A 72,089-nucleotide genomic window follows, 5' to 3' on the forward strand; every position below is an offset into this window, starting at 1 on the left:
ATCCAGATGAGTAAATCTAAGACTTGAAATTATAAGCATAAATGTTATCCAGATGATAAATTCGAATGTGGTTGATATGATTTTTAAATTTTGGTTGAGAACTGATGAGTTGATTTGGATTTTGATTGAAAAATGATGATTCCTGAATTTTGGTTGAAATGTAATAAGCTGAGCAAAACTCCAATGAGGATGAATGGGGCGAGTCCCTCTGATGATGTTCACAACTGGAATGACGTTAATGACCTCAGCAAATCACTATGAGATTAGTGGATTGTGCTGCCAGATTGCTGCTGTTAACACTTGACCCAGTGGATCAAGTTAAGGGATGTCAAATTAAAAATCTGTATAATTGAAAATTTCCATGGAGGACTGTTCAGATAGAAATTTCGGTCTAATGGACCATTATTGTGATAAGGAATTGAATGATATGATCTAAGTGTATTGTTATCTGATGATGAGTTTTATATAAGGGATCTTTATCGCAGCATTCTGATGGGTTCACCAGACTATAAGGAACCCCAAAATCAGTTAGATCTTAAGGAAAAGAGTTGCCCTCTAATTTTGCGACATGAGGATATCTCGCGTTTTTAAGTGGGGTAAGATTCCTCCCTTCAGCTTTTGAGGTGTGCAGGTGTAAGAACCTTCCCTTTTGATCTTATAATTATTTCCCTCTCTGAAATAAAAGAAAGATCTTGTTTTACCCTGTTTTGGCCTAGAGAGAGAAAAAATATCTAGAGGGAGGTAATTCAAAATTGAGATATTTTTGGATATAAAAATCTTCCTAGTGTTGAAAATGATTTCCCCTGAAACAAAAATTCAAAAGGAACTTTCCAATGTGCAATTGGAATTAATTAATAATAGGTAAAAAGGACCTTAGCCTGAGGGTCCAGATTTTCAGAAATATTTGAATTATGCTCCAATTAAGGTTCCTATGGACCAATAAGATTAATCCAAATGTAGGGAGGAGATAAATTGAATAATAAAAGAAAATCCCCCAAAAATGAGTAAATACTCACATAAGATGAAGAGTTGACTAAGGACAAGGTTTATTAGTTAAAAAAGAAGAGATATTTAGACGAAATGATGCATTTTGACACCTCAGTGTGGGGAATTTCCCTCATGAAGGAGGCGCCTATTTCACATGTGTGGAGGAGTTTTAAACTCATAAATAATGAGATAATTCATCTCTCCTCTCTCCTGTTTCAACTAGATCCAAAAAGTAAGCTAAACTGACCCAAAAATGGTCAAAAATTGACCAAACTGATCTGAAAAATTATAGAATCAGTTTTCTTGGTTAGAGGCTGAGCAAAAAACTACAATGAGGATGAATGGGACGAGTCCCTTTGATGATGTTCACAACAACTGGAATGATGTTAATGACTTCAGCAAATCACTATGAGATTAGTGGATTGTGCTGCCAGATTGCTGCTATTAACACTTGACCCAGTGGATCAAGTTAAGGGATGTCAAATTAAAAATCTGTATAATTGAAAATTTCCATGGAGTATTGTTCAAATAGAAATTTCGGTCTAATGGACCATTATTGTGATAAGGAATTGAATGATATGATCTGAGTGAATTGTTATCTGATGATGCGTTTTATATAAGGGATCTTTATCCTAGGATTTTGATGGGTTCACCAGACTATAAGGAACCCCAGAATCAGTTGATGATGCATTTTATATAAGGGATCTTTATCCTAGGATTTTGATGGGTTCACCAGACTATAAGGAACCCCAGAATCAGTTGGATCTTAAAGAAAAGAGTTGTCCTCTAATTTTGCGACATGAGGACATCTCACGTTTTTAAGTGGGGTAGGATGTAAGATTCCTCCCTCTATCTTTTGAGGTGTGCAGGTGTAAGAACCTTCCCTTCTGATCTTATGATTATTCCCCTCTCTCAAATAAAAGAAAGATCATGTTTTACCCTATTTTGGCCTAGAGAGAGAAAAAATGTCTTGAGGGAGGTAATTCAAAACTAAGATATTTTTGGATATAAAAATCCTCCTAGTGTTTAAAATGATTTCCCCTAAAACAAAAATTCAAAAAGAACTTTCCAATGTGCAATTGGAATCAATTAAAAATAGATAAAAAGGACCTTAGCATGAGGGTCCATATTTTCAGAAATTTTTTAATTATGCTCCAATTACTGTTCCTATGGACCATTAAGATTAATCCAAATGTAGGGAGGAGATAAATTAAAGAATAAAAGAAAATCTTCCAAAAATGAGAAAATACTGACATAAGATGAAGAGTTGACTAAGGACAAGGTTTATTAGTAAATACTCACATAAGATGAAGTGTTGACTAAGGACAAGGTTTATTAGTTAAAAAAGAAGAGATATTTAGAGGAAATGATGCATTTTGACACCTCAGTCATGGGGAATTCCCCTAATGAAGGAGGCACCTATTTCACATGTGTGGAGGAGTTTTAAACTCATAAATAATGAGATATTTCATCTCTCCTCTCTCCTCTCTCCTGTTTCAATACCTAGATCCAAAAAGTAAGGTAAACTTACCCAAAAATGGTCAAAAATTGACCAAACTCATCTACAAAATTATAAAATTAGTTTGCTTGGTTAGAGGATCACTTTTTCCTATAAATAGAAGCCTCCCCCTTTGTAAAAGCTTAATGGTGTTTATGCACTATTACTCTGCTTCTATCTTGAGCCATTTAACATTGAATTTTTTGATAATTCAATTGTTTTTGGCCTAATCCTCACCAAGTGCATTTGGTGGCCACTCTTGCTGCGAACAAGAGTAGAACCCTCAATCCCTCAAGCCAAAGGATAGCTCACAAAACTCCATGTAAGTTAGAAATTCTACTTTTTCTAATTCTATTATATGGTTTTATGATTTCTTGCTTCGTTTAAATTAAAATTGGATGTTATGCCTTGATGGAAAGGCTTCCCCCTTCTCTTCATTGAATTCAGCCCTTCTTTATCCAAGATGTGTAATCAATTAAATAGAGTTAAACTTTTTGTATTGTTCTCTCTTAAAAGAAATGAGAATTGATTAGATTAGAGCGCTAATTTCATCTCGAGTCAAATTCTAAGTAGAATTAGAATGCAAAAATTGAAAAACATTTGGTCAACCATACAAAGGAGGCCATGGTAAAATTTTCTTAAATTTTGTAGAACTAAGTTTTATCTTTATGTTATTCAAAAAGAGTAATCCCCTTCGTTTGTGTATTCTAAAAGTGTTATTTTCATTCTATGTATAGAAAGATGCATATTGGAGATATTTTTATTGTAAAAACGTTATTTTCATGAGAAATAATTTCTATGCATAGAAAGATGCATATTGGAAATATTTTTATTGTGAAAGCGTTATTTTCATTAGAATTAATTTCTATGCATAGAAAGATGCATATTGGAAATATTTTTATTGTAAAAGCGTTATTTTCATTAGAATTAATTTCTATGCATAGAAAGATGCATATTGGAAATATTTTTATTGTAAAAGCGTTATTTTTAATAGAATTAATTTCTATGCATAGAAAGATGCATATTGGATGATTAATTTCTATGCATAGAAAGATGCATATTTTTAGTAGAATTAATTTCTATGCATAGAAAGATGCATATTGGATAATTTGTTTTTATTATAAAAGTGTGATTTTCATTAGATTTAAATTCTATCCATAGAAAGATGCATATTGGATATTTATTTTATTATAAAAGTGTGATTTTCATTAGATTTAAATTCTATGCATAGAAAGATGTATATTTGGAAATATTTTTATTATAAAAGTGTTACTTTCACCAATATTTTTTTTAATCCATAAAGTGATGCATAAAAGAATTGTTTTATTTATAAAAGTGTTACTTTCACTAATATTGATTTTTATGCTTAAAATGATGCATAAAAGAGTTTTTTTTATTATAAAAGTGTTACTTTCACCAATATTGATTTTTATGCTTAAAATGATGCATAAAAGAAAATTTTTTATTATAAAAGTGTTACTTTCACCAATATTGGATTTTATGCATAAATTGATGCATAAATAATTTTTATATCAAAATTAGAGTTCTCTTTAATTCTACGTTTAATTTCCATGAATAATTGATAAATGAATAAGCAATTACTGTTGTGTGAGAGGAAAATTCTATCGTTCAATATTCACTCAGATAGTAATGAGAGAACTCAGAAAACAAAACTATCGAAGTTAGAATATTTAGATAAATGATTAATTTATTCTTCATAGGAATTCGTGATTAGTTTAGAAATCAGTTAAGCAAATATTCAATGAATGAAATTCAGAATAATAGTAATTGAAATCTCACCCCCTTTCGAGAAAGGTAGTTCACGAAGGACCTTACCAGACTCGAACCCAGAATATAACTTTGACCAAGACCAATCTTTTCGTCAGTTTCAAGGAAAGAAGATGTGACCAGTTCAGGAAAATACACTCAAATCACCCACCCAATCTGAAACTAAGTTAAGACCTTTGATTTTGATCTGAGGATCAAGGTTACAGAATTCGAGGAATTCTGTTTGGAATTCAGACCTGCGATCAGAAAGTCTTGGAATATGGATTTAAGATATACTCATTGTATTCAAAAGAAAATCAAAACTGAAAACTTGCATAGAAACCCTGTTTTCTTAAAGGACTGTCTTACGCTAGATTGCTGGTGGAGGGAGCATTCGGTATATGTGTTTTTCTAGGGGAAGTTCGGTTGCAACAGCTGGTGGGAGTGTTCAAAGGATGACTCATGCGGGAAAAACCTGCCCAGGTCTTGACCAGCCTTGGTATGGTAAAAAATGGTGTGCTTCCGGTACGATGGGTGAGGGCCGACGAAGCAGTCCCTAAGTGAAGTGCCAGGACACCTAAGGAGGATCGTGGAGGGTTCTGACCAGGCGATGTACGGGCTTGCGGTGCTTAGGACACCCATGCGTATGTCGTGGAAGATATATATGTATGATGACAAAAAATTATTGTAATTTGTTACTGGATCTCGTTGTTGCTGACCAGCTGGTCTCGACGGAGAGTCCAGAGTGATACCTGTTTTGAGAAACAAGGAACTGGATGGAAATTTTGAGTTATGATATCTGTAACTAATAATTTTGAGTTATGATATCTGTAACTAATAATTGTTTGTCAATGGATTGTTTTATAATTTAAAGTTTAAAGAGGAGTGTGTGTGTATCTGTATTCTAAAGCAAAAGTTAAGAAAGGCATTCAAATATGGGTGGGTGAGTACTTGTCTGGTTCTACCAATTCGGGTGGTTGGGCAGTGGCCGAACCCATGGGCCGGATGGGGTTAGGTTGGAATCAGTAGAGTTTTAATAATAAAATTAATTAATAGGAATACGCTTAGAACTAGTGAAATAATAGCCTGAAGAGTTCTCAAATGAATAGATCAATGACTGTTTCTGATTCAATTAGAAAAAGAGCGTTGATTCCTTCAAGTTAAGTATATAATTCCAAGGATCATGATGGTATTTACCTTATAATTGCTTGAGGCCTAGACATGATGGTATTTACCTTATAATTCCAAGGATCATGACTACCCATATATACCGAGGGTATAACTGCAACTCTTTACTGGTAGTATATACGAGTAAATCTAAGACTTGAAATTATAATCATAAATGCTATCTAGATGATGAATTCGAATGTGGTTGATATGATTTTCAAATTCTGGTTGAGAACTCATGAGTTGATTTGGATTCTGATTGAAAAATGATGATTCCTCAATTTTGGTTGAAATGTAATAAGCTGAGCAATACTACAATGAGGATGAATGGGACAAGTCCCTTTGATGATGTTCACAACTGGAATGACGTTAATGACTTCAGCAAATCAGTATGAGATTAGTGGATTGTGCTGCCAGATTGCTACTGTTAACACTTGACCTAGTGGATCAAGTTAAGGGATGTCAAATTTAAAATTTATAATTGAAAATTTTCATGGAGGATTGTTCAGATAGAAATTTCGGTCTAATGGACCATTATTGTGATAAGGAATTGAATGATATGATCTGAGTGAATTGTTATCTGATGATGAGTTCTATATAAGGGATCTTTATCCTAGGATTTTGATGGATTCACCAGACTATAAGGAACCCCAGAATCAATTGGATCTTAAGGAAAAGAGTTGCCCTCTAATTTTGCAACATGAGGACATCTCGCGTTTTTAAGTGGGGTAGGATGTAAGATTCCTCCCTCTGGATTTTGAGGTGTGCAGGCATAAGAACCTCCCCTTTTGATCTTATAATTATTCCCCTCTTTGAAATAAAAGAAAGATCCTGTTTTGACCTAGAGAGAGAAAAAATGTCTAGAGGAAGGTAATTCAAAATTGAGATATTTCTAGATATAAAAATCCTCCTAGTGTTTAAAATGATTTCCCCTGAAATAGAAATTCAAAAATAACTTTCCAATGTGCAATTTGGAATTAATAAAAATTAGTAAAAAGGACCTTAACGTGAGGGTCCAGATTTTCAGAAATTTTTGAATTACGCACCAATTAAGGTTCCTATGGACCAATAAGATTATTCCAAATGCAGGGAGGAGATAAATTGGAGAATAAAAGAAAATCTCTCAAAAATGAGTAAATACTCACATAAGATGAAGAGTTGACGAAGGACAGGGTTTATTAGTTAAAAAAGAAGAGATATTTGGAGGAAATGATGCATTTTTGACACCTTAGTGTGGGGAACTCCCCTCATGAAGGAGGCACCTATTTCACATGTGTGGAGGAGTTTTAAACTCATAAATAATGAGATATTTCATCTCTCCTCTCCCTTGTTTTAACAACTAGATCCAAAAAGTAAGCTAAATTGACCCAAAAATGGTCAAAAATTGACCAAACTGATCTGGAAAATTATAGAATCAGTTTGCTTGGTTAGAGGCTCACTTTTTCCTATAAATAGAAGCCTCCCCCTTTGTAAAAGCTTAATGGTGTTTATGCACTGTTACTCTGCTTCTGTCTTGAGCCATTTAACATTGAATTCCTTGATAAATGAATTATTTTTGGCCTAATCCTCTCCAAGTGAATTTGGTGGCCACACTTGTTTCAAACAAGAGTAGAACCCTCAATCTCTCAAGCCAAAGGATAGCTCACAAAACTTCATGTAAGTTAGAAATTCTACTTTTTTCTAATTCTATTTTGTGGTTTTATGATTTCTTGCTTCGTTTAAATTAAAATTGGATGTTATGCTTTGATGAAAAGGCTTCCCCCTTCTCTTCATTGAATTCATCCCTTCTTTATCCAAGATGTGTAATCAATTAAATAGAGTTAAACTTTTTGTATTATTCTCTCTTTAAAAAAATGAGAATTGATTAGATTAGAGCGCTAATTTCATCTTGAGTTAAATTCTAAGTAGAATTAGAATGCAAAAATTGAAAAATGGTCAGCCATACAAAGGAGGTTATGGCAAAATTTTCTTAAATTTTATAGAAATAAGTTTTATCTTTATGTTATTCAAAAAGAGTAATCCCCTTTGTTTGTGTATTCTTTTTCATTATATGCATAGAAAGATGCATATTGTGTAAAAGTATTATTTTCATTAGAATTAATTTCTATGCACAGAAAGATGCATATTGGAAATATTTTTATTGTAAAAGCGTTATTATCATTAGAAATAATTTCTATGCATAGAAAGATGCATATTAGAGATATTTTTATTGTAAAAGCATTATTTTCATTAGAATTAATTTCTATGCATAGAAAGATGCATATTGGAAATATTTTTATTGTAAAAGCGTTATATTCATTAGAATTAATTTCTATGCATAGAAAGATGCATATTGGAAATATTTTTATTGTAAAAGTATTATTTTCAGTAGAATTAATTTCTATGCATAGAAAGATGCATATAGGATAATTTTTAAAAGTGTGATTTTCATTAGATTCAAATTCTATGCATAGAAAGATGCATATTGGATATCTAAAAGTGTGATTTTCATTAGATTTAAATTCTATGCATAGAAAGATGCATATTTGGAAATATTTTTATTATAAAAGTGTTACTTTTACTAATATTATTTTTTATTCATAAAAGTGTTACTTTCACCAATATTGATTTTTATGCTTAAAATGATGCATAAAAGAATTTTTTTAATTTTAAAAGTGTTACTTTCACCAATATTGATTTTTATGCTTAAAAATGATGCAATTGTTTTATTTTAAAAGTGTTACTTTCACCAATATTGGATTTTATGCATAAATTGAGGCATAAATCAATTAAATATAGTTAAACTTTTTGTATTGTTCTCTCTTAGAAGAAATGAGAATTGATTAGATTAGAGCGCTAATTTCATCTCGAGTCAAATTCTAAGTAGAATTAGAATGCAAAAATTGAAAAATGGTCAACCATACAAAGGAGGTCATGGTAAAATTTTCTTAAATTTTGTAGAAATAAGTTTTGTCTTTATGTTATTCAAAAAGAGTAATCCCCTTCGTTTGTGTATTCTAAAAGTGTTATTTTCATTCTATGCATAGAAAGATGCATATTGGAGATATTTTTATTGTAAAAGCGTTATTTTCATGAGAAATAATTTTTATGCATAGAAAGATGCATATTGGAAATATTTTTATTGTAAAAGCGTTATCTTTATTAGAATTAATTTCTATGCATAGAAAGATGCATATTGGAAATATTTTTATTGTAAAAGCGTTATTTTCATTAGAATTAATTTCTATGCATAGAAAGATGCATATTGGGAATATTTTTATTATAAAAGCGTTATTTTCATTAGAATTAATTTCTATGCATAGAAAGATGTCAAATTAAAAATTTGTATAATTGAAAATTTTCATGGAGGAGTGTTCAGATAAAAATTTCGGTCTAATGGACCATTATTGTGATAAGGAATTGAATGATATGATCTGAGTGAATTATTATCTGATGATGAGTTCTATATAAGGGATCTTTATCCTAGGATTTTGATGGATTCACCAGACTATAAGGAACCCCAGAATCAATTGGATCTTAAGGAAAAGAGTTGTCCTCTAATTTTGCAACATGAGGACATCTCGCGTTTTTAAGTGGGGTAGGAATTAAGATTCCTCCCTCTGGCTTTTGAGGTGTGCAGGCGTAAGAACCTCCCCTTTTGATCTTATAATTATTCCCCTCTTTGAAATAAAAGAAAGATCCTGTTTTGACCTAGAGAGAGAAAAAATGTCTAGAGGAAGGTAATTCAAAATTGAGATATTTCTAGATATAAAAATCCTCCTAGTGTTTAAAATGATTTCCCTTGAAATAGAAATTCAAAAAGAACTTTCCAATGTGCAATTTGAATTTAATAAAAATTAGTAAAAAGGACCTTAGCGTGAGGGTCCAGATTTTCAAAAATTTTTGAATTATGCTCCAATTAAGGTTCCTATGGACCAATAAGATTATTCCAAATGCAAGGAGGAGATAAATTAGAGAATAAAAGAAAATCTCTACTCACATATGATGAAGAGTTGACTAAGGACAAGGTTTATTAGTTAGAAAAGAAGAGATATTTAGAGAAAATGATGCATTTTTGACACCTTAGTGTGGGGAACTCCCCTCATGAAGGAGGCACCTATTTCACATGTGTGGAGGAGTTTTAAACTCATAAATAATGAGATATTTCATCTCTCCTCTCCCTTGTTTTAACAACTAGATCCAAAAAGTAAGCTAAACTGACCCAAAAATGGTCAAAAATTGACCAAACCGATCTGGAAAATTATAGAATTAGTGTGCTTGGTTAGAGGCTCACTTTTTCCTATAAATAGAAGCCTCCCCATTTGTAAAAGCTTAATGGTGTTTATGCACTGTTACTCTGCTTCTGTCTTGAGCCATTTAACATTGACTTTCTTGATAAATGAATTGTTTTTGGCCTAATCCTCTCCAAGTGAATTTGGTGGCCACACTTGTTTCAAACAAGAGTAGAACCCTCAAACCATCAAGCCAAAGGATAGCTCACAAAACTCCATGTAAGTTAGAAATTCTACTTTTTTCTAATTCTATTTTGTGGTTTTAGGTTGTTGCAAGATTAGGGTGTCCAGTTTTATCCAGTTTATGCTGGACTGGGACAATGCTTGGAGAGCAAATTTTGGGAGGCAAGGTACTTAAAATGAGATCAAGCAAATAATAGACAATACGCTTGCCCTTAAATTAACCCAATATAACTTAAATTAATATAAATTAGTCTAATTAATTAAAATTAATCAAAAACATGATGAAATGATAAACAAATGAACTTTCCATACTTAGAGTGATCCAATTTATTTTTCCATAGATGCACCATTACAAGTACACTAGTCCCTATAGGTTTTAGATGATTCACATCAAAAATGTAATTTTACTAATTAGATTATTAATATTTACAGACCTTCTGATAGTCTGGAAGAATTTTGAAAGAGAGATCATTAAAAATCCAACCATTGGATTTGTAATTTTTACTAACCACCACATTCTACTAATGTCTCAGTATCTACCCACTCTTTTGATCTACAAGATTGAGGATTTTAAGTGGTAGCTATTGAGGGTACAAAAAGTGGCGTATATTATAACACTTTAAAGACCTTGAAATATTTAAAGAAAATAAGCAAATATCTTAAAATTTTCTCAAAAAATCAAGTTAAGCTCCATATTATGTGAAGATCTAAGGTACAAAGTGGGAATCTCATATGATTTTATATGTAAAAGATATTAGCATTTTATGGAATCAGTTCGAATTTGGGACAGGGTGTATACATTGACTTTGTACTTAAGAAAATGAGGACTTTTGACTATCTAATGCTTAATCAAATTATGCAACTATATTTTCAACTTTGAATATGATGTTCCAACAAAAGAACTTGAAACGAAATTCCTTCATTTACTAGGAGAGATTAGCCACTAAAGGTAACAAATGCCTGTTTTTTTACTGTTTACAGGGTGCCTGAGTGGACAAAACTGGGCACCCTGATCTTGCAACCACCCTTTTATGATTTCTTGCTTGTGGTTTTATGATTTCTTGCTTCGTTTAAATTAAAATTGGATGTTATGCTTTGATGAAAAGGCTTCCCCCTTCTCTTCATTGAATTCATCCCTTCTTTATCCAAGATGTGTAATCATTTAAATAGAGTTAAACTTTTCATATTATTCTCTCTTTAAAAAAATGAGAATTGATTAGATTAGAGCGCTAATTTCATCTTGAGTTAAATTCCAAGTAGAATTAGAATGCAAAAATTGAAAAATGGTCAACCATACAAAGGAGGTCATGGCAAAATTTTCTTAAATTTTATATAAATAAGTTTTATCTTTATGTTATTCAAAAAGAGTAATCCCCTTTGTTTGTGTATTCTAAAAGTGTTATTTTCATTATATGCATAGAAAGATGCATATTGGAGATATTTTTATTGTAAAAGCGTTATTTTCATTAGAATTAATTTCTATGCATAGAAAGATGCATATTGGAAATATTTTTATTGTAAAAGCGTTATATTCATTAGAATTAATTTCTATGCATAGAAAGATGCATATTGAAAATATTTTTATTGTAAAAGCATTATTTTCATTAGAATTAATTTCTATGCATAGAAAGATGCATATTGAAAATATTTTTATTGTAAAAGCGTTATATTCATTAGAATTAATTTCTATGCATAGAAAGATGCATATTGGAAATATTTTTATTGTAAAAGCATTATTTTCAATAGAATTAATTTCTATGCATAGAAAGATGCATATTGGATAATTTTTAAAAGTGTGATTTACATTAGATTCAAATTCTATGCATAGAAAGATGCATATTGGATGTTTAAAAGTGTGATTTTCATTAGATTTAAATTCTATGCATAGAAAGATGCATATTTGGAAATATTTTTATAATAAAAGTGTTACTTTCACCAATATTGTTTTTTATGCATAAAATGATGCATAAAAGAAGTTTTTTAGTTATAAAAGTGTTACTTTCACCAATATTGATTTTTATGCTTAAAATGATGCATAAAAGATTTTTTTTAATTATAAAAGTGTTACTTTCACAAATATTGATTTTTATGCTTAAAATGATGTAATTGTTTTATTATAAAAGTGTTACTTTCACCAATATTGGATTTTATGCATAAATTGATGCATAAATCAATTAAATAGAGTTAAACGTTTTGTATTGTTCTCTCTTGAAAGAAATGAGAATTGATTAGATTAGAGCGCTAATTTCATCTCGAGTCAAATTCTAAGTAGAATTAGAATGAAAAAATTGAAAAATGGTCAACCATATAAAGGAGGTCATGGTAAAATTTTCGTAAATTTTATAAAAATAAGTTTTATCTTTATGTTATTCAAAAAGAGTAATCCCCTTCGTTTGTGTATTCTAAAAGTGTTATTTTCATTCTATGCATAGAAAGATGCATATTGGAGATATTTTTATTGTAAAAGCGTTATTTTCATGAGAAATAACTTCTATGCATAGAAAGATGCATATTGAAAATATTTTTATTGTAAAAGCATTATTTTCATTAGAATTAATTTCTATGCATAGAAAGATGCATATTGGAAATATTTTTATTGTAAAAGCGTTATTTTCATTAGAATTAATTTCTATGCATAGAAAGATGCATATTGAAAATATTTTTATTGTAAAAGCATTATTTTCATTAGAATTAATTTCTATTCATAGAAAGATGCACATTGGATAATTTGTTTTTATTATAAAAGTGTGATTTTCATTAGATTTAAATTCTATGCATAGAAAGATGCATATTGGATATTTATTTTATCATAAGAGTGTGATTTTCATTAGATTTAAAATCTATGCATAGAAAGATGCATATTTGGAAATATTTTTATTATAAAAGTGTTACTTTCACCAATATTTTTTTTAATCCATAAAATGATGCATAAAAGAATTTTTTTATTTATAAAAGTGTTACTTTCACCAATATTGATTTTTATGCTTAAAATAATGCATAAAAGAAAATGTTTTATTATAAAAGTGTTACTTTCACCAATATTGGATTTTATGCATAAATTGATGCATAAATGATTTTTATATCAAAATTAGAGTTCTCTTTAATTCTACGTTTAATTTCCGTGAATAAATGAATAAGCAATTACTGTTGTGTGAGAGGAAAATTCTATCGTTTCATATTCACTCAGATAGTAATGAGAAAACTCAGAAAAGAAAACTATCGAAGTTAGAATATTTAGATAAATGATTAATTTATTCTTCATAGGAATTCGTGATTAGTTTAGAAATCAGTTAAGCAAATATTCAATGAATGAAATTCAGAATAATAGTAATTGAAATCTCACCCCCTTTCGAGAAAGGTAGTTCACGAAGGACCTTACCAGACTCGAACCCAGAATATAACTTTGACCAAGACCAATCTTTTCGTCAGTTTCAAGGAAAGAAGATGTAAGTCAATATTAGATAAAGTGGGAAAAATCCCATTCCCATGAAAAAAGTGGGGGTATGGTAAACTCATCCAAAAGTTTGTCAAAACATATTCATGTGACATATCATTGGAAAGAGCTTGAAAAGTAGAATCTAGATCTACTTTGTCCGACAAATTTGGAGTTTGCATGTTCAAGTTATGGCCAAAATAAAATTTTTAAATACATTCCCATTTTGAGGGATTTTTCCCATTTTATCTAATATGGACTTATGTGACCAGTTCAGAAAAATACACTCAAATCACCCACCGAATCTGAAACTAATTAAGACCTTTGATTTTGATCTAAGGATCAAGGTTACAGAATTCGAGGAATTCTGTTTGGAATTCAGACCTGCGATCAAAAAGTCTTGGGATATGGATTTAAGATATACTCATTGTATTCAAAAGAAAATCAAAACTGAAAACTTGCATAGAAACCCTGTTTTCTTAAAGGACTGTCTTACGCTAGATTGCTGGTGGAGGGAGCATTTGGTATATGTGTTTTTCTAGGGGAAGTTCGGTTGCAACAGCTAGCGGGGAGTGTTCAAAGGATGGCTCATGCGAGAAAAACCTACCCAGGTCTTGACCAGCCTTGGTATGGTGAAAAATGGTATGCTTCCGGTATGATGGGTGAGGGTCGACGAAGCGGTCCCTGAGTGAAGTCCCAAGACACCTAAGGAGGATCCTGGAGGGTTCTGACCAGGCGATGTACGGGCTCGTGGTGCTTAGGACACCCATGCGTATGTCATGGAAGATATATATGTATGATGACAAAAAATTATTGTAATCTGTTACTGGATCTCGTTGTTGCTGACCAGCTGGTCTCGACGGAGAGTCCAGAGTGATACCTGTTTTGAGAAACAAGGAACTAGATGGAAATTTTAAGTTATGATATCTGTAACTAATAATTGTTTGTCAATGGATTGTTTTATAATTTAAAGTTTAAAGAGGAGTGTGTGCGTATCTGTATTCTAAAGCAAAAGTTAAGAAAGGCATTGAAATATGGGTGGGTGAGTACTTGTCTGGTCCTACCAATTCCGGTGGTTGGGCGGTGGCTGAACCCATGGGCCGGATGGGGTTAGGTTGGAATCAGTAGAGTTTTAATAATAAAATTGATTAATAGGAATACGCTTAGAACTAGTGAAAAAATAACTTGAAGACTTCTCAAATGAATAGATCAACGACTGTTCCTGATTCAATTAGAAAAAGAGCGTTGATTCCTTCAAGTTAAGTTTATACCGAGGGTATAACTGCAACTCTTTATTGGCAGTATATACGAGTAAATCTAAGACTTGAAATTATAATCATAAATGCTATCTAGATGATGAATTCGAATGTGGTTGATATGATTTTCAAATTCTGGTTGAGAACTGATGAGTTGATTTGGATTTTGATTGAAAAATGATGATCCTTGAATTTTGGTTGAAATGTAATAAGCTGAGCAATACTACAATGAGGATGAATGGGACGAGTCCCTTTGATGATGTTCACAACTGGAATGACGTTAATGACTTTAGTAAATCAGTATGAGATTAGTGGATTGTGTTGCCAGATTGCTGCTGTTAACACGACCTAGTGGATCAAGTTAAGGGATGTCAAATTTAAAATTTGTATAATTCAAAATTTTCATGGAGGACTGTTCAGATAGAAATTTCGGTCTAATGGACCATTATTGTGATAAGGAATTGAATGATATGATCTGAGTGACTTGTTATCTGATGATGAGTTCTATATAAGGGATCTTTATCCTAGGATTTTGATGGATTCACCAGACTATAAGGAACCCCATAATCAATTGGATCTTAAGGAAAAGAGTTGTCCTCTAATTTTGCAACATGAGGACATCTCGCGTTTTTAAGTGCGGTAGGATGTAAGATTCCTCCCTCCGGCTTTTGAGGTGTGCAGGCGTAAGAACCTCCCCTTTTGATCTTATAATTATTCCCCTCTTTGAAATAAAAGAAAGATCCTGTTTTGACCTAGAGAGAGAAAAAATGTTTAGAGGAAGGTAATTCAAAATTGAGATATTTTGAGATATAAAAATCCTCCTAGTGTTTAAAATGATTTTTCCTGAAATAGAAATTCAAAAAGAACTTTCCAATGTGCAATTAGAAATTAATAAAAATTAGTAAAAAGGACCTTAGCGTGAGGGTCCAGATTTTCAGAAATTTTTGAATTATGCTCCAATTAAGGTTCCTATGGACCAATAAGATTATTTCAAATGCAGGGAGGAGATAAACTGGAGAATAAAAGAAAATCTCTCAAAAATGAGTAAATACTCACATAAGATGAAGAGTTGACTAAGGACAAGGTTTATTAGTTAAAAAAGAAGAGATATTTAGAGGAAATGATACATTTTTGACACCTCAGTGTGGGGAACTCCCCTCATGAAGGAGGCACCTATTTCACATGTGTGGAGGAGTTTTAAACTCATAAATAATGAGATATTTCATCTCTCCTCTCCCTTGTTTCAACAACTAGATCCAAAAAGTAAGCTAAATTGACCCAAAAATGGTCAAAAATTGACCAAACTGATCTGGAAAATTATAGAATCAGTTTGCTTGGTTAGAGGCTCACTTTTTCCTATAAATAGAAGCCTCCCCCTTTGTAAAAGCTTAATGGTGTTTATGCACTGTTACTCTGCTTCTGTCTTGAGCCATTTAACATTGAATTCCTTGATAAATGAATTATTTTTGGCCTAATCCTCTCCAAGTGAATTTGGTGGCCACACTTGTTTCAAACAAGAGTAGAACCCTCAATCTCTCAAGCCAAAGGATAGCTCACAAAACTTCATGTAAGTTAGAAATTCTACTTTTTTCTAATTCTATTTTGTGGTTTTATGATTTCTTGCTTCGTTTAAATTAAAATTGGATGTTATGCTTTGATGAAAAGGCTTCCCCCTTCTCTTCATTGAATTCATCCCTTCTTTATCCAAGATGTGTAATCAATTAAATAGAGTTAAACTTTTTGTATTGTTCTCTCTTTAAAAAAATGAGAATTGATTAGATTAGAGCGCTAATTTCATCTTGAGTTAAATTCTAAGTAGAATTAGAATGCAAAAATTGAAAAATGGTCAGCCATACAAAGGAGGTTATGGCAAAATTTTCTTAAATTTTATAGAAATAAGTTTTATCTTTATGTTATTCAAAAAGAGTAATCCCCTTTGTTTGTGTATTCTAAAAGTATTATTTTCATTATATGCATAGAAAGATGCATATTGGAGATATTTTTATTGTAAAAGCGTTATTTTCATTAGAATTAATTTCTATGCATAGAAAGATGCATATTGGAAATATTTTTTTTGTAAAAGCGTTATTATCAGTAGAATTAATTTCTATGCATAGAAAGATGCATATTGGAAATATTTTTATTGTAAAAGCATTATTTTCATTAGAATTAATTTCTATGCAAAGAAAGATGCATATTGGAAATATTTTTATTGTAAAAGCGTTATATTCATTAGAATTAACTTCTATGCATAGAAAGATGCATATTGGAAATATTTTTATTGTAAAAGCATTATTTTCAGTAGAATTAATTTCTATGCATAGAAAGATGCATATTGGATAATTTTTAAAAGTGTGATTTTCATTAGATTTAAATTCTATACATAGAAAGATGCATATTGGATATTTAAAAGTGTGATTTTCATTAGATTTAAATTCTATGCATAGAAAGATGCATATTTGGAAATATTTTTATTATAAAAGTGTTACTTTCACCAATATTGTTTTTTATGCATAAAATGATGCATAAAAGAAATTTTTTAGTTATAAAAGTGTTACTTTCATCAATATTGATTTTTATGCTTAAAATGATGCATAAAAGAATTTTTTTAATTATAAAAGTGTTACTTTCACAAATATTGATTTTTATGCTTAAAATGATGCAATTTTTTTATTATAAAAGTGTTACTTTCACCAATATTGGATTTTATGCATAAATTGATGCTTCAATCAATTAAATAGAGTTAAACTTTTTATATTGTTCTCTCTTGAAAGAAATGAGAATTGATTAGATTAGAGCGCTAATTTCATCTCGAGTCAAATTCTAAGTAGAATTAGAATGCAAAAATTGAAAAATCATCAACCATACAAAGGAGGTCATGGTAAAATTTTCTTAAATTTTATAGAAATAAGTTTTATCTTTATGTTATTCAAAAAGAGTAATCCCCTTTGTTTGTGTATTCTAAAAGTGTTATTTTCATTCTATGCATCGAAAGATGCATATTGGAGATATTTTTATTGTAAAAGCGTTATTTTCATGAGAAATAATTTTTATGCATAGAAAGATGCATATTAGAAATATTTTTATTGTAAAAGCGTTATTTTCATTAGAATTAATTTCTATGCATAGAAAGATGCATATTGGAAATATTTTTATTGTAAAAGCGTTACTTTCATTAGAATTAATTTCTATGTATAGAAAGATGCATATTGGATAATATTTTTTTTTATTATAAAAGTGTGATTTTCATTAGATTTAAATTCTATGCATAGAAAGATGCATATTGGATATTTATTTTATTATAAAAGTGTGATTTCCATTAGATTTAAATTCTATGCATAGAAAGATGCATATTTGGAAATATTTTTATTATAAAAGTGTTACTTTCACCAAATTTTTTTTTAATCCATAAAATGATGCATAAAAGAATTGTTTTATTTATAAAAGTGTTACTTTCACCAATATTGATTTTTATGCTTAAAATGATGCATAAAAGAGTTTTTTTTTAATAAAAGTGTTACTTTCACCAATATTGATTTTTATGCTTAAAATGATGCATAAAAGAAAATTTTTTATTATAAAAGTGTTACTTTCACCAATATTGGATTTTATGCATAAATTGATGCATAAATGATTTTTATATCAAAATTAGAGTTCTCTTTAATTCTACGCTTAATTTCCATGAATAATTGATAAATGAATAAGCAATTACTGTTGTGTGAGAGGAAAATTCTATCGTTTCATATTCACTCGGATAGTAATGAGAAAACTCAGAAAAGAAAACTATGGAAGTTAGAATATTTAGATAAATGATTAATTTATTTTTCATAGGAATTCGTGATTAGTTTAGAAATCAGTTAAGCAAATATTCAATGAATGAAATTCAGAATAATATTAATTGAAATCTCACCCCCTTTCGAGAAAGGTAGTTCACGAAGGACCTTACCAGACTCGAACCCAGAATATAAATTTGACCAAGACCAATCTTTTCGTCAGTTTCAAGGAAAGAAGATGTGACCAGTTGAGGAAAATACACTCAAATCACCCACCGAATTTGAAACTAAGTTAAGACCTTTGATTTTGATCTGAGGATCAAGGTTACAGAATTCGAGGAATTCTGTTTGGAATTCAGACCTGCGAATCAGAAAGTCTTGGGATATGGATTTAAGATATACTCATTGTATTCAAAAGAAAATCAAAACTGAAAACTTGCATAGAAACCCTGTTTTCTTAAAGGACTGTCTTACGTTAGATTGCTGGTGGAGGGAGCATTTGGTATATGTGTTTTTCTAGGGGAAGTTCGGTTGCAACAGCTGGCGGAGGGGAGTGTTCAAAGGATGGCTCATGCGGCAAAAACCTGCCCAGGTCTTGTGACCAGCCTTGGTATGGTGAAAAATGGTGTGCTTCCGGTACGATGGGTGAGGGCCGACGAAGCGGTCCCTGAGTGAAGTGCCAGGACACCTAAGGAGGATCCTGGAGGGTTCTGACCAGGCGATGTACGGGCTCGCGGTGCTTAGGATACCCATGCGTATGTCGTGGAAGATATATATGTATGATGACAAAAAATTATTGTAATCTGTTACTGGATCTCGTTGTTACTGACCAGCTGGTCTCGACGGAGAGTCCAGAGTGATACCTGTTTTGAGAAACAAGGAACTGGATGGAAATTTTGAGTTATGATATCTGTAACTAATAATTGTTTGTCAATGGATTGTTTTATAATTTAAAGTTTAAAGAGGAGTGTTTCGTATCTGTATTCTAAAGCAAAAGTTAAGAAAGGCATTCAAATATGGGTGGGTGAGTACTTGTCTGGTTCTACCGATTCCGGTGGTTGGGCGGTGGCTGAACCCATGGGCCGGATGGGGTTAGGTTGGAATCAGTAGAGTTTTAATAATAAAATTGATTAATAGGAATACGCTTAGAACTCGAATAGTGAAATAATAACCTGAAGGCTTCTCAAATGAATAGATCAACGACTGTTCCTGATTCAATTAGAAAAAGAGCGTTGATTCCTTCAAGTTAAGTATATAATTCCAAGGATCATGATGGTATTTACCTTATAATTGCTTGAGGCCTAGACATGATGGTATTTACCTTATAATTCCAAGGATCATGACTACCCATATATACCGAGGGTATAACTGCAGCTCTTTACTGGTAGTATATACGAGTAAATCTAAGACTTGAAATTATAATCATAAATGCTATCTAGATGATGAATTCGAATGTGGTTGATATGATTTTCAAATTCTGGTTGAGAACTGATGAGTTGATTTGGATTCTGATTGAAAAATGATGATTCTTGAATTTTGGTTGAAATGTAATAAGCTGATCAATACTATAATGAGGATGAATGGGACGAGTCCCTTTGATGATGTTCACAACTGGAATGACGTTAATGACTTCAGCAAATCAGTATGAGATTAGTGGATTGTGCTGCCAGATTGTTGCTGTTAACACTTGACCTAGTGGATCAAGTTAAGGGATGTCAAATTAAAAATTTGTATAATTGAAAATTTTCATGGAGGACTGTTCAGATAACAATTTCGGTCTAATGGACCATTATTGTGATAAGGAATTGAATGATATGATCTGAGTGAATTGTTATCTGATGATGAGTTCTATATAAGGGATCTTTATCCTAGGATTTTGATGGATTCACCAGACTATAAGGAACCCCAGAATCAATTGGATCTTAAGGAAAAGAGTTGCCCTCTAATTTTGCAACATGAGGACATCTCACGTTTTTAAGTGGGGTAGGATGTAAGATTCCTCCCTCCGGTTTTTGAGGTGTGCAGCCGTAAGAGCCTCCCCTTTTGATCTTATAATTATTCCCCTCTTTGAAATAAAAGAAAGATCCTATTTTGACCTAGAGAGAGAAAAAATGTCTAGAGGAAGGTAATTCAAAATTGAGATATTTCTAGATATAAAAATCCTCCTAGTGTTTAAAATGATTTCCCCTGAAATAGAAATTCAAAAAGAACTTTCCAATGTGCAATTTGGAATTAATAAAAATTAGTAAAAAGGACCTTAGCGTGAGGGTCCAGATTTTCAGAAATTTTTGAATTATGCTCCAATTAAGGTTCCTATGGACCAATAAGATTATTCCAAATGTAGGGAGGAGATAAATTAGAGAATAAAAGAAAATCTCTCAAAAATGAGTAAATACTCACATAAGATGAAGAGTTGACTAAGGACAAGGTTTATTAGTTAAAAAAGAAGAGATATTTAGAGGAAATGATGCATTTTTGACACCTCAGTGTGGGGAACTCCCCTCATGACGGAGGCACCTATTTCACATGTGTGGAGGAGTTTTAAACTCATAAATATTGAGATATTTCATCTCTCCTCTCCCTTGTTTCAACAACTAGATCCAAAAAGTAAGCTAAACTGACCCAAAAATGGTCAAAAATTGACCAAACCGATCTGGAAAATTATAGAATCAATTTGCTTGGTTAGAGGCTCACTTTTTCCTATAAATAGAAGCCTCCCCCTTTGTAAAAGCTTAATGGTGTTTTTGCACTGTTACTCTGCTTCTGTCTTGAGCCATTTAACATTGAATTTCTTGATAAATGAATTGTTTTTGGCCTAATCCTCTCCAAGTGAATTTGGTGGCCACACTTGTTTCAAACAAAACCCTCAATCCATCAAGCCAAAGGATAGCTCACAAAACTCCATGTAAGTTAGAAATTCTACTTTTTTCTAATTCTATTTTGTGGTTTTATGATTTCTTGCTTGTGGTTTTATGATTTCTTGCTTCGTTTAAATTAAAATTGGATGTTATGCTTTGATGAAAAGGCTTCCCCCTTCTCTTCATTGAATTCATCCCTTCTTTATCCAAGATGTGTAATCAATTAAATAGAGTTAAACTTTTTGTATTGTTCTCTCTTTAAGAAAATGAGAATTGATTAGATTAGAGCGCTAATTTCATCTTGAGTTAAATTCTAAGTAGAATTAGAATGCAAAAATTGAAAAATGGTCAGCCATACAAAGGAGGTTATGGCAAAAAAAAATTTAATTTTATAGAATATGCATATTAGAGATATTTTTATTGTAAAAGCGTTATTTTCTTTAGAATTAATTTCTATGGATAGAAAGATGCATATTGGAAATATTTTTATTGTAAAAGCGTTATTATCATTAGAATTAATTTCTATGCATAGAAAGATGCATATTGAAAATATTTTTATTGTAAAAGCATTATTTTCATTAGAATTAATTTCTATGCATAGAAAGATGCATATTGGAAATATTTTTATTGTAAAAGCGTTATATTCATTAGAATTAATTTCTATGCATAGAAAGATGCATATTGGAAATATTTTTATTGTAAAAGCGTTATTTTCAGTAGAATTAATTTCTATGCATAGAAAGATGCATATTGGATAATTTTTAAAAGTGTGATTTTCATTAGATTCAAATTCTATGCATAGAAAGATGCATATTGGATGTTTAAAAGTGTGATTTTCATTAGATTTAAATTCTATGCATAGAAAGATGCATATTTGGAAATATTTTTATTATAAAAGTGTTACTTTAACCAATATTATTTTTTATGCATAAAAGAAATTTTTTAGTTATAAAAGTGTTACTTTCACCAATATTGATTTTTATGCCTAAAATGATGCATAAAAGAATTTTTTTATTATAAAAGTGTTACCTTCACCAATATTGATTTTTATGCTTAAAATGATGTAATTTTTTCAATTATAAAAGTGTTACTTTCACCAATATTGGATTTTATGCATAAATTGATGCTTAAAGGATTTTTATATCAAAATTAGAGTTCTCTTTAATTCTATGTTTAATTTCCATGAATAATTGATAAATAAATAAGTAATTACTATGTGAGCAAAATTCACTCGTTTCATATTCACTCGGATAGTAATGAGAAAACTCGGATTGGAAAACTATCGAAGTTCGAAATTTTAGATAAATGATTAATTTATTCTTCATATGAATTTGTGATTAGTTTAGAATTCAGTTAAGCAAATATTCAATGAATGAAATTCAGAATAATAGTAATTGAAATCTCACCCCCTTTTGAGAAAGGTAGTTCAGGAAGGACCTTACCACACTCGAACCCAGAATCAGACTTTGACCAAGACCAACCTCTTCATCAGTTTCAAGGAAAGACGATGTGACCAGTTCAGGAAAATACACTCAAATCATCCACCGAATTTGAAACTAAGTTGAGACCCTTTGATTTTGATCTGAGGATCAAGATTACAGAATTCGAGAAATTCTCTTTGGAATTCAGACCTGTGATCAGAAAGTCTTAGGATATGGATTTAAGATATACTCATTGTATTAAAAAAAATCAAAACTAAAAACTTGCATAGAAACCCTATTTTCTTAAAGGATTGTCTTACGCCAGAATTATAGGGGGAGCATTTGGTATATGTGTTTTTCTAAGGGAAGTTCTGTTGCAACAGTTGGCGAAAACTAATCAAAGGACGGCTCACGCGGCAAAAACTTACCCAGGTCTTGACCAACCTTGGTATGGTGAAAAATGGTGTGCTTCTGGTACGATGGGCGAGGGCCGACGAAGCAGTCCCTGAGTGAAGTGCCAGGACACCTAAGGAGGATCCTGGAGGGTTCTGACAAGGCAATGCACGGGCTCGTGGTGCTTAGGACACCCATGCGTATGTCATGGAAGATATATATGTATGATGACGAGAAATTATTGTAATCTGTTTTACTGGATCTCATTGTTGTTGACCAGCTGGTCATGACGGAGAGTCCAGAGTGATACGTGTTTTTGAGAAACAAGGAACTAGATAGAAATTTTGAGAAACAAGGAACTGGATGGAAATTTTGAGTTATGATATCTCTAGTTTGTTTGTCAATGGATTGTTTTATAAGTCAAAGTTTAAAGAGGAGTGTGTGCGTATCTGTATTCTAAAGCAAAAGTTAAGAAAGGCATTCAAATATGGGTGGGTGAGTACTTGTCTGGTTCTACCAATTCCAGTGGTTGGGAAGCAGCGGCTAACCCATGGGCCGGATGGCTCGAATCAGTAGAGTTTTAATAATCAAATTATGCTTAGAACTTCTATTAATAAATTTTATTATTAAAACTCAACTGATTCAAGCCTAACCCCATCCGGCCCATGGGTTAGTCACCTCCCAACCACTGGAATTAGTAGAACCAGACAAGTACTTACCCACCCATAATTTAATGCCTTTCTTAACTTTTGCTTTAGAATACAGACATTCACACACTCCTTTTTAAACTTTAACTTTTAAAAACAATCCATTGATAAACAATTATTGGTTACAGATATCATAACTCAAAATTTCCATTCAATCCTTGTTTCTCACAAAACAATATCACTGTGGACTCTTCGTTGAGACCAGCAGGTCAGCAACGAGATCGAGTAACAGATTATAATAATTTTCTCGTCATCATACATATATATATCTTTCACGACATATGCATGGGTGTCCTAAGCACCGCGAGCCTGTGCATTGCCTGGTCAGAACCCTCTAGGATCCTCCTTAGGTGTCCTGGCACTTCACTCAGGGACCGCTTCGTCGGCCCTCGCCCATCGTACCGGAAGCACACCATTTTTCACCATACCTAGGCTGGTCAAGACCTAGGCAGGTTTTTGCCGTGTGAGCCGTCCTTTGAACACTCCCTGCTAGTTGTTGCAACCGAACTTCCCTTAGAAAAACACATATACCAAATACTCCCTCCAGCATTCTGGCGTAAGACAGTATTTTAAGAAAACAGGGTTTCTATGCAAGTTTTCAGTTTTGATTTTCTTTTGAATACAATGGGTGTATCTTAAATCCGTATCCCAATATTTCTAGATCACAGGTCTAAAATTCCAACAAAATTTCTTGAATTATGTAACCTTGATCCTCAGATCAGAATCAAGGGTCTTGAGTAAAATTTTCCTAAACTGGTCACATCGTCTTTTCTTGAAACTGACGGAGATTAAGTCTTTTCTTGAAACTGACGGAGATTAAGTCTTGGTCATAGTTTGATTCAGGGTTTAAGTCTGGAAAGATTCTCCCGGAACTAACTTTCTCAAAGGGTAATATTTCAATTACTACTTTACTAAATTTTATTCATTGAGTATTTTGCTTAACCAAATTTAAAACTAATCATGAATTCCTATGAGGATTAAACTAATCATTTATCTAAAATTCCAACTTCGATAGTTTTTTTGAATTTTCTCATTACCATCCTAGAGTATGAAATGGTAGAATTTTCTCTCACAGAGTATTTACCTATTCATTTACCAATATTCATGGGATTTAAACATAGAATTAAAGAGAACTCTTATTTTGATATAAAAATTCTACATGCATCTATTTATGCATAAAATCCAACTTCTATAGGAATAATACTTTTATATAAAATAAAATCCTTTTATGCATCTATTTTTGTAAAAAAAATAATTTTGATGAAAGTAACACAATAAAAAAATTCTTTTATCCATCATTTTATGCATAAAAATTCTTTTATCCATCATTTTATGCATAAAAATCAATATTGGTGAAAGTAACACTTTTATAATAAAAAAATTCTTTTATGCATCATTTTATGCATAAAAATCAATATTGATAAAAGTAACACTTTTATAATTAAAAAAAAATTTATGCATCATTTTATGCATAAAAATCAATATTGATGAAAGTAACACTTTTATAATTAAAAAAATTTATTTTCAATATGCATCTTTCTATGCATAGAATTTAACTCTAATAAAATCACACTTTTATAAGTAAAAAAATATCCAATATGCATCTTTCTATGCATAGAATTTAAATAAAATCACTCTTTTATAAAAAAAAAACCAATATGCATCTTTCTATGCATATAATTTAAATCTAATGAAAATCACTCTTTTATAATAAAAAAATAACCAATATGCATCTTTCTATGCATAGAATTTAAATCTAATGAAAATCACTCTTTTATAATTAAAAAAAACCAATATGCATCTTTCTATGTATAGAATTTAAATCTAATGAAAATCACTCTTTTATAATAAAAAAATAACCAATATGCATCTTTTTATGCATAGAACTTAAATTTTAATAAAAATAACACTTTTAAAATAAAAATATTTCTACTATGCATTTTTCTATGCCTAGAATGAAAATAACACTTTTAGAATACACAAACGGTAGGTATTACTCTTTTTGAATAATAAAAGATAAAACTTATTTCACAAAATTTAAGAAAATTTTACCATAACCTCCTTTGTATGGCTGACCATTTTTCAAATTTTTCTATCCTCAAGTTACTTAAAAGTTATCCCAAATGGTTTAAAGCATTCTAAACTAATCAATTCCACTTTTAAAAGAGAAACAATATGAAAAGTTTGATTCTAAAAATTTGATTACTTATCTTGGATAAAGAAAGGCTGAATTTAAGAATGAAGAGAGGGGGAAAACCTTTCCAACAAGGAATAACATCATTAGAAAACAAAAATTAGAAAACCATTAAAAGGAATAAATAAAAAGTAGGATTTCTAGCTCACTTGAATTTCTGTGAGCTTCCCTTTGACTTGATGGTTTGAGGGATCTACTCTTGTTTGCAACAAGAGTGGCCACCAATTCTTTTGAAGAGGGAAAGGTCAAAAACTAATGAATTATCAATAAATTCACTGTTTTTGGCTCTCGGGTGGAGTAAAGTAATAGTGCATAAAACACTATTAAGCTTCTACAAAGGGGGAGGCTTCTATTTATAGGAAAAAGTCAGCTTCTAACCAAGCAAACTGATTCTAGAATTTTCTAGATTAGTTTGGTCAATTTTTGACCATTTTTGGGTCAGTTTAGCTTACTTTTTGGAACTAGACTTGAATTAGGAGAGAGGAGAGATGAAATATCTCAATATTTGAGAATTTAAACTCCACCACACATGTGAAATAGGTGCCTCCTTCATGAGGGGGAATCCCCACTCTTGAGGTGTCGAAAATTTATTTTTTTAGTATTTTATTTAGTCCTTAGTCCACTCTTCATCTTATGTGAGTATTTAATTATTTTTGGGGGGATTTTCTTTATTTCTTCAATTTATCTCATCCATACATTTGGATGAATCTGATTGGCCCCTTAGAACCTCAATTTAAAATTTTCAAAAAATCTGGACCCTTAGGATAAGGCCTTTTGAACAGATTATAATTTATTTCTAATGCACCTTCTGAAAATCTTTTTGAACTTCTGTTTTGGGAGAAATTATTTTAATAAGAAGAGATATTTTTTTCATCCAAAAATATCTAAAATCTAAATAACCTCTCTCTAGAACATTTTCTCTCTCTCTAAGCCAAAATAGGTAGAAATAAGACCTTTTATTATTCTGAAGAGGGAATTGATTTACAGGGGGAAGATACTGGACATCTTGAGGGGTTGGGGAGGAATCTTACATTCTCTCCCGCTTGAAAAACGCGAGATGTCCTCATCTCGCAAACTGGGGGTAATCCCGCACAACAGTTCGGCTTCTTTCTCCCAGGTGGCATCTTGAAAAGGATACAACTTCTATTTTACCAATAATTCTCTCAGAATTCTATTCCCGAGAACCTTTTCTCAAACATCAAGGATTTCTTCAGGTTGTTGGAGTTCCATCTGCCTTTGGGTTGAAGAAGTTAAGATCTCATCATCAAGCACATGATTCGGGCTTGGTATATACTTTTTAAGAAGGCTGACATGAAATACATTATGTACTTCGTAGGCTAAGTCACCTACTTTGTAATCAAATATGGTCCACAATATCTGGAGGATAACTTCTTATACTTCCCAAGAGATAGAGAACTTCTTTTAGGGCGTACTCGAATGAAGAACATATCTGCTTCTTCGAATTTTCTGTCTGTCCTCTTCTTATCTGCATACTATGTCTATCCTGGGTAGCTTTTATATCTTTGCGAATTGACTGCATCTGCTGCTCCATGTCTAGACATCTTGAGCCTAATCAATAACTTTGACAACAGATTTATGATTATTTAATTTTTGTAATTTATTCTTTAAACAGATAATTATTTAATTTTTTCCATTTATTCTTTAAACATATAATTATTCCATCATACTTCATGAAACAAGATTTACTCTGATAATTTTATTAACCATATTCACAATCATGAAAACAATTTGGATTTTTTTTTTTGCAAAACATTGTTTATTTTATCAAAAGTTTTTGATATATACATAGAGCATCATGGCTCCCAAAAATCACTGCCTCAATTGCGTACGCATAAAGAAGCAAAACTGCGAAGGAGACATACCATGGTACACACGATTCATTACAGAAAGAGGTGTTGTAATTCTACTTCTAGGGATAAAGTGGCTAAGAAGCCTAAAAACTCGGCATGAAATTCTAAAGTTCCTGGGTGAATGATCAAAGAGTTGTACATGCTGAACAAGCCCTAGCCTTATCAGAATCATGGCTAAGGAAATATTTTGTTTGAGCCTCTGACTGGTACTGACATTAATACATCGTCCTCTAAAGAACCACGTATAGCGGCGTCGCTCAATAGGATCAGGAAACTAAAGACTCTCAAAATGACGTGCGAGTCTCACTGTTCTTACTCGGGTCGTAGAGCAGAGTTGATGAGGTGCTCGAATGCAAAGGCTATCATATCCTAACTTTGGAAGAGTTCAGGAATGCCAGATAGATTCGAGGTATCCATCTATAAATTTCCAATTCAATTTATGAGTTTTCAATTTTTGAAGTTCATTCAACATAATATTAACAAGTGAAAATATTATTTTCCAAATTTACTTTAAAACTTTAAGCAATTTCTGTTGCTGTTATGTAAATTCACAACAGTGCTCTGATACCAACTGTGGGATCCCACTGCCCCCTCTGCGCACCGGGGATTCCCGGAAGAGTGGCAACTCAGCCCTGCAGCCTCCAAGCAAAGCAGTCTCCAAACTCCCTCCCAGAATTGGAATAACATGGTTTTTCTGAATTTTCTCATTACCATCCTAGAGAATATGAAACGGTAGAATTTTCTCTCATAGAGTATTTACTTATTCATTTACCAATATTCATGGGATTTAAACATTGGATTAAAGAGAACTCTTATTTTGATATAAAAATTATGTATGCATCTATTTATGCATAAAATCCAACTTCTATGGAAATAATACTTTTATATAAAAGAAAATCCTTTTATACATCTATTTTTGTAAAAAAAATAATTTTGTGAAAGTAACACTTTTATAATAAAAAAAATTCTTTTATGCATCATTTTATGCATAAAAATCAATATGGTGAAAGTAACACTTTTATAATAAAAAAATTCTTTTATGCATCATTTTATGCATAAAAATCAATATTGATGAAAGTAACACTTTTATAATAAAAAATTCTTTTATGCATCATTTTATGCATAAAAATCAATATTGATGAAAGTAACACTTTTAAAATTAAAAACAAATTATTTCAAATATGCATCTTTCTATGCATAGAATTTAACTCTAATAAAATCACACTTTTATAATAAAACAAATATCCAATATGCATCTTTCTATGCATAGAATTTAAATCTAATGAAAATCACTCTTTTATAATAAAAAAATAACCAATATGCATCTTTCTATGCATAGAATTTAAATCTAATAAAAATCACTCTTTTATAAATAAAAAAATAACCAATATGCATCTTTGTATGCATAGAATTTAAGTCTAATGAAAATCACTCTTTTATAATTAAAAAAATAACCAATATGTATCTTTCTATGCATAGAATTTAAATCTAATGAAAATCACTCTTTTATAATAAAAAAAATAACCAATATGCATCTTTCTATGCATAGAATTTAAATCTAATGAAAATCACTCTTTTATAAATAAAAAATAACCAATATGCATCTTTCTATGCATATTGGTATGCATAGAATTTAAATTTTACTGGAAATAACACTTTTAAAATAAAAATATTTCTACTATGCATTTTTCTATGCCTAGAATGAAAATAACATTTTTAGAATACACAAATGGTGGGGATTACTCTTTTTGAATAATAAAAGATAAAACTTATTTCACAAAATTTAAGAAAATTTCACCATAACCTCCTTCGTATGGCTGACCATTTTTCAATTTTTTCTATCCTTACTTAAAAATTATCCCAAACGGTTTAAAGCATTCTAAACTAATCAAATTCCACTTTTAAAAGAGAAACAATATGAAAAGTTTGATTCTAACAATTCGATTACTTATCCACAATAAAGAAAGGCTGAATTTAAGAATGAAGAGAGGGGGAAAGCCTTTCCAACAAGGCATAACATCATTTTTTTCATTTTAAAGAAAATAAAAATTAGAAAACCATTAAAAGGAATAAAGAAAAAGTAGGATTTCTAGCTTACTTGAATTTCTGTGAGCTTTCCTTTGGCTTGATGGTTTGAGGGATCTACTCTTGTTTACAACAAGAGTGGCCACCAATTCTTTTGAAGAGGGAAAGGTCAAAAACTAATGAATTATCAAAAAATTCACTGTTTTTGGCTCTAGGGTGGAGTAGAGTAACAGTGCATAAAACACTATTAAGATTCTACAAAGGGGGAGGCTTCTATTTATAGGAAAAAGTGAGCTTCTAACCAAGCAAATTGATTCTAAAATTTTCTAGATTAGTTTGGTCAATTTTTGACCATTTTTGGGTCAGTTTAGCTTACTTTTTGGAACTAGACTTGAATTAGGAGAGAGGAGAGATGAAATATCTCAATATTTGAGAATTTAAAACTCCACCACACATGTGGTCCTTAGTCCACTCTTCATCTTATGTGAGTATTTACTCATGTTTGGGGGGATATTTTTTATTTCTTCAATTTATCTCCTCCATACATTTGGATGAATCTAATTGGCCCCTCAGAACCTTAATTTAAAATTTTCAAAAAATTTGGACCCTTAGGATAAGGCCTTTTGAACAGATTATAATTTATTTCTAATGCACCTTCTGAAAATCTTTTTGAACTTCTATTTTGGGGAAATGTATTTTGATAAGAAGAGATATTTTTCCATCCAAAAATATCTAAAATCTGTATAATCTCTCTCTAAAACATTTTCTCTCTCTAAGCCAAAATAGGTAGAAACAAGACCTTTTATTATTTTGAAGAGGGAATTGATTACAGGGGGAAGATACTAGACATCTTGAGGGGCTAGGGAGGAATCTTATAGACAAGGTTTATTAGTTAAAAAAGAAGAGATATTTAGAGAAAATGATGTATTTTTGACACCTCAGTGTGGGGAATTTCCCTCATGAAGGAGGTGCCTATTTTACATGTGTGGAGGAGTTGTAAACTCATAAATAATGAGGTATTTCATCTCTCCTCTCTCCTGTTTTAACTAGATCCAAAAAAGTAAGCTAAACTGACCCAAAAATGGTCAAAATTGACCAAACTGATCTGGAAAATTCTAGAATCAATTTGCTTGGTTAGAGGCTCACTTTTTCCTATAAATAGAAGCCTCCTCCTTTGTAAAAGCTTAATGGTGTTTATGCACTGTTACTCTGCTTCTGTCTTGAGCCATTTAACATTGAATTTCTTGATAATTCAATTGTTTTTTGCCTAATTCTCTCCAAGTGAATTTGGTGGCCACTCTTGCTGCAAACAAGAGTAGAACCCTCAATCCCTCAAGCCAAAGGAAAGCTTACAAGCTCCATGTAAGCTTAATTCTTACTTATTATAAATTTTAAATCTATGGTTTTCTTAAATTTTATGCTTTGTAAATGTTGGAATTAAAATCTGATGCTATGCCTTGATGGAAAGGCCACCCCCTTCTCTTCTTTACAATTCAGCCCTTCTTAATCCTAGAAAGTTTAATTAAAAGATTGATTAAACTCTTTTCATTGTTTACTCTCTTGATTTTTAGAAAATGGAGTAGATTAGAGATATTAGAATTCAAATTGGATTAATTCAAGTCATAAATTGAATGTGAAAAATTGAGAAATGGTCAGCCATACAAAGGAGGTTATGGTAAAATTTTCTTAAATTTTGTGGAACTAAAGTTTATCATCATTAGGTTATTCTAAAAGAGTAATTCCCTCCGTTTGTGCATTCTAAAAGATTTATTTTTATATCAAAAGTGTTATTCTCATTCAATTTGATTTTATGCATATAAAGATGTATAAAGAAATTTATTTTTATTTCAAAAGTGTTATTCTCATCAAAATTAATTTTATGCATAAAGAAATTTATTTTTATTTCAAGTGTTACTCTCATCAAATTCAATTTTATGCATAGTAAGATGCATAAAAAATTTATTTTTATTCCAAAAGTGTTATTTTCATTAAAATTGATTTTATGCATAGAAAGATGCATAAAAGATTTATTTTTATTCCAAAAGTGTTATTTTCATTAAAAATTGATTTTATGCATAGAAGGATACATAAATGATTTATTTTTATTTCAAAAGTGTTATTCTCATTAAAATTAAATTTATGCATAAAGGATTTAATTTTATTTCAAAAGTGTGATTTTCCTTAAATTTGAATTATGCATAAATAGATGCGTAAAGAATCTTTACATCAAAAATTAGAATTCTCTTAAATTCTATAATTAAATTCTGTGAATAGAAGTGATGAGATGTGATGTGAATCAGATAGATGTGAATGGATGGAAGGATGTGATGAGAATAGAGGTGATGAGATGTGATGTGAATCAGATAGATGTGAATGGATGGATGGATGTGATGTGAATAGAGGTGATGAGATGTGAGGTGAATAAATGTGATGAGAATTAGATAGATGTGAATGAATGGATGGATGTATGAGATGTGAGGTGAATAAATGTGATGAGAATTAGATAGATGTGAATGAATGGATGGATGTATGTGATGTGAATAGAGGTGATGAGAATGAGAGGTGAAGACATGTGATGTGAATGAATGGATGGATGGATGTGATGTGAATAGAGGTGATGAGAATGAGAGGTGAATAGATGTGATGTGAATAGAGGTGATGAGAATGAGAGGTGAATAGATGTAATGTGAATCGGATAGATGTGAATGGACGGAAGGATGTGATGTGAATAAAAGTGATGAGATGTGATGTGAATCAGATAGATGTGAATGGATGGAAGGATGTGATGTGAATAGAGGTGATGAGATGTGATGTGAATCAGATAGATGTGAATGAATGGATAGATGGATGTGATAAGTCAATATTAGATAAAATGGAAAAAATCCCTCAAAATAGGAATGTATTTAAAAAATTTGTTTTGGCCATAACTTGAACATGCAAACTCCAAATTTGTCGGACAAAGTAGATCTAGATTCTACTTTTCAAGCTCTTTCCAATGATATGTTACATGAATATGTTTTGACAAACTTTTGGATGAGTTTACCATACCCCCACTTTTTCCATGGGAATGGGATTTTTCCCACTTTATCTAATATTGACTTTGATGTGAATAGAGGTGATGAGAATGAGAGGTGAATAGATGTGATGAGATGTGATGTGAATTAAATAATGTGAATGGATGGAAGGATGTGATGTGAATCAGATAGATGTGAATGCATGAAAGGATGTGATGGGAATAGAGGTGATGAGATGTGATGTGAATGGATGGATGGATGTGATGTGAATAGAGGTGATGAGAATGTGAGGTGAATAGATGTGATGAGATAAGATGTGAATCAGATAGATGATGAATGGATGGATGGATGTGATGTGAATAGATGTGATGAGAATGCATGGAAGGATGTGATGGGAATAGAGGTGATGAGATGTGATGTGAATGAGATAGATGTGAATGGATGGATGGATGTGATGTGAATAGAGGTTATGAGAATGTGAGGTGAATAGATGTGATGAGATAAGATGTGAATCAGATAGATGATGAATGGATAGATGGATGTGATGTGAATAGAGGTGATGAGAATGTGAGGTGAATAGATGTGATGAGATAAGATGTGAATCAGATAGATGGGAATGAATGGATGGATGGATGTGATGTAAATAGAGGTGATGAGATGTGAGGTGAATAGATGTGATGAGATGTGATGTGAATCAGATAAATGTGAATGAATGGATGAGATGTGATGTCATGTGAATCAGGATGTACATGAATGATATGGGATGTGAGTGAATGTATGTGATGATAATGAATGTGAATGTGTATGTGAGGAATGGATGTGAATGAGTATGTGAAAGAATGGATAAGGATATGTATGAAAAGAATGGATGTGGATGTATGTGAAAGAATATAGATGTGTATATGAAAGAATGTGATGTGATATGACATGAATATATGTGGATGTGAAGTGATAGATATGAATGTATGTGGATGTGAAGTGATAGATATGAATGTATGGATAGATATGAGTAGTCGTACATGTGAACGATTGGATGGATGTGGATGAATGAGATGAGATGTGTATGAATGAGATATGATGTGGATGAATGAGATGAGATGTGTATGAATGAGATATGATGTGGATAGAAGTGATGTGATATAATGGTGATGAGAATGAATGTAATGGATATGAATGAATGTGAATGTAATGGATATGAAAGAATGTGAATGTGATGGATATGAATAAATGTGATGTGAATCAGGATAGATATGAATGAATGAGATGTGAGGTAAAATGAATGAGATGTGATGTGAGTGAATGTGATGTGGTCTGAATGGATGAGATGTGAGTGAATGTGATGTGGTCTGAATGGATGAGATGTGAATGAATGTGATGTGATGAGATGTGAATATGGGTAGATGTGAGTGGATGAGATCTAATGAGGATAAATTGAGGAAAGATGTGATGAGATGAAAGGATGAGAATAGGAATACTTATGAAATGATTGTAGAATTAAATAATGTGGTTTAGTTGGAACATGTTGCGGGATCGATACATGAATCCCATAAATATATTTTGAACTTAGAAACCCAATGTGTTGAACAAACCTTACAGGAGTTTACACATGCTGATTGTGATGGTTTGTGAATTCAAGCATCCTGAATGCAAGATGCAGTTTGTCAGTCTATCTGTCTTATTCCTGTCTCCTGTACTTTGCATATTTAGTGTCTTGAGTGTAGATACAATGTAGTAGTGATCTGAGAGGAATGTGTGTGTTTTGAAACTGAAGTTCTGTGTGTGTGAGGATTTTCTTGGTTTGACAAGAGTAGGAGTCATCTAAAATGATAGTTCCTGTGTGACAATTTCCTGTGCAAAAACTGTTTGGCTGTGAGCAAAGTAAACAATCACCCTATGGGCATACACTCCCCAAGGGGTGATAAATGAGGTTTTCCTTTGATCTTCTTCACAAATCCGGATTTGAAAGTATCAAGAGTATCCATCACACACTGAATACAACTCACATGACCTGCAACTTGATCCAAAATCTCATCTTGAAAGGGTAGAGGATAATAATCCCTCTTTGTGCATGCATTCAGAGGGTGAAAGTCCACACACACATGCCATTTTCCACTCTTTTTGGGAGTGACTACAACTGGGGAAATCCACTCTGAATTCTCTAGTGGAAAAATGAATCCAGTTTCAAGCAAATTAGTTACCTCATTCTTAAGCACCTTCGCTTGCACTACTCCCAAATGCCTTAGCCGCTGTACCACTAGCTTACTTTGGGGCTTGAGATCAATCTTGTGCTCTACTAGGGTAACTTGGCATACTTGTGAGTAGCTATTTGCAAAAAGGTTAGGAAATCCATCCAACATTTTTAAGTAGTTCTCCCTTTCAATACTCGCTATGGACTCATCAAGAAGAATTTCAATACTTGCTATGGACTCAATACTTGCTATGGACTCATCAAGAAGAAGTTCATTCTGTTGTGGTGAAGACTAGTGAGGTCCACATCTCCTTTCTTGAACATGGTTGAAGAAGCTTCCCCTTCCAAGGCTCCATTGTCTTCAGCATCCCCTCGATCCCTTCCCAGGGAAAGACCAAATGCAACTCCCTCCACCTCCCCTTCTGAGATGGAATCCTTGGAGCTACCACTTGTCTCCTCTTCATCGGATGACTCTGACTCTGAACTTTTGGAAGTTGAAGGTTCACCTCTTACCACTTTCTTGCGCAAGAACTTGATGTTGTAGTGGACCTTATTATTCTCACCTTGTAGAATAAGATCACCTATCTCCCACTTTTGAATTGCCTTCACTTGGCGAAGCCATGGCCTACCCAATATCAATGGGTAAGCCCTAGCATCAGGCTTTGTAGGAATGACCTGAAAAGTTGTAGGCAGAGAAATACCACATACATCCACTCCCAAATTCCTGACAATTCCTAAGGTTTTCACCCTAGTATTATCAGCAAGTTTGATGCGATAGGGAGAGTTAGTAGAAGAAAACTTTAAATCGGCATCTTTCATTGTTTTTTCACTCATGACATTGATTGATGCACCTCCATCAATGTATGCATTAGAAATTGTTTGTCCCTCAATGACGACATCAATCATAGGCACATCATCTCCTACATCAATATCCACCTTTTGAGCCATAGGAGTCCCATTATCCCTCTTCTTCTTTTTCTTAGATTCCCTTGTGCTAGCTAGCTTACCCCATTCCTTTCTGAGCTTTGGAGAGAGTGTGTTGGAATTAGGGTTGCAGGAAAGGACACAAAGCTTGGAGAAGAAGAAGCAAGAATGCACACAACACACAATTTATTAGATTGTGTCAATGTACAAAAGATAAGTTAGCCCTAGAGTGATGGGCGTATATACAAGCCGGGGGAAAAAACCTCCTAAAGAGGGAAAAAGTGCCCCGACAGTCCTAAGTGTGTTCACACACATCACTGCCTATATATATATGGTAACAAATCCCCCCTGGGAGTGATGGTGTGAACGAGAGCTGGCACTCATGTATAGGGGAGTGCCATGCCCGAAGTAGATCAGTCCACAAAGGGGAGCAAGCCCAAAGCTTTGCGGAAAGCTTCGAACTTCTCACGAGGAAGCGCCTTTGTAAAAAGATCGGCGAGGTTGTCTTGTGTTGGCATATAGGCCAAGCTGATCTCTCCTGCTGAGAGTCTCTCCCTGACATAGTGATAATGCACCTCAATGTGCTTTGTGCGAGCATGAAAAACTGGGTTTCTCGCAACTGCCAATGCGCTCTGACTGTCAGTGAAGATAGAGGTGGCAGACTCCTGTCCAACACCCAAGTCAGCCATAAGCCGTCTGAGCCACACACACTCAACCGTAGCTGTGAAAGCTGCCCTGTACTCAGCTTCACAACTAGAAGTGGCCACAGTAGGTTGCTTCTTGCTCAACCAAGATATGCATGAGCTACCGAGCATGAAACAAAAACCACTTGTGGACACTCTTGTGTCATAGCAACCAGCCCAATCTGAGTCTGAAAAAGCATGTAAATTTGGCGGCAACGATCCCCCCTTGGGATAAAACAACCCAAGATGTATGGTGCCACTCAAGTCGAAAGATGCATTTAACTGCCTTCCAATGCTGAGACCCTGGGCTATGCATAAACCTGCTCACCTGTGAGACTACAAACTGAAAGTCCGGCCTCGTAATACATACATAAATGAGGCAACCAATAGCTGTCTGATAGAGTGTGACATCAAAGTGATCTCCAGCATCATGAAGACTCAACTTCAAACCTGTCTCCATTGGAGTAGCAATAGGCTTGCAGTCTTCAAGGCCAAATCTCCGCAACAATGTCTCAATATACTTTGTCTAACACAAAGCAATACCTCCATCACACTGCTTAAATTGTATCCCCAAATAATGATGCAAATGCCCCAAATCTGACATCTTAAAAGAGGCATTCAAATCAGCCTTAAAATCAGCAATATGACTTTCATTTGGTCCTGTGAGCAGCATGTCATCGACATAGAGAGCAATGATTAGATGTACATCATCCACACATTTAACATATAAAGTGCTTTCTGTTGGACTATTCTGAAAACCATGTGCAGTCAAATATGCATGTATCTTTTCATACTAAGCTCGTGGAGCTTGCTTTAAACCATATAAAGCCTTTTTCAACCTGCACACTTTGTTTTCCTGCCCTTTTTGAACAAAACCACGAGGTTGCGATACATACACCTCCTCATGCAAATCTCCATTCAAGAACGCAGTCTTTATGTCCAACTGATGTACATTCCAACCATTATGAGCTACCAATGCACAAATGCTACGAATGGTAGTCATACGACAAGTGGGAGCAAAGGTCTCATCAAAATCAATGCCCTTTTCTTGAGCATAACCCTTTGCAACAAGTCTAGCCTTATAGCGATCAACACTGCCATCTGGCTTTCGTTTCAACTTAAAAACCCACTTACATCCAATGGCCTTTTTACCAATAGGCAAATCACACAAAGACCATGTACCATTCTTCATTATAGTATCATATTCACTTTGCATTGTAGCCAACCAATTTTCTGATTTTTGTGCCTCATCAAATGAAAGAGGTTCTTCCTCTTCACACATACTAGACACAGCCAAAGCATAACAATCTGATGCATAAGAGGCATGCTGAAAACCTGAACAAGTATGACTAGATATAGGTGCATCAATTTTACTATCACGCAAGGTTTGCACCAGCCATTTAGGCATACCTCTAGCCTGCTCATTTTCAGCCCTATCCTCAGAAATTACATCCTGTAAATCTGCATCAGAAATAGGCTGATCTATGATGTCATTTGAAATCTGCATAGGCTGAATATTTGCCTCATTAGGACTTACATTTGAATTCACACCTGTAAACAGAGGCAACAATGTATCAAATACATCCCGTGAGCTCACACCTGTCTCTTTGGTACATGACAACAAAGGCTGCACAGCATCTTCCACAAAAACAACATCTCGACTAATCAAGATACTTTGACTGCGGATGATACAATCTGTAACCCTTGCTCTCAGCACTGTAACCAACAAAAATGCATTTGACAGCCTTATCATCCAATTTTCTGCGTTGTTGCACAGGCACTAATGCATAGGCCAAGCAACCAAAGACATGCAAGTGACCAATAGAAGGCTTCCTGCCATGCCAAGCTTCGTATGGAGTAATAGACTGCAAGGCCTTAGTGGGACACCTATTGAGTACATATGCAGCACACATGACAGCCTCAAGCCAAAACGCATGTGGCAAAGCTTGGCTCTTGACCATACATCGTGCCATCTCCATAAGTGACCTGTTTTTCCCCTCAGCAACACCATTTTGCTGAGGGGTATACGGCACTGTACATTGGTGTTTTATCCCACGACTAGCCAGAAATGCATCAAACTCTTTAGACAAGTACTCCCCCCCTCGATCAGAACGGAGGGTGCCCACAGTACAATTGGATACATTTTCAACCATAAGAAAAAACTGTTTGAAGCACAAAAATACTTCGGACTTTGCCTTCAGTGGATATACCCATGCATGCCTTGAGTAATCATCAATGAAAGTCACGAAGTACAAGTGTTTACCAAATGGAGTTTGCATAGGCCCACATACATCACTATGTACAAGTTGCAATTTGCGAGTTGCCCGCACAGAACCATCCTTTGGAAACGCAGAACGCTGCATTTTGCCCAAAATACAGCCTTCACAAACATGTTTCAATGGTGCCTCAAGAGGGGGCAATGAAGCAACCATATCAAATTTCTGCAAACGCAGCAAACTAGCAAAGTTCAGATGACCAAAACAAGCATGTCATAGTTTTGCATCTGAAACTGCCTTTTCATCAGAAACTGCATTTGCTGAATCTTCCACACACTTGTCATAAGAATTGAGCCTATACAACCCACGAAACAAGGTGCCAGATGCAATAATGTTATCACCAGAAGTCAAATCATGATGAACAGTACATCTGTCATCCACAAATTTGACAACAAGTCCAAGTCTAGCAAGTGCAGAGACAGACAATAGATTCTTCTTTATCGCTGGCACATACAAAGCATCTGAAAGTGTGAAAGCGCTGCCATTTGCAGCAGTAAGCATAATTTTACTAATGCCCTTCACTGGGTAAGAAGCATTATCGGCACATGTGACAGTATTCCCATTAGGGACAGCCTCAAGACAAGTGAACATATCACGATGCGAGGTAATGTGCTTTGTAGCACCACTGTCAAAATACCATACATTAGAGTCATCAGAAACTGCCAAACATGCATCATGTACAGATGGGTCATACTGGCAATACACGCTAAACGCCCATTCTGTATCCTACACAACATTTGCAGAATCTGCATGTGTAGAAGCATCCGCTATTGTGGCTGCATTTGACTCTTTCTTCTTTGCCTCTTTAGCCTTTAGCTTAGGGCAATTCTTAATGACATGATCATTTGCCTTACAATAGTTGCACCTGGTCTTTTTCTTGCCTTTATCAAGAGCCTTCTTAGACTTATTGTTGCTACCTGTGGAAGGAGAAGAAGTTGCAGACCTACTAATAGGAGAAGAAACAGTGGAAGGGGCTACCTTACCACTTCTTCTCTACTATGCTGGGCAGCAATAAATGCTTGATCAACTGCACGTTGCCTGGCCCTGTTTTGCCTGGACTGCGCTTCTTGCAAGAGCTTGTTGACTAAAGTATCATACTTGACAGCATCACGTCTGTCCTCAGCAAGAAGTCTCCATGTGGAAGCAAAAGTCTGATATGTCTCAGGTAAAGTATCAAGAACAGTCTGCACAAGAGAATGATCAGGAATAATCTCACCTGCAGAAATCAACTGTTCCTTGAGATCTTTAATCTCAGCAAGAAAAACATTCATGTCATCATCTTCCTGCATAATCTTCAATTCTAGCTCTTTACGCAGGTAAGAGATTTTTGCCTCGTTACGACCTGCATACAAACCAGCTAGAATATCCCAAGCCTGTTTTGCTGTTTTAGCTGAACAAATATGTGGGGTGATGTTACGTTTGACAGAAAGTGCAATCAAGGCATGAGCCTGCTCATCTTTACCATCCCAACGAGCTTGTTCAGCAGTGGGTAAAACAGTAGCAATAGTAGAGCTACTAGAACCTACAACATCCTCAATAGATCCAACATCCAAAGAACCTAGACGTACATCCATACCCTGCACAATGTTCCACACTCCTTTTGCAACCAAAACATGCTGCATCATGTATGCCCAAAGTGGGTAGTTGCTGTCTCCATCCAGTTTGTCTTCAGCAGACAACATGCGAAATACATCATTGCTGTTATCAGCCATGGCCACTGACTGAAACTGATGCAAAAGCTACCTGTAATGAAGCAAAGACTGAACAGAAAACAACTCATGCTATGTAGCACGGTCCACAATAGAATACGTATGCCTGTTTTGCAGAAAATTGTACTGTCGAAATTTCTGCAGAAAATGACAAAAACACCTGTGCAGAACTTGCAATGCAAAAATGGAGCCCGAAACAACCTTAGATGCGATTTCTGAGAACGATCGTGAAAGCTCACCTCAATCAGAGAATGTGAGTCGGGAGGGTGCTGGCGGCGTAGCCCTGGGAGCCGATGCTGCCTGCTCTGATACCAATTGTTGGAATTAGGGTTGTAGGAAAGCACACAAAGCTTGGAGAAGAAGAAGCAAGAATGCACACAATACACAATTTATTATATTGTCTCAATGTACAAAAGATAAGTTAGCCCTAGAGTGATGGGCGTATATACAAGCCGGGGGAAAAAACTTCCTAAAGAGGGAAAATAGACTCCAACTTAAGTTCAATCCTCCCATACATGGAACTTCGCCTCTTAAGGCTCAAACTTGAGTTTGAGCCTTGCCTCTCTATGCTAGCATACCCCTAGCATATGAGTGCACAACTTGGATCTAGGCTTCAGCTTAAGTCGAGCTTTTGTATGGATTAAGTAAATCCAAGTGAGGCCCCCGCTATTCAAGAAAACTAAGTGAAGCATCAATAATTGTAGCATGCATTAAGTTTCTTAAGTTTGATAGGTTTTGATTTGATATGTAGCATTTAAATCCATTTTTTGCTAAGGTTTTGAAACTTTTTTTGTGCTTCACAGGAATGGAAGCTAGCAGAGCGCCCGCTACCTCGCAACCACATGGTGCACCAATCTTTACTCTAGATGCTCTCGAAACAACAACTCAAGCTAAAAGTGTCACTCCTAGAATTAAGGTGGATAAAACCTTCGAATTGAGTAACAAAGAAGGAGTAAAATGGTTTGTGAATAGCTACGATGCTAGTGCAAACTTCAAAGGAGTCCTCCATTTGTTCCTGCCTCAAGGTGATACATCATATGGAGATATGGGGATTGTGGTAGGCGCTAAGATGTGGATGCAAGAGCAAACCCATGCTTCAAAGGAGTCCTCCATTTGTTTCTGTCTTAAGGTGATACATCATATGGAGATATGGGGATTGTGGTAGGCGCTAAGGATGATGTGGGTGTAAGAGCAAACCCATGCTTCACATGCAATGTATTGCCAGAAGGAGAAACTACAAAAGCAAATAAGTTTTGCTTATCATTAAACACTTTTCACCCAGCAGACATGACTGGCAGTAAACTAGGAAAGGACAATTCTATTGTAAAGCTAGGATTGAAGATCATTGACTTTTCCAATCAAGAAGACTCAGGGGTGGATAATGTGGAGGACCTGGTGAAAGCGGTGAGGCATGCAAAGAAGGCTTTGGATTCACGAAAAAAGTCCATACCTGAAAAGGAGACAACAACCACTCAAGTTAGGAAAATTGTGGAAAAAAAAGGCAGGGCCATAGTGAAGAGTGCACTTGAAGCATCTAGAAATGTTGGTGCAACTTCTTCAAAACATAAAAAGGAGGGTGACAAAACAAAAGTCCTTGATGTAAGCACAATAGCACCTAAAGACATGGCAGGCTCTCAAGTGCAAGAAGAGGAGCAAGCACTTGCAAAGAAGAGAAAGGCAAAGCACTCTACAAAGGTTCAAGAAATCTCTTCAAAGAGGCAAAGGACAAAACCAGCAAGTGGTTCAAAGGAGATAGATGTGTCCGATGACAAGCTAATGGAGGTTGAGACTCCAAACAAGGGCAGCAAAGCAATGATCTCATTAGAAATAAAGAAGGGATATTATCCCTTTGGTCTAAATGAGGTCTTCAGTATTGATGTGATGAAATGTTATCTTGCTTCTTCAAACTATGTGTATAGAAGGTTAAATAAGGATTGGGTTCATATTTTGACCCAAGACTTTATTGAGGACCCAAAGCAAGAGGAGGTACTTGTAATTTTGATGCCCTGTAATCATGCTACGAAACAACCCCTTGATAAACTCGCAAAAGAAGATATTTATAAAGTTAAATATTGGATTATCTCTCGTCAACACTCTATTAGTGCTGCAAAAAGCTTGCAGGCTCTAAATATGGCTAAAGTGACCCCTCAACTGTGTCAGCAATTTAGGTTCAAGAGATCAAAGATAATTGTAAATTGCCCGCCCAAGATTTCTCGTGACATTTCCAAGGATGCAAATTTATCTATTGCAAAGTCAATGCAAAAGGAGCCATTCCTCGATCAACTTCTACAAGCTCGAGCACAATGGCATGCAAACGGTCGTCCTAGTAAACCTTTGCCTAGTGTCAATCAACCCAAGATGGATGAGTCTTGGAAGGTACTCTTTTGATTCTTTGCTATATCTTGGTAAATCATAGACATACATTACTTCTTCTTTACTTTTTATAATATCTTTTACGGATCTATAGTTTCAAGTGTAGTAGTAGCATAAGAAAGATGCATGTGAGGCTTCTTCTCAAACTGCATAAACTTAATAGTTTGGTTTGAAATTGAACTTCAAGCCTCACCTCTCTGTGATGGTGTAGCACTTGCATATCTAATTGTGGCTCAAACTTAAGTTGGAGCCTCACTTGCAAGTGCTAAATTTGCATACGGAGGTGACGCTCAAACCTAAGATCGAGCATCACCATTATATACTAGTTTAGCACTGGCAAGTGAGGCTCAAACTCAAGTTTGAGCATAAGATCCAAATGATTGAAAACCCATAGATGCATGATTCCTCCTAATATTTTGTGATATTTATAGTAAGGGGGGCTAACTTCTTACTTTGCAACTTTGCAGGCCTTTGTGGAGACCACGGAGCACACACTACATAAGAATTTTGTCAAACATGATTTACACTTGCTTCTATGTGATGATGATGTATGGCAGAATTGGGTTAACATCATGAGGCTATATACAAAAGGCTTGCTACCAAATACAAAGGGCAAAACTCAAACTAAAGGTCTTGATCAAAATCCCAAACTTCCAACTTTGAAGAGTGGGCAAATTCAGCAGACACCAGGAACAGTCACGCTAGGCCCAACGTTGTTTAGGTGCATTTTAGGCCTTCAAAAGAGTGAAGTTTTGGACAATCAAACAGCACTTCTTGAGACAAGAGAATATTGCTTAAGAAGGGAAAGCAAACCCATCAAAGAATGGATATGGAGGAGATGGCTTGGAAGCTTAAAACAGATCGAGTGCTCAAAGATGCAATAACTGCCTTTTATTTTGATCTGACAAGGGAAAAGATGACTTGGGAATAGGTGTGTGAGACATATAATCTAGGGGAGTATGAGTATAATCAATTGAGGAGCTACAGCCAGTCCTTTGTTAGGGACTCTCTCAATCGTTCAAAAAAAAATTATTCACTTTCAAATAGTGTAGTAACTTTACTTAATCACCTATATAGAGCATCTATGGGTATTGTATCTCAACAAGAGTCTATTCCTTGGACAATTAGGGGGGTGGGTTTTGATATGACAAAGATTATAGCCTTCTGTAGTGAAGTGCATGTACCATTTCAACTGGCAATCATGGACCTACATGGTACAAAGGAGCAGCTCTCGTCAGAATTTTTCTCCAAGTTGGCACTTGCTTTGAACACACTATACTCACAATATGAATATATTCTTATGTGTTTTGTTGATTTCATCACCATTGGAATGCTTATCAAAGGGATTTCTAGCCAGTTAACAAAGGTGCACTATGAATTTGGGGTGATCCACACACAAAAAGATGATGCCTAGACATCTCGAACAGTTGAGATTGCAACTGTTATTCTTTTCATCAGCAAGGTTAACAAGTTTGAGGCCATTGATAAGGTTCTCACAAAAAATGTATTCATCTCAGGCTCTAGTGGCCAAAATAGAGAATTCATCGACAAAGGCTTTATTGATGGTCTCATCACAGGGTTTTGTCCTGAACACAGCTATGTTGTAGAGATATATTGTGGTGGAGTTGTGCTAGAGGAGAGCTTGCTAAAGAAGAGACGATGTATTGCTTTATGCAAAGATGATTTGGAAGCGATGGCATTAGAATCAAAGTGCTTTGCTCTTTTAGACGGTCACCCGTCCTTGCAAGAGTGGTGTGGTGCAAGTGGCAGCACAAAAAAGCAAACACTAGATGATGTAGAAAAAGAGAACCTTCAAAATCTTCACATTGACGACCCGCCAAGTACAGAGGAGGAAGACGAAGGTGATGATATTGACAACAAAAATGACACAGATGATGATAAAGAAGTTGGGGATGCTATAGACTTTGAAGATGCAGGGCTGGTAAAGGAATGAAGAGGACCAAGGGAAGAATGATGCTCTATTCAATGAGGATGCCGAAGACAATTTTCAAGATATTGGAAGGCATGAAAATGATGATGAAGGTGGGAATGGTGATGATATATTGGATACTGCAAAAGCCATGGAAGCTTCAAATGTTGGGGTTGCTATGGCTGTTGAGAAGATTGGGGATACAGATGTCAACAAGGCTTTCCATGCTCATAGCCCATCAAGCTCTCAACCAAAGAAAAGTAGAAAAGCACACTGATAGTGCTTATGAATGTACAACGAATGGTGATCATTAAAAGGAGCTTATCAAACAACTAATATTAACATAGGTCTTGTTCAAAGGAGCTTATCATTAAAAGGAGCTTATCAAACAACTAATATTAACATAGGTCTTGTTCAAAGTGTGGATTTGTTGAAATAATTATTAGTCTTTTGATTAATACATTGGATTTTTTGGATTCACTTTTAATATTTTTCTATTAAAGTGAATATTTCTATTCTAATTATCCTTGATTTCATGCCAACGTCTGGTACAAATGATGATGCACACTTACTATTAAGAAATTACTCCGTATCCTAGTGTAGCAGTAAGGCTCAAAATTAAGTTTGAGCCTAATACAAATGATGACGCACACTTACTATTAAAGAAATTACACTTACTCCATATCCTAGTGTAGCGGTGAGGCTCAAACTTAAGTTTGAGCCATACCTCCATTTATGTCCAACCTTGGGGATGTCTTCCAACACAAGGCACAATCTCAAGTTGAGCGATCTTTACTTTGCCCTTGTAAGTGAGGCACCCTTATGTGAAAGTCTTGGCAGGTAATATGGTTCCTAATTCATTATGGTACATCACTCAATGTTGAGTAATCTAAGTTTGGATACAAAGTATATGTGTAGATATAAAAATGACTAGTATTGTATTAGCCTTGGTGTATTATTTAAATCCTAAAAGTAATAGCATTTTATTTTAATCTTGCAGATATATACAAAGAAGGGAAAGACGAAGATAACATTGCTCAACTAGAACATCATCATGAAAGCCCTACTATAGAGAGATCAACTCTCATGATTTAAATGCTAGAAATAATGAAGACAACATGGTGGAGGTAGATCACATCGATGATTCAGCTTTGCAAACATCTTCAAGGCCTTCAAGTGATAGGACTAAAGAGACTAAGGACATTCCTGATTTGCAAGTTGATGTTGAGGTTAGTGAGAATAAAGATAAAGTTAATGAAGAGCTTCAAGAGACTTTTGCAACCAAGGAGAGACAAGAAGAGATTGTCGAACAAATTGATGAGACTACATATGCTACGAATAAAGGGAAAATAGTTGAAATCAAGGACTCTGTGGTGGCAGAGACTGTTGAAGAAATTGACGAGGCTACATATGCTATGAATAAAGAGAGAATAGTTGAAATCAAGGACTCTGCGCAAAGGGTGCCAAGAAAACTAAAGGTAGATATTTTTCAATAGGATGTTATTTAAGATGATTTATTCAGCAATTTTGTGTGTTAAAAAGTATGTTTCTCAGCGAGTTGTTTTTGCAGGTACAGCTGCTTCTAACAATCACAAGTTAAGTGCACAAGAAATAGAGCAACGTGTTGAGGAGCTACGTTCCGATACACGAAAGAGTACGCCTCTAGGAAGTTTATATTCTTTTGAGAGAGATGGAGATAGATTAGTATTTCAATCTTCACCAATCAATAGGGAAATGCAATCAAGTCTAGGAGCCATCGTCACATAATTGAGTATGGGAGCATGAAACGAAAGTAAACTTGTGGATGTTTTTTTGTAATTAGTTCTCATTGATAATATAGGATCACTTGTTTTAACATTGTTAAGTATGTAAACACATTAAAGTGTTATCATTCTTCTATATCGTTATGCAAAAAATATTCCTCGTGCAATCACCATAAAGAAACATGCACTTATACTTAATCTTAATGGAGTTTTACTCAACAAGGAAGAGAAGAGGCATCCACAAACAAATTGTATTCGAATTGATATTGGTCGCACCACAGTTGTTATTCGCCCTGGGTGTTTTGAATTTTTGGATGAGATTTGCCAGTACTTTCATGTTGGTATCAAGAATGTTTGTGCCTATGTAAACACTCTTGAACAGTATGCACATAAGAAATATCATTTCTTTATGGTGTGGGGACAAGAAGAATGTTATATCCATAATCTTCGAAAAGTGTATAGGCCAGATAAGCCTACTGTTGAGGCTATGTTTAAACCTTTACTCAAGGTTTGGAATCAGTGCCAAGATATTTGCAATAAGAAGAATACATTGCTTATTGATGATAACCCTTTCAAGGGATGTGTTAATCCAAAAGACAACTGTCTCTTCCTTGAAAGTTTTCAAGGAGGGCACGACTACGTACTGTGCAATGACCTTCTACCCTACCTTTTAAATCTAAATAATACAAATGACATTAGGTATATTATTTTGCTTAATTGGCTAGGTCAATCTCCTATCACACATGGTCATAATTTATTTATCGATTTTCAAGTTGTACTGGAAGAATTGCTCCCATTCACCTCCCAATTTTTGCGAGAAGAGCTCAACGAATATTCAGATGAAGTGGAAAACTCATCTTGTGCATCTTCACACTTACCATTGTATGGTGATAAGCTAAAGTATGTCCAATCAAGAGGGGAAAAAAGAGAAGTAGAATCCATAAGCAAGGATCTAGCAATGTTGGCATCCAAAGCTGAAGTACCATTACTATCCAAAGACTAGCTAAGCTTGTTAAAAGTGTGTTACAAAACAAGGATTTTGAGTGATCAACACGCTATTGCTTATGCTACTTGCTTGGGATATGATCGTGGTCATCTCATAAGTGGAGTTGCAGCAAAAGCATACATATCAAGGCTACAAAAGGCTTACTTGAGCTTATGGGTAGGATAATGTCTAGTTTCATTAAACATTGAGTGACAGTATAATCAGATTCTAACCTAACCCATACTAGTTGTTGCTGCAGGTCGAAGGAAACCATTGCTGAGGTCTAAACGTGCAGTTTGAAGTATGGGATCTGCACAAATATAAAGACAAGTTGGGTGCAGAATGTTTGGAGCCATTACGGTACTAAAAGCCCATACGATAGACTTAGGCTTTGGCCAAAACAATGTGCTTAGATGGGTTTAATTTTTGGATTGTACGAGCTAAATCTTTACACTATTGTATCAAGCAATCAAATGCTATTGTACTCCAAACTTACTGTCATTTTATTATCTCTTTTGTCAATATTTGCAATTCGATTGCAATGAAGATGTGTTTGTTTTTTATTGAAGATATTGCCTTGTCAAGGTGTAAGGCTATGAATATTATAATTTAATTTGGATAGACTCAATTATCTCAATAGTGAAAATCTTTTATACATCATATTCAATAAATTTGATGAAATTTAGCATTGACAATATACTCGCTCTTTTATTTTTTTGGTTGAACTTCTGAGGTATTGGAGCGTTTGTCTACTATGAAGGTTTAAGACCATCCATATCATGGATGAATTATGTTGTTGGCACATAATATGTTTATTTAAAATTTTGAATGTCCGTTAACCATACATTTTATTTTCAACAGGATATGTTGAAGCATATAGCTTTGATTTCAAGTGTACAGAAAACTTACTATTGAGGTGGCACCAATCATTGGTGACTCATGTACCTAGAAGCAAAAGAGTTCCACCATCCCCAGATACAATAAGGAAACAAAGAAGAGTATTGATACTTGAACTCAATGGTGTTTTACTTAAGACCATTGAGATGGAACATGGTGATGTATGTCCACCCAGACTGGGCCAAACATATGCATCTTGTGGAAGAGAATACAAGTGTTTGGCATTTGATTCGCAAAGATGCATTCACTTTCCTTGATTTTTGTATGCAATGGTTTGAGGTATGGATCTGGAGTACTAATAGACTACAAAGGACTCGACGCATTCTTGAGTTGTGCTTTCCTTGGAACCATCAAAAGTTTAAGGTCGTATAGCAGGGCAGGCAGCATGTCAAAAGACGGATCTTCTAATTGGATATCGATTTGTATACCACAAAAACTTGGATGTAGCATGGAGAATTTTTCATGACCTGGATGGAAATAACACGCTAATTTTTTATGATACCCTCTACAATGTAATGTGGAATATGCCTGGAACCTACTTGATTTTTCCAAAGATGTGGAATCAAAATATAGAGGAGCTTCAAAGTTTTTTGGAGACAACAATCAGTGCATGGTTACTTGGTTGGATTTATGCAAAGAACAAACGGGAGTATACTTGTAACACTTTAGTAAATGAAGCACCTTATAATAGAGAAACTTTGTATGTATTGGAGAAATACATGAGAAAACGCTATGTTTGAGATACAATTTGTACTCAATTATTATCTTGACAAAGCAGCTTATGATAGAGAAACTTTGTATGTATTGGAGAAATACATGAGAAAACGCTATGTTTGAGATACAATTTGTACTCAATTATTATCTTGACAAAGTGTCTACGAAGGGTTTGTCTTCCGATGAATTGTAAACTTGAATGTAACAATCTCATTGAAATTTGATTGATTTTGGTGTTTCTAAACACCACACTCTTTGGAGATCCCTCAATTCTAAGGTTCCTTTTCCAAGTGTTCTTTGGAATTATTATCCCATGTTTTTACTTCAATGTCCCTCAAATTTGAGCATATATATCATGATTTATAATCTTGATATAGTGTCTAATATGGGTTTTTATCTGCGGATCAATCGTAAACTTAGCACATTGTTACTGTCATTGAGATTTACTTTTTGTTTTGTTGTTTCTAACACCACACCCTTTAGAGATCTCTCATTTCTAAGGTTCCTTTGTAAGTGATATTTAGAATTCTTTTGGCAAATTAAATAAAGCCCATGTTTTTACTTCAATGCCTCAAAGTGGAGATAGTATTTAACATTATCTTCTTCATATAAAAGGTGTTGTATAATCTCAATTAAGTTTAGTGTCATGTTTCCCTTGTCTTTCTAATATTGTTGCATTGACGTATGTATCTATACAACTACAAACAAATATGCCAAATAGTTGTGTCAAGATATAATCTAATGGCACAAAGAGTGCACCAAGTAATAGATGTTAGCTTAAACTACACAAAAATACCGAGTTTCCAACCAACTCGGGGGGGGGTCACTCGTATAAATATGTAAGTATCACGTGGGTTCAACAGAAGGACATTTTAAATATTTAAAACTTACAGAAATATATTTACAGAGGGGATTTATTTATTATATTTTAAAAAAAATTACAGATTTGAATAGGAAAGGATACATTATATTCACTAAAAAATTCACAGATAAGGGACTTTTTAAATAGGCCTTGAACGCACCTGATATAGAGGATTTACATATAGTACCCCCCCCCCCCCCCCCCGAGCCAACCAATCCTATAAGAAATGGGACTCGAATAATTCCCAAAATTCCTAAATTTGTCTTAAAACTTGGATAAACCCTATTGGCCCTTTAGAACACTCTTTAGACCTTAATCCATAATTTTCTGAAAATGGATACCTTTAGGCTAAGGTGTCTAATGCACACCACATATTCAATTAATTTCTAATGCATATTAGAAAACCATTTTTAAACTTCTGTTTAAGGAAAATTCATCTTAAATAAAAGGGATAACTTTATATCCAAAAATATCTCAAAACTATATTATCTCTCTCGAGAATATTTTCTTTCTCTAGGTCAAAAACAAAGGAAAACAATGTTTTCTTGCATTCTGAAATAGGGGATGATTATAGGGGATTGAGAGAAGAACTTATACATCTTTTTGGGGCTGAAGAGGAACCTTAAATCCATTCTAAAGGGGGGGAATGATTACAAGAGACTAAAGGGGAGATTCTTATATCTTTACATCTCAAAAGCTGGAGGGAGGAATCTCAAAAGCTGGAGGGAGGAACCTTAAATCCATTCTAAAGGGGGGGAATGATTACAAGAGACTGAAGGGGAGATTCTTATATCTTTACGTCTCAAAAGCTGGAGGGAGGAATCTTACATCCTACCCCACTTAAAAAATGTGAGATGTCCTCATCTCGTAGCTCGAAGATAATCTCTTTCTTCTTCTATTACTTGTAGCATCACTGCTTTGGAAGTAGCTGGCTGGTGTTACTTTGCATCAAAGCTGAGGGTTGGTTAGGGGGTCTACCTCTAGGGTTTCCTTGATTTTGATAGGAGGGACCTTGATTACTCTGGAAGGAAGGAGCTGGAATCTGGAATCTTGGTCCTTGACTTCCTTGTCCTGAAAAAATTGATCCAAAAGGAGTTGGGCATTCATGCTATGATGATCGTATCCTTGCCTGTTAAAGCATTTAATTCATTTGTTCAAGGGTGGAACTTCTAAAGTTGAGTTCTAGGGGATTGTGTTTCGAGGAAAAGGCCATTCTTCCACTCTAGAACTTCCCGTATCCTAGGTTTGACTAGGACCTTGTTGTCTCTTAGGAGGCAGAAGGTTGGAGTCACTTTTCGGGGGGGTTAGGAATCTTTTGAAAGACGAGGGTGTTGGCTTCAGAGCGGGACCTTGACAATAAAGGCCTTGGAGAAATCCTTTGCCATCCGCACTGCTTCATCCATAGAAACTGGCTTAGCATTTTTTACCAAGGTATAAGGTTTGTTCATTCCTCGAATAAACCTAGCCTCCTTCAGTTGTTCTTCATCCACAATGATGGGGGCAAGTATTTGAGGAGGAGAGCAAATGCTTAGTGATATTCCTCCATAGTTCGGCTTCCCTAGGTTAGCTCCAAGAACTCGTTCATCTTTGTCTCCAAGAAGCCTCGAGGATAGAATCTCTTTTTGAGGTATGCTTCTACGATCTTCAGCCTGGCAAGAGCCACCTTACTCTTTTCGTTGTAACCTATGACATCGAAGTACTCCTCCATAGCTTCGATCCACTTCTCTACTGTTTCTCCCAAATGCAGATCTATGAAGAGCCTTGCAAACATCTCGGTCGAGCTCTTCCTCGTTGAGTTGGGGGTTAACATTTCTACCATGCATGACCTTGATCCATGATCCTATCAATACAAAAAATCTTTGTCAAGTCCCTTTTTCCAACTTAACCAAGACACTCAAGTAAAAAGACCACTTTATTTATAATTTGAATCCAAAAAGAGTCAAACTTTAAATTCAACTAATTTTGGGGTTCTGTAAGGTCCCTCCCAAGCCACGTATGTATGTGTCTCTTTTAATATAGATTTCAATAAGGAAACAGAGTGTATTTAGAGAAGAGTGAGACAATAACGCTAGAAACATTAGGAAAGTGTTAGAATAAAAATATTAGCTCTAAAAATCCTAAAAGAAATAAGAACATAAGAATATTTCTATTAAGAGATAAGTATCCCCAAAACTAGAATTTTGAGTTTAGGTGATAAGAGATCATATTTAGACAACTTTTACACATTTAGAGTCCATGCATACTAAAAATATGGAAAAACAACGTGTTTCCAAAGATGGCGCGTTTGTGGCTATATACACACGTTTTTGCCTATTCTGCCCACGCTGGCTTGTAGATCAGATATCTTCCCGTTCTTTTGACTGGTTATATGACTATATTCTGAGTTTTCATCAGAGAGTTATGGTCAAAACAGTTTGCTGTTTCTGTCAGGGTCTCTACACAGAGAAAACTGTGAGAAGGTAGCAAGTAGCCTCAAGGTAATCCTAGAGTTTGAGATGTATATGTCTCTTCATTCTTATCTAATATCTTAGAAAAGAAGCTTAGGTTGCTATGGTCTTTCGAAGGAAGAGACCAAAACTCCATAGCTTTTCTTGTAGAGAAAGAATAGTAGACTGTAGTCCTGTAAGAAAAGGCTATTTTGCCATAGACTTTAGAAAGAGAGAAGAGTCACAGTATGAGTAAGAGAGGATAAAGCTTGGAGATATTGGATGATTTCAATCAAAAGACAAGGTATTCGAAGACTCTATTCTCATATGTCAAGTTCTAAAGCTCTTGTTAATACGAGCAAAGACAACGATAAAAGACAAATTTCTATAAGGTATATACATAATTTGTTTTTCAATTATATATCATTCTTAGGGGTTGAGATATGGCCCCGGCTTCCCTATTGATTGTTACAGTGATCTATTTGATTGATTTACCATTTAAAGTTTGTATTCTTTTAAACAATAGCATATGTCTTAATAAAGAATGTCTTATCGCAATCTCAAGTTGAAATGCTAAAATCTATGTGAGAAAAGAATTGTTTTCTTAAGAAGGTAACATGGATTCTAGTCCTATGGTTTAGTTGAGTAAATGGATTGTTATCTTGGTTAAATTAAGGTACAGGTACAACTCTCCCTGCCTTGACGCTGCCCCGTTCTTGTGCTTGTATAGCTGGACGGCGGAGACGTTAGTAAGGCCCGGAGTTGGCCCATGGTATCCCTCATACCATTGGGAGAATGAGGTTCGCCGATTGAGGCGAGTGATTGTGATGCTGCCTAGTTCTGAGGGCCCAAGCTAGTGCGGTGAATTAGCCCACCCTAGTGCGTAGACATCCCTCTGAGGGGCGGGAGGATCGAGCGATGGAGCCTGAGAGGGCGATAGGCCGGCTTGAGTCCTCGCCAGCGGCCGACGATGAGGTGTATGGTCCCGTAGGGTTTTGCCCAGCATGTGGAGGCTGGAAGGCCGAATTCTAGATCATCGGCGGTATAAAGGAAAAGAATAAGAGAGCCACTTTGGCTTGTATAAAATTGATTCATGTCTAAATTTGTTTTTATAAATCTTGTCTTTGGTATGATTGTATTGTAGAAAAAGGCTGTTTTAACAAACCTTGTGAAAAGGGTCTTAATTAAGGAACATGTTTATTTATGTCAAACAGTGTGGTAGGATTAATTAGAAAACAAATTGACGCGTGAGTAGGGTGGAAAGTGGGAGGATGGAATGCCCCGACGGCACCATCCTACGGACGGGTGGACCCGATTAGTCGGGTAGCTTTCCAACAGATTAGTGAAAGCCCTACGCTAGATAAATAGGTTCTTGGGTAACTCTATTCTAGAAGACTAGGCCAGCGGCTGTGCCTTGCATGGATGAGGAAAAAAGCGTTGCCTCTAGAAATCAAGTCTTGTAGTTGCCCAATTTATGTGATCAATTACCCTATGGGTGATTTGATTTTAGAAGACCACGCTCCCCCTGCGGGATAGAACTAGGTCTTACCTATGAATCGTATCCTTGAATCTCTGTATGGTCAAGGTGTCGATGAGTAGGAAATTTTCTCTAAGATAAGACTTAGTGGACTATCTTAAGTGTTTCCCCTATTTGTGGAAGGGGGGAACCCTTCAAGTGGTATCAGAGCCGATCTTAGTTCCTAGGATTTATTTTTCAAAGGTTAACTATCAAGGGATTAAAACAAGTGATTGTTTATCATATGAGGACGAATCAATCATCTCTACTGGCCATAGAAGTGATTTGAATATCCTCACATGTTGAGACAATCATCCTATGAAATTGTGCTTGTATCTTGGGGGTGCACACGCAAGATATTTGTACAATAAATTTGAGAAATAAGATTGGGGAGAAAACCTTTTGTGAGGAAAAACATAGGGTGATCAAATTAAGAAACTAGTGAGAGACTGAATGACTAGAAGGATAGACCGAAACTTGTTTAGAGAAATTTTCAGAATATATCTCATTAACTTGCATATTATAAATTATTAAGATTATAACTCCATTAAGGTTTGAATAGTTGACGTGTGAATGCCATCCATTGGATGCTTTACACTAGGACAATCATCCAAGATTTTAAACCCATCTCAAACAAACATGGGTCTTGGATGTGTAATTCCTAGAGGATCATGCTCTTAGATGTGTTAATCCCAAGATACTAGATGTGTAATTTTTAGAAAACTGATCATCTTAGATGTGTCAATCTTGATAATCTTTGGATGTGTCATTTGCAAGGCACCAGATGTGTCAATCCCAAGGCACCAGATGTGTAATTTTCAAAAAAATAAACATCTCACATATATTAATCCAGAGTGCCTTTAGATGTGGCGCTATGATAAGTATTTGATAGTTTTGAGCTTTTCATGGATACAATGAAAGAAGCAAGTTCACCCTTGCTCGTCTAAAAATCGTAAGAAATGCCGAATTAGTTGAAAGCACTGTTGTCAATCTAACCACTAGAACTAGAATCAGTTATGAGATGCCATGAAAGTACACCTTCGTGAAAGGTTTTGTCCTCTAGGATTTTGAGAGGATAAAATGAATGAATTTTTGGAGCTAACCCAAGAAGGGAAGACCCTAAAAGAATACCACCAAAACTTTTGTTAAATTTCTCTTTGTTTCTGTAGAGATGGATGAGGTAACTCTTCTCCATCAATTCATTTGGAAGCTTAATCCACCTTTGAATAACCTCATCAAAAATGTAAAACCATCCTCTATTTCAGAAGCCATAATGATAAAGTTTTTTTTTATAGAAAGTGTTGAGAAGGACATGAGTCCTTTCATGTTAATCAAGAAGAGGTCTCCTAATTCAAGAGGAACGTCAAGCCCACCCCTGGCTACAAGGAATCATGAGCTAGAGCAAAAATTAGGTTAAAGAAATAGGGATAGCAAAGTTAAAGATAACCGAATCAACAAGTATTTCTATGAGTAAATAGAAGAGGATTGGTGTAAGATTCATGTGAAGTAATGTGCATGATGAATAGAGGTATTCTAGACGATACTAAGATTATGAAATTGCTATCATAGGTTAGATTGCGTAAAGGATTGATTTCCTTACGTTTTTCCATGATAATTTGTTAAGTACCATATTACATGGGGGTATAGAATAAGGAATTTGAAGGTTCATATCATATGAGAGGTATATGGATGCATGAAGTTAGGATAATAAGACCAATTAACTTTAGAATAATAAAGACCTTTTGGAGGCACAACAAAACGAGCCAAGCACATGAGATAAATGACTCTTTAAGAACAATATTTAGATAAAAGAAGATTTTTACCAATTTGAAAGAGACAGGAGGATTTACTTAGATACTACCCCAGCTCGTGAGATGAGGACATCTCGAATCTTTTAAGTGAGGGAGATTGTAAGGTCCCTCCCAAGCCACGTATGTATGTGTCTCTTTTAATATAGATTTCAATAAGGAAAGAGAGTGTATTTAGAGAAGAGTGAGGCAATAACGCTAGAAACATTAGGAAAGTGTTAGAATAAAAATATTAGCTCTAAAAATCCTAAAAGAAATAAGAACATAAGAATATTTCTATTAAGAGATAAGTATCCCCAAAAAATAGAATTTCGAGTTTAGGTGATAAGAGATCATATTTAGAGTACTTTTACACATTTAAAGTCCATGCATACTAAAAATATGAAAAAACAATGTGTTTCCAAAGATGGCGCGTTTGTGGCTATATACACACGTTTTTGCCTATTCTGCCCACCATGGCTTGTAGACCAGATGTCTTCTCGTTCTTTTGACTGGTTATATGACTATATTCTGAGTTTTCATCAGAGAGTTATGGTCAAAACATTTTGCTGTTTCTGTCAGGGTCTCTACACAGAGAAAACTGTGAGAAGGTAGCAAGTAGCCTCAAGGTAATCCTAGAGTTTGAGATGTATATGTCCCTTCATTCTTATCTAATATCTTAGAAAAGAAGCTTAGATTGCTATGGTCTTTCGAAGGAAGAGACCAAAACTCCATAGCTTTTCTTGTAGAGAAAGAATAGTAGACTGTAGTCCTATAAGAAAAGGCTATTTTGCCATAGACCTTAGAAAGAGAGAAGAGTCACAGTATGAGTAAGAGAGGATAAAGCTTGGAGATATTGGATGATTTCAATCAAAAGACAAAGTATTCGAAGACTCTATTCTCATATGTCAAGTTCTAAAGCTCTTGTTAATACGAGCAAAGACAACGATAAACGATAAATTTCTATAAGGTATATACATATTTTGTTTTTCAATTATATATCATTCTTAGGGGTTGAGATATGGCCCCGGCTTCCCTATTGATTGTTACAGTGATCTATTTGATTGATTTACCATTTAAAGTTTGTATTCTTTTAAACAACAGCATATGTCTTAATAAAGAATGTCTTATCGCAATCTCAAGTTGAAATGCTAAAATCTATGTGAGAAAAGAATTGTTTTCTTAAGAAGGTAATATGGATTCTAGTCCTATGGTTTAGTTGAGTAAATGGATTGTTATCTTGGTTAAATTAAGGTACAGGTATAACTCTCCCTGCCTTGACGCTGCCCCGTTCTTGTGCTTGTATAGCTGGACGGCGGAGACGTTAGTAAGGCCCAGAGTTGGCCCATGGTATCCCTCATACCATTGGGAGAATGAGGTTCGCCGATTGAGGCGAGTGATTGTGATGCTGCCTAGTTCTGAGGGCCCAGGCTAGTGCGGTGAATTAGCCCACCCTAGTGCGTAGACATCCCTCTGGATCGAGCGATGGAGCCTGAGAGGGTGACAGGCCGGCTTGAGTCCTCGGCAGCGCGGCCGACGATGAGGTGTATGGTCCCGTAGGGTTTTGCCCAGCATGTGGAGGCTGGAAGGCCGAATTCTAGATCATTGGCGGTATAAAGGAAAAGAATAAGAGAGCCACTTTGGCTTGTATGAAATTGATTCATGTCTAAATTTGTTTTTATAAATCTTGTCTTTGGTATGATTGTATTGTAGAAAAAGGCTGTTTTAACAAACCTTGTGAAAAGGGTCTTAATTAAGGAACATGTTTATTTATGTCAAACAGTGTGGTAGGATTAATTAGAAAATAAATTGACGCGTGAGTAGGGTGGAAAGTGGGAGGATGGAATGCCCCGACGGCACCATCCTACGGACGGGTGGACCCGATTAGTCGGGTAGCTTTCCAACAGATTAAGTGAAAGCCCTACGCTAGATAAATAGGTTCTTGGGTAACTCTATTCTAGAAGACTAGGCCAGCGGCTGTGCCTTGCATGGATGAGGAAAAAAGCATTACCTCTAGAAATAGAGAGTTATGTTGTTGCCTTGGGGGCCTGAGGAAGGGTGGGTGGGGAAAGGGAGGCACGAAGATAGACAGGCGAACAGCGAGGGGCGGGTGCGAAGAGAGAGAGAGCGAGAAGGTAGGCAGGCGGGCAGCGAAGATAGACAGGCGAACAGCGAGGGGCGGGGGCGAAGAGAGAGAGAGCGAGAAGATAGGCAGGCGGGCAGCCTCGTGTAGAATCGATGCAAAGGTCATCCATGAAAACCTCAAGGAACTCCATATGGTATTCCTTATGTGCACATTAGCTTTAGAAAGTGCCTAGGGCATATGGCATAACTCTGTACGTGGCAAATGCAGCCTTATGTTGATCAATCGGGTTTATCTCCACTTGGTTATTGCCCAAAAACCCATCAAGCTATAGGCCTCCTTGCCTGCTACTCATTCCAACACATACTCAGTGTGAATGGTAATGAGTAATGGTCCTTCACCGCCATGCTACATTAACCTTTTTGAAATTTATGTAAACCTAGATCTTTCCATTTTTCTTATGCACTATGACTATTTGGGATAGCCATTCCGTGTGTTTTATCTTGTAAATGAATCCAACTTTGATGAGTTTATCAATTTTTTCCTTGACCATCTTGGAGCATTTTGGATTTATCTGATAGGCCCTTGATGGCTTGGCTTTTTCAACAATGGGAAGGTGCGTTTGAACACCTCTAGAGGTACTCCCTTCATATCTAGTGTGTTTCCAAGCAAAGCAGTCATATTACCATAAATATTCTATAGATACTATATGCAGTATATTATATACTTAATAAATGTTATAATAATAATAATACAAAAAAATAATAATAATCAAAGTTTTAATTTTAAGAATGATTTTGATAATGTAGTTTTCATTTATGTATGATATTGATAAATATAAAATTTAGTTTATTTACTTAAATATGTATTTTGGTTTGATTAGTGATGTATTGTCAGCCAGGGTGCTGCCCAGAGTCATGCGCAGGCTGGACAGCCATCAAACAAGTGTGAAAACACTTTATTAAGTGTGTGGGTATTTTAATAAAAATACTCAGTCGTGGGCTGTCCTGAAGCCAGCCGACTGCATGAAGGGAGGGGTATAAATACCCCAGCCCTGTATATATTTGTCTAATATTGAAAAATAATTGGCTGTTAATTAAGCTAGAAAGTGTTGTTAATATTTAATAGTAAATTTCAATTAGAACTATTCTTAAAATTAATATTTTTACATTATAAAATATATAAATTAATCGAATAACCTTTATATGAATACATGGATATATACGCCTCGGTTATTTTTATATAGAAATATCTTTATTTAAATTTAAATAATTTTTATTATTTATTGATATATTAAGCATATAATGTATTGTGTACTATAAATTATGTAAAATTTTGGCTAGTGGTTCATTGATGAGTTCTTGAGTACATTGTCTCTTCTCTCATCTCTTCTTTCTCCTCGTTTTCGTTGAATTTTTTTTGCCTAGTCAAAAATTTAGCCAAATGGTTATTGGATCCTCACTTCTCGAGCTAGCATAGATGTTTTGGTGAATGATTCCCATACATTCACTTTCAGATTTATTCTTTTGATCTTTAGTTCTCAGCTTATATTATCCTACTCTACTTGGGAAGTTACTATAACAATGATATGTGTGTGTGTGTGTGTGTGTGTGTGTGTGTGTGTGTGTGCGCGCGCGCATGTATGTATGTATGTATGTATGTGTGATGTATATATGCATATGTATATATATGTGTGTGTGTGTGTGTACATATATATATATATATATATATATATATATATATATATATATACACACACACACACACACACACACACACATATATGTATATATGTGTGTGTGTGTGTGTGTATATATATATATATATATATACATATATATACATATATATATATGTATGTATGTATGTATGTATGTGTCTGTGTATGAGTATATATTTGCATACACACACACACACATACATATACATAAATATGTATATGTATATATGTTAAGCCATCAGCGTGCTCTCTAATCCATCTTTGAGGCTGATGAAGGTATTTGAAAAATGCAAACTATATAAAATATTCCTTACCCACTTAAATTCTAATTTTGGTTAAGACATGGGGTAATACTTGGCCACGTTGTTTCAAAACATGGCATTTCTCTACAGATAACAACACAAGGTAAAGCTGATTTTTAAGCTCCCACCACCCACAAACTTCAAGCGGGTTCAACAATTCATGAGACACATCGGATATTACAGAAGATTCATAATCTTATATGCCGACATAGCTAAACCCTTATATGAATGACTTTCTCATCATCTTTGAGTGAACAGATGAGTGTTTTAAACCTCTATCCAAGGGTGGAAGGGAAGGGACATGAACACAACAACTTGAAGGGCCCTAATACAACGCTTTCATTGCCAGGGACATCGTAGGGTAGCAGAGTGCCCACACAAATTGGGTACTTCTGCTTATATTAGCAAGCAAGCTTCACTTCCAATCCCAAGCAAAAACCCAAAAACACCTTCCTTCAATCTCTCACTCTGGGGCATACACCCTCGTAAGAGAAATCCTGAGCAATCCTCAGTCAATGAGCAACTCCTCAGTCAAACTATACCAGAAAGAGCCACTCCTCAGTGGGGGCACCAGAAGGATGTGAGGTGAAAAAAAGAAAGAAAAGCCTGCCTCTATAGCTCTTCCACCTCCCAAACTTGGAAAAACTACCACGAACGGGGCACCACCAGCCACCGGCTGGAACACTCTCTCAACATTCGCCACCCACCCACACCATGAGACAGCTCAGAACCACAACGAACAGATGATCATTCAACAAAAAACATATACAGCATCAACCATGTACAAACTCAGCAAAATACACCCAAGACCAGGACTCTGGCCAGGATTTACTGCCAAGGGAATACACCCTTGCGTCTGACGACCAAGCCTCTGTCTCCCAGTCCCTGTAATCTCCAGCCCTTCTCCTCAAATATTCTCCACTTTTGGATGAAGAGCAGCTGGCTAGATTCATTTGAGGAATGAACGAGCCATTGGACACTTTAGTGAAAAATGCCAAACCAGTCTCAATGGCGTAAGCTATCAGAATGGCAAAGGACTTTGCCAAGGCATTTGTTGTCAAGGTCCTGCCAAAGCCTCTACACCCTCAAACTTTAAAAGGTTCCAAACCCCGGAAGTGCTTCAAACTTTCCACCCCCAAAGAGGTAGCAAGGTCCAATTTAGAATCAAGATGCTGGGAGATTCAGAAGTGAAGGAAGACCCTTCTCTGAGAACACTTTCTCAGGAGCCCCACCTTTCTCAAGGACTCAAAGGGATGAGCTTAGAAGTGAGAACAACTGTTTTGGATGTCAGGGTTTCGGTCTCACCAGCTTAAAGACTGCCCAAGTGTCCTGCCATGTCAAGAGAGGAGAGGGAAGTCAAGGACCTGGAATGCAGAGACTAGCCCCTTCCTATCAGTCAAATCAGGGTTCCGTCTCGTCAAAATCAAGGCAATCCTAGGAGGAATGTAGCTCAGCCATCTGCCTCTGTTTAGAGTAATCTCAGAAATCCCTCCCAGAACTGGGGTAACCAAAGAGAAAGAGTTCCGCCCCAATCTGCAGCAGCAGCCAAAGCAATTACAATAGCAGAAGTAGTGGAAGAGGAAAGAGGCCAGATTTATGCCACAATTGAGAACCAAGGGCCAAATCATCAATTCTCTGTCATCCATACTCTAGCTGAGTATAAGGGTAAGTCATTCAAACTTTTGATTGATTCAGGCAGTACTCATTCATTTATTTCCCCTAGATGCTTGCGTAAGTTAGTCTTAGAACAAAAATCAGGAAAACCTATGCAAGTTGAATTGGCCAGTGGGAAGATCCTTTTCACTCACCATGAGACAGATCGTATTCAGTTTAATCTAGATGGGAATATAACTGACTGTCAGTTTCAGAGTCCTACCTTCGAGAGTTTTCAATGGGATCCTTGGGATGGATTGGCTCCACAGAAATCAAGCTCACATTCACTATCATAATGGAGCCATTTCCTTCCGTGACCTTCACGGAAACAAAGTTCAAGGAACCGGAATTTCAGGATCCCCAGTTTTGCAATTAGTAAAAGCTTCTAAGTTACTGAAAGGACTTAGAAAGAAGCAGCTCATTTACATTGTCTCAAAATGAATCCGATAGACACAAAGTTAAAGGCTAAAGAACCAGAATGGTTAAGTGAGTATGATGATTTATTCTGAGCAGAGCTAACAGAGATGCCTCCAATTTGGGAAGTAGATCATGTGATAGAATTGACCCCCAGAGCTCAACCAATAGCCCAGTGCACGTATAGAATGCCAGTCCCTGAAGCCATTGAACTCAAGGAACAGCTTACGCAGCTGTTAGAACAAGGGTTCGTAAGACCTAATTTTTCACCTTGGGAAACGCTAGATGGAACGCTAAGGCTTTGTGTAGATTACAGAGGTCTCAATCAGCTGAAGAATAAGTATCCTATCCTCAGAATTGATGAGCTTTTGGACAAGCTAAGTGGAGCCTAGATCTTTACAAAGATAGATCTCAAATCAGGATATTACTAGATCAAGATTAATGAGCAAGATATCCCGAAGACAGCCACCATCAATACTTGATATGGGCACTATGAGTTTACAGTCATGCCGTTTGGATTGACAAATGCCCTAGCTACATTCAATTGCCTAATGGAGGACATTCTCAGAGAATACTTGGATGATTTTGTTCTTATTTTCTTTGATGATATTCTCATTTACTTAAAGAATGCAGCTGACCATGAAGCTCACGTTCGAAAAGTTCTTGAGATTTTAAGGAAGCACTAACTCTTTGCAAAAAAAAGAGCAAATGCACTTTCTCTGTCGACCATGTTGAATACTTGGTTTTTTTGGTATCCAAAGACCAAATTTCTCCAGATTTCGCAAAAGTCCAAGCAGTCTCATAGATGGGCCTGAACCAAAGATAGTGAAAGAAGTCAAGGGATTCTTGGGATTAACTGGTTGGTATAGAATTTTTATACCTAAGTATGCTCTCATAGCTTCCCCTTGACTAATCTTCTCAAGAAGAATACCCCGTTTCAATGGTCTGCTGCCAGGTGTTAGAGCGCTCTTGATAAGCTGAAGACCGCCTTGGTAACCAATCCCGTTCTCAAATTGCCTTCTCAAATTGCCAGATTTCTTCTACCCTTTGAGGTAGTAACTGATGCCAGTGGTTTTGCCCTGGGAGATGCACTCATGAAGGCTCTGCAAAATTTGTAGAAATAGCTGCAGGGACACGAAGGTCATGCAGTGGCCTATGAATCTCGAAAACTCAAAACGCATGAGAGAAATTATGTTGTCCACGACCTGGAGCTACTTTCAGTAGTCTATACACTGAAGTTGTGGAGACATTACCTACTGGGTCAAAGACTCACTTTGATGGACAGATCATCAGAGCTTAAAGTGAATCTTCACTTAGAAGGATCTCAACATGCTCCAAAGAAGGTGGATGCAGACCCTGTAGGAATTTGATTTTGAAATCAAGTACCGCCCAGGCAAAGAAAATGTGGTAGCTGATGCCCTCAGCAAAAAAGCTTCCTTGCTTGCAATCACAGTGGTGTCAAATCCATTGATTAATGAAGCAAGAGAGAAGATCATGCAGGATAGATTCTTTGGCCCTATTGCTACCCTACTTATGCAGCAGGAAAGCAAAACTCCTCAAGAGTTGAATCAAGTTCAAGGGTATAGCCTGAATGATGGAATTATGTATTATAATAGCAGGCTATGCATTCCCAATGATGAGGGAACTAAGGGTCGAATTCTGAATGAAGCCCATGACAGCCTTATTGCAGGACATCCAGGTTTCATCAAGACCTACATGTCTGTAAAGAAAAGCTTCTTTTGGCCTGGACTAAAAAAGGATGTACTTAATCATGTACGTCAATGCCTGATTTGTCAGAAAGTCAAAGCAGAGAGAGTAAAAATGCCTGGGAAGTTACATCCATTAGACATCCCCCAGATGAAGTGGAATGTATCAGTATGGATTTTATTACTAGACTACCTTCAATGCAATCAAGTTACAACTCCATCTTCGTGGTAGTTGATAGATTAACCAAAGTTGCCCATCTGATCCCAGTAAAAGAAACCTACACTGTAGTGGATGTGGCAAGAGTGTTCCTCAAGGAAATATTCAGATTGCATGGCCTACCTAGGAGAATAGTAAGTGATCTAGATCCCAAGTTCATGTCAAGATTATGGACTGCATTTTCCAAAGCAGTAGGAACTTTCTTGGATCTCAGCACAGCTTACCAACCTGAGATCGATGGTCAAACAGAAAGGGTGAACCAAGTAATCGAAGATATACTTTGGTCATGCTGTGGGGCAGGGAACCCAAGAAGTGGCTAAGCTATTTACACCTAGTCGAGTTCGCCTACAATGATTCTTATCACCGAAGCATTGGGATGAGCCCTTTCAAAGCTCTGTATGGACAAGATTGCCTAACACCATTAACTTGGTTCGACCCATTGATTAGGGTCGAGATGTCTGGACAGATGCTTGACGACATGGAGTAGCAGATGTAGTCAATCCGCAAAGATTTAAGAGCTGCCTAGGATAGACAAAAGAAGTATGCAGATAAGAAGAGGTCAGACAGAAAATTTGAAGAAGCAAATATGGTCTTCATTCGAGTACGCCCCAAAAGAAGTTCTTTATCTCTTGGGAAGTACAAGAAGTTATCCCCCAGATACTGTGGGCCATATCTGATTACAAAGAGAGTAGGTGACTTAGCCCATGAACTTCTTCTACCTCCTCAACTCAAAGTCCATAATGTATTTCATGTCAACCTACTTAAAAAGTATGTACCGAGCCCGAATCATGTGCTTAATGATGAACTCTTAACTTCTTCAACCCAAGGGTTGATGGAACTCCAACCTGAAGAAATCCTTGATGTTCGAGAGAAGGTTCTCAGGAGCAGAATTCTGAGAGAATTATTAGTCAAATGGAAGCTCTATCCTTTTGAAGATGCCACCTGGGAGAAAGAAGCCAAACTGATGCGGGATTACGCCTAGTTTGCGGGATGAGGACATCTCGCGTTTTTCAAGTGGGAGAGAATGTAAGATTCCTCCCATCCCCTCAAGATGTTCAGTTTCTTCCGCTGTAATCAATCCCCTTTTCAAAATAATAAAAGATCTTGTTTCTACCTGTTTTGGCCTAGAGAGAGAAAATATTCTAGAGAGAGATAACTCAAATATCTTTTCTTATTAAACTAAATTTTCCTAAAACAGAAGTTCAAAAAGAATTTTCTAAGGTGCATTAGAAATAAATTATAATATGCTCAAAAGACCTTAGCCTAAGTGTCCAGATTTTCTGAAAAATTTTGGATTAAGACTTCCTTAGCTATTGTAAATTGAATTTGTCTCGTATAGAAACAATTGTCACCAATGTTGAAGCTTTATCAATCACTTCAATGTCTATGATTTTGTCATCCATTATTGCACTTGTGGCTTCCTGATCCATTGGTACCAACTCTCCACCATTGATGTAACGGGACCTGCTATACCACAAGGACAAGATAAAAGTTTGAGTTGCAATCATGTACTTCGCAACTACTGTCTCGAGTGCAATGTTACAATGGATATCGTCAAGAACTTTACTCAGCCATCCCTCTAAGAGGAATGTGTCCAAATCTTTACAGACAAGCATGGTTCTCACTATCTTCACTTGAAATAAGCTAAAAAGTTCCACGAACACAATAATTGATAGGTAAAAAATATTTTTTACTACACAAGTTGGAATGCTCCCTCTCGTAGAGAGCATTGCACATCCTTGAAGAGCTTGCACTTTGCTGACTCCATTACTAAGGGGTCTGGGATAGGCCAATCCATGTAGTTCCACGCAGCTTGCAAAGGTAGCTCTTCCAAGCGGCCACAATTGTGTTTCTTATTTAGCAAATAGTAGAAATGATCATAGAAAAAGATTCCTGCATCTACAAGGCTTTTGTTGCTCCTTCCCTCATACTGTAGCCAACCAATGTGTACGTGAACCACATTCATAATTCCAATGATACACTAAACTGTCTCCCACTCCTCATATGATGAGGGGTACACATCTGCAACCATAGACGTGGACAGTTTACACAGTTTATTAGACTATTATGAGAAAATGAAAGATTGATAAGTGATAGATTAACTTATATTTTGGTCTATGTGAGGGCAATTTTATGTCATTTGGATTCTCAAGCACAGGCTCATTATGCATATATATATGTTGCACTAGGACTTCCTTGATGGTTGTCCTTCCAACCTCTATCTTGAAGTCTTTCACTCTTCCTTTCCATGATGCCCTAAATGTATTCTTGTTGCTTGTCTTTCTTCTCTTCCTTGACTACATAAGGACCCATGTGCCCTTGGTGATTAGCTTTTCAGTTCACTGATTTTGTGCATTGAGAGATTTGGATACAAGTATAGCAAACACTGATGATCTTGGTCTCCTTGCCCTAGGAATTAAATCATCTATGATGGCATTAGTGGGGCAAAATGGGGATGATATAAAACAAGATTTGCTACCCATATTTTCAAGAAGAAATGCAGTACAAAAGCCTGAATCTTCAGAAAATGGAGTGCAAGAAGGTAGAGGAAATGAAAAGAGCATGAGATATTGTTTAAGCCCAAGAGGAAGTTTGAGAGGGAGGGAATTTTCCCTCCTTTGCAAAGATGTGTATTTAATACATGGATTCGAATAGAAGTTGCCCTCCCTACAAAAGTGTAGGTGTGTTTAATGCATTCGGGTGTGAAAAGTGACTATCAAGTGTAAGTAGAGTACATTTTGAGGTGAAAAAGAAGAGTTTTTGGATTTTAAAAAAAGAAATAACCTATTTTTCAACATAACGTTGCCTTCTTCTTGATTAGATGCGCTCCTTTTTCTCTCTCTACTAAAAGGCCCTACGAATGACCTCCAAAATGTCATAATGTACGACATGTGGAACTCTCTAGGCCAACCTACTTTACTCCACACCCACACCCAGGCCACGATCACTACATTCACTTCAAATTGTGCTAAAGTCGTAGGTGCTATTATTGTTCTATTTCACATTGGGAATAATCCCCTAGAAGTAAAGTTTAATGTCATTCCTACAGGGACAATTCAAGAAGAAGTCCTCCTTGGAAGAGTATAGATGGGCCACACAGGTGTCACATAGATTGGGAAGCAAGGATGGCCACACTATAACTTGCCTCGGGACAAGTTACCATCCTTATGAGATAGACAAAGAGCTGGAGACACAGACTCCACCATAGCCAGACATGCCATCTTCATTGGTGGTCCCATACCCCAAGATGAGAGAATAAGTTAAGACTGTACCACCAAAAAAGAGGCCGATACTTTACCACCATGAACCTTGCATTGCCAAGCCCCTTTCCAACAAAGCCTCATCAATGAGACTAACTCCATAGTGCATCAAGTTTGCGGATGTTGCCTGTGTGCTAACCAAGATAACTCTACTAACACTACTAACTGCTGCCAACATGTACCACCTCAAAATTCTCTAGCATGGACCAAACAACTAAATCCATCCACCCAACCCAACACTCAATGGCTAGATACCAAAGCAGATCCTCATAGCACAAGGATACTACGAGGGTGCTACTACAATGTGGATCCCAAATAACCTCGCAAGCCTTGATGACAAGACACAAAAATCCACCAACAAAACCCAACAACGCCCACCACCAAGGCAACCACAAACCTAGGGGGTCAAGAAGAGCATCCAAAAAAGGTAAACACTAAAGCAACACTATCAAAAAAGCCCAACTTGTCCTCAAGCCCACAACCACTCAAAGATGGGTACCTAAAGAACTCTTGATAACCCATAAGTTCTATGAGGGCAATATGAAAATATGGCTACCAAAGGTGTAGATGCCAAGCGTACAACATAAGCCCACTACACCACACAACTTACAATAGTGTGGCCAAAGCTGGGAACATACATCACCACTCATAATCTACCAAATAAGGGTAAATGGAAAGTGCAAGAGGATCCAAGGAGACGAGTACCACAACAAATGATTTCACAGTGATATGACCTTAACCTCGACAGCCCCACTTGCCCTCATAACATGACAACCAAGCTTCACCTCTACCAACAAGCAACCCATCTCCATAACACCTAACTGTCAAGCCACCCCTAACTAGGCTGCGATGACGACACGTTAGGAGGAAGAGTTGTAAACCTTGCCAAAACCCAATTGGACCCGACTTGTGGCCATTGCAAATTGGTCAAGGAGTCAGTACTTACAAAACCCAGAATGGGGTACTAGCCACCTAGTGATATGGCACAAAACCTATAAATAGGATGCCCAAAAATATCTTTAAGGGTGAAGAAACAACTATCCACTCTTATTTATCCACAACCGTACCACTACATAGCACAACTTCTCACTCATGATAGCCATAGCCTTTCACTCAGTCTCAACCATAGTTGTTGTCTCTCTCTTATCCACAACTGTTCACCAAGGGTAGCCAACGGTTGTTTATTCTCTCTTATCCACTTATCCCCACTACCATTCACCAAGGGTAGCCAACGGTCATTTATTCTCTCTTACCTACTTATCCACCACATGAGCATTCCTCCTATATTATGCTCAGCCCATGACCGTACCACTTTGGAGACATGGCCGTACCACTTTGGAGACATGGCCGTACCACTTTAGAGACATGGCCATACCTCCCCATAGGAAATGTATAAAAGGATGCCCTCCTCTCATTTTTCCCACTTTTATTCTTGCTCACTATTAATGGATCTATTTCTATTTTTTCTCTTGAATTTCAATACCATCTTACCCTCCACTCACCTCCTTCTCACCTATTGCCATGGATAGTGCAAAGTACTTTGAATCCTCTCTCAAGGTGGTCACCCACACTCCCCACACAGAAGAAGAAAAGACAGGCCCCCGCCATCGCTTCCAGAAATATGGCAAGCACCCCACCCAGCTCTCTCATCTAGGAGAAGCCCTCATAAAGCGGATTGGTGGGGGCTATGTAATCCATAGCTTGATGAAGAACACACACAAGGTGGAGCATAAGCTCCTATACTACATAGAGAAATGCTATCGTGCCATAGCCAAAAACTAGTCACCTAGAGCAGATTGGGCTTGGTAGTTTGCCCATGATGACACCTTGGGGACCGGACCTCCTCAACTACCTATACTTCCATCAAAACCTACAATGCCAACTAGGATAAAGGGTAGGTCCTTAATTTCAAAGGCACCTCGTCTTGGATGCAATCTGAGAAGCCCTCTAGCTCCCAAGGATTGAGCAGCCTTATGTCCTCCATAGCCATGTCATGCGGCATGTGCATAACACATTCTAGGGCCCCACAACCAAGGATGGCATGGAGTGGCACAACATCACTTGACATGAGCTGGTCATGCCAACACGGGTGCTCTCTTTTCTCCTCACCACCCGTTGGGCAAACCACTTCAACTACTACAACCTCTTGTCTCTTGCCCGAGTTCATCAAGGCGTGGTAATAAACTCGGCAAAGTATCTCCATAAGGAGCTCCATACCAAGGCAACATGGCAGCCTCATCTCTTCTCACTAAAGTATTTTATCATGTAGTAGGGTGAGACACATTACCTAACCCCATCCAATTATAGGGGGAGATGTAACATACCCATCTTCACTAATAAAGAAATGTCCATGTAATAGATGAATTTATGAGTTTTTATGGTATAAAAATAAATGATTTTATTAAATGAGCCATTTCTACTTGGAACTTTCAAACTTTGAGCCCAAATTTAGAATTTGCATGCAATTTTACCCTAATATAAGATTTTATAGCATCGAAAAACGGACAACGGATCAAGCTTATACATAAATTTTGGTTATTTTTAGTTAAAAAGCAACGACCGTTAAACCTTAATAAATGCATGACCAGGTGTCCGATTGATGAACGGTCTGCACCCCAATGAGACCAGGAGAACATCTCGAACAAAAATAAAAACCCTCCGAGGTGGTTCGGCACACAAATCGAGGCGATCGATGCCCCAAATTTAGGGACCTTGCCCCAAAATTTGGACCATACACACTTACCAGTGTGCCCGTACAATGGCCACACAAGAACCAAAGGACGATCGCCCACTGTGTGGTCCATACGCACCGCTACGTGGGCACCCATGCTGCCTCTCTGACCAGATAGGGTACATGCGTACCACCCCTTTCCCCTGTTAACCGACATCGTACCTTTTCCCCTAGCCATGCAGGCCGCTGATCTACAGCCCTTGCTGGTACACCATCCTTTTTTCCTTGTTTGCGCAGTGCTCATACCCGTACCCCACAGTTATATAAACCCCTGGGGTGCTCCATGGGCAGCACGCATTTCTGCGTAGCCTATGCTCTGCATTTCTGCGTAGCCTATGCTCTGCATTTCTGCGTAGCCTATGCTCTGCATTTCTGCGTAGCCTATGCTCTGCATTTCTGCGTAGCCTATGCTCTGTTATGGCGCCGTCCGTACTGAAAAGATGCAGGGGAGAAGAGAGCTTGAGCTCTTGCAAGCACACACACACTCACAAAACCCTAATAGAGAACACACAAGGTGAGACACTCAACACACCATCATATACAAAGATAAGAGTACACTTATATGAAAAGGTACTCAACCAAATACATACTAGGGTTCTCTATAGTGTGAACCCAACTAAATGAGCTGGTGCTATAACTATGCCAGTCTCTAGAATGGCTATCACACAGCCTGTCATCCCAGTGGCTGCATATCACCCACCATGATCTCACCAACCATGCCAGTGGTGTAAGTGTGGGACCTATCCCCTAGGTGGGTCATCAGTGTCCACCGCCTCACTAGATGAGCTCGATATCTCAACACTCCCCCTCGAGCTCAACTCCCCTGTGTGAGTGCTGACATAAACAAGGTTAAGGTCTCCTGCCAAGACCTTCTCTTTGACAAAATGGTAGTGGACCACTAGATGCTTCGTTCTAGCTGTTGCAGTCTGGGGTGGAACTCTCTATCTTTGGTTGCCCCAATTTTGGGAGGGAGTTTGGAGACTGCATTACATGGAGGCTGCAGAGCAGCTGAGCTGGCACTCTTCTAAAGAAGGGTTTTTTTTAAATATTAGTGTTAATAAATGTTGGAATTAGGGTTGCAGGAATGCACACACAACTTCAAGAAGATGAGGAAGCTTGAGCACAACACAGTAGTGTATTATGAGTGCCAAAAATGAAAGATAACAAGCCCTAGAAGATAATGGGCGTATATACAATGCACGGGGAAAAAAACCTCCTAGTGAGGGAAAAAGTGCCCCGGCGGTCCTAAGTGTGTTCACACACATCACTACTATAATATGGTAACAAATCCCCCCTGGAGTGATGCGGTGAACAAGAGCTAGCACTCATGTATAGGGAAGTGTCTAGCTATGTGGACGAATCCACAAAAGGGAGTAAGCCCAAAGCTTTGCGAAAAGCTTCAAACTTCTCACGAGGCAGAGCCTTTGTGAAAAGGTCTGCAAGGTTATCCTGTGTTGGCACATAAGCCAAACTGATCTCTCCTGCAGAGAGTCTCTCCCTGACATAATGGTAGTGCACCTCAATGTGCTTCGTACGAGCATGGAACACTGGGTTCCGCGCAACTGCCAATGCGCTCTGACTGTCAGTGAAGATGGTGGTGGCAGATGGCTGCCCAACACCCAAATCAGCCATAAGGCGTCTGAGCCACACACACTCAACCGTAGCTGTGAAAGCTGCCCTGTACTCAGCTTCACAACTAGAAGTGGCCACAGTAGGCTGCTTCTTGCTCAACCATGATATGCATGAGCTTCCAAGCATGAAGCAAAAACCACTCGTGGACACGCGTGTGTCATAACAACCAGCCCAGTCAGAATCTGAAAAAACATGTAAATCTGGCGGCAATGATCCCCCCTTGGGATAAAACAACCCAAGATGCCGAGTACCACTCAAATAGCGAAAGATACGCTTCACTGCCTGCCAATGCTTAATGCCTGGGCTATGCATAAATCTGCTCACCTGTGAGACTGCAAACTGAATGTCTGGCCTCGTAATGCATACATAAATGAGGCAACCAACAGCTGTCTGATAGAGTGTGACATCAAAGTGATCTCCAGCATCATGAAGACTCAACTTCAAACCTGTCTCCATTGGAGTAGCAATAGGCTTGCAGTCTTCAAGGCCAAATCTCCGCAACAATGTTTCAATATACTTT

This window comes from Cibotium barometz, chromosome 27 (assembly GCF_041138505.1).
Source record: "Cibotium barometz isolate CiBa-2024 chromosome 27, ASM4113850v1, whole genome shotgun sequence".
NCBI lineage: Eukaryota > Viridiplantae > Streptophyta > Polypodiopsida > Cyatheales > Cibotiaceae > Cibotium > Cibotium barometz.